Here is a 69443-nt window from a genome sequence, read left to right on the forward strand (position 1 = left end):
TAAATATATTTTATCATAAATTCTATTACGGTAAAGTTGTTATAACTTTAATGGAATTGATATTAGGTTGAGAAAATTATTTAATTAAGAAATGAATTTAGTTGTTTAATTAAATTAAAATTTTTAATTAAATAAATAATATTTTGGGTAATAGAAAATAAATATTAGGTTAGATAAATTATAAGTGTTGGGTAAAAGTTTAGGAAACACATATAATTAGACCCAATACATGAAAGGCCCAATTAGGCCTTGTGTGATACATAGGGGCAACAAACCTTAGTAAAATATAGGACATGACGCCACCCTTCTCTCTCTCTCTCTTATAGTTTAAGTAGGAGTTGTATTTTCTATTAAATTATTATTATTTAATCAGGACTTATTCAAGCATAACTCTTGTACTATATTCTCTCTTTCTCTTATAGTTTAAGTAGGAGTTGTATTTTCTATTAAATTATTATTATTTAATCAGAACTTATTCAAGCATAACTCTTGTACTTTTCTCTATAAGTAGAGATTACTAGTTAGCCAAATTACATACATTACATATGTTGTTATTCTAATAGAAAGTAGTGGTAATTTATTTATAAGAACAAGTTATATTTTCTAGGAATATCGAAAAGTTATCGGTTTATGAAGAGAATTTACTTTCCTATTGAAAGTAATTAAAACGTTTTCATTGTGTGACTTGGTTCGTGTTTCTCAAGCTCAAACTTGAGGCAATTCGTGGTTCAAAGATAGTGGAGAAAGTCATTCGGCTAAAAGTAAGATTGACTTTAGTTTGCCTCGAACAAAGCACATGTATAACTTAGCTTACATTTATTACTATAAATAACACAACAAGCTTGATTTTAGAAAAATTTTAAACTTCTGTTGTACCTAAAATAACTGTTTTCTAAATCGATTTTTTCAACAATCATTAAGTGGATCAATAAGGCATACAACTTATGAACTAGTATACGAATCATAGCCAACAATGTTAGAATTAGTAGGTCCAACCTTCCAAACAATTTACAATGAACCAATCACCACTTCTCTTGAAATAAAATACAATGTACCCTAGGTAGAAGTGGAATAACATCCATGGGTTATAATAAAAAATGTTAACTAAAGTTCATCCTTGCTAGCAACGCTCTCATATGAATTTCATCCATTCCAACAATTGACAAGGTATTTATAATAAATCTGTTATCCGTCTTGAGTCGGTTCCCGATTAATAGGGGCTGTAAACTATGTCATATGTGATTGGATATGTTAATATTGGATATTGAATAATTCACGTTGATTTGGGTAAGTGCATACAAATGTTAAATTATTGAATGATAGTATGTGAAAGATCATATAAAATTGTACTACGAGCCCTAAGGACCAATGATACTACGAAAACGAGTTGAAATACTCGATTGAAGAAAATAAGACATGGATGGTGATACGAGAATGCCATATGTTTATAAAATTTATTGAGAAAACATTGATATTATGATTTGATTCCATGTATAAATACTAAATATCAAAATGTAAAACCTTAAAGGCATAATGGTAAGTTGACACTTAGAACTTAAATTGAGTGATGAATTATATAAATTTTTAATACATGCACCATGAGACAAATAATAACCATAAGAGCATGTTTATAAATGATTTGGATAACTAATTTATGTACTTGATTTGCATATGTATTTCTTTCAAATCATGTTAGTACCACTAAGCTCTTTTGCTCAACATGCGAATTTGTTTGTTTTTGTGGGCAATGTTTAAGTCTAGAGGAACGAGAAGTTCAACAACATCCAAGACTCACTTCTCAACTCAACCAAGTTTTTATAGCCTTTTGTATGTTTTGTTTAAGTTAGCATGTACCTAGTGTCAAAACTTAGCTTTAAAGTCCCTTTTGATGTTTTGGTATTTGCAATGTTATGAATTTGTAATCTATACATGATCATAATGTATTAATATGTGCAAAGGAGTAGTTATATAGATATGATAGAATGCATGACCTTAATGTAATATGTACGCCATGAAAGTGTTACTTGCATGCCAAATTAGTGAACTTAATGTTTGAAATTGGAAATGTTGTGATCTTGTTAGTAACCATTTGTTTGGATGTGTTTAATTGGTCCTGTATGATGTTTAGAACTTTTATAAGATGCCCCTTAATGTTTGGAAATGAATTGGTGTTGTTTTGATCCTTGGAGACTCGAACTTGGTCTCAATTACCCCAAATACAAATGTGAGTAGGAGAGAAATCTCGAACTCGAAACTCAAAGAGAAAACCACTACCATTTAACCATCTGATCAAAGAGCTAATATGTCAAAAAAAACTAGAAAACGCATCCTATAGGATGCGTTTTAACTTCTCTCTAAAAAAATGACCTATTTCCTTAAATATCTAAAATTCAATCCAAAACCTTAATTTTTTTAAAAAAACTGACTTTCTTTTTTATCAAATTCTGCCGTCAACTAATATAATTTGACAAAATAACCAGAGTTGATGTGGTCCCCAGTAATTATACGTGAGATTTAGATGGGTCCCACAACTTCACTATGTATATAAATAAAATAAATCCCTAAAAGTGCGTTACTCAGTTCTTTTGATATTTCTCTCGGTGACTTCTAATCCTCCCCTGCTCCTCCAACAATGGCGGACTATGGCGTAGCAATCTCTCTTTCTCAAGCTCACACCTCCGACGGTGACTCGTCCGAGCACAGCCCTCGAAGTGTCCCTAGACTCTCCGCCTCTGGCGGAGGCGGTTCCAAGTCTAAAACTCCTTCCAACAAGATTGTTACCCTTGATTATCACCACCGAACTCCGTCGTCGTCCGACAACACTGGTAGGAAGCCTAGAGGGAGGCCTCCAGGGTCCAAAAACAAGCCCAAGCCACCCATTGTTATAACCAGAGATAGTAACTCGACTATGAAGCCAGTGATTCTCGAGATCTCCGCTGGTTCTGATATTATTGATGCCATTATCAGCTTTGCTCGTACACACAGTGTTGGTGTTAGTATTATCAGTGCTACTGGGTCTGTTTCAAATGTCACGCTCTGCCATCCTGTATCTCACGCGCCAGCGCTATCTCTTCATGGACCCTTTTCTCTACTCTCTTTGTCTGGCTCATTTATTGCCTCTAGTACTCTATCTTCTAACAAAACAAGCCAATCATCTTCATTGTCAACGTCACCGTCTCCTTCCTTGTCTTCTTCTGGTTCGTTCGGTGTAACTCTTGCGGGGGCACAAGGGCAAGTTTTCGGAGGGAAAGTAGGAGGGAAAGTAATGGCCGCAACGCTGGTGATTGTGGCGGCCGCTACGTTTGTAAACCCTGAGTTCCACATGCTGCCGGGTGAAGGTGATAATAAGGACCATAATCAGGAATCCAAGCCTTCTACACATGGTTGCGTTGCTGGTGGTGTAACCGAGTCTTGCACTTCTACTGGCTTGTCCATGCCTGTTTATGGAGTCTCAAGTCCCACTCCCCTCAATTTTCAAATTCCTCCTGATGTTATGCCTTGGGGTCCTTCCTCACGTCCTTATTGAGTAGAACATGAACAAGGGCATTTGAGAATTCCAACATACATTCATTAACTAGGTATCCTTTGGTTTTACACCTTGAGCTTAAGCTCATTGGAACTGTTTCCGGTGTTTGAGACATTTTCACATTTATCTTTCCTTGGCATACAGTACTATTTGTAGTTGAAGTTGGTTGTACCACTCATTGTATGCATGTTTGAACGTGTTAATGTAGTTTAGTAGTTTGTTAGAATAGTTTTAAGTATACTTGTATCGGTTCATTGTTGCTAACTGAGCTGGTTGTTTAGGCTGAGTTGTTAGTAACAACCTCATCCTTGTGCTTATAATGAAACGTATGAACCAATGTATTAGTTTCCCATCCTTATGTTTGCACATCTTCCATGCAAGTTTGGAGTTTTAAAATCAATCTTCATGGCTCACAAAGAAAAAGCTTGCAGGATTGTTCACGTCTCGTCAAATACTGATACTTGTATGGACGATGTGGAAAAGATGGCGAGGCTTCAGTACTTTCAGGCTTTCGGCTAGTTCTCACTCAATCTAGGGCTGCTATACGACAGAACCAATGGAAATGTGGGTTTTTGAGGTATTCAATGTCAGGGGTCTAACCTTTCCCTTGGGAAGGGGCTTTTTTTTTTTGTTACAAATCCAAAGCAAAATGTTTCTTGGTAGCTTTTCTTTCTCGTCTTCTCGTAGATCAGTCGCTTTTATGTTTTGATTTGGCTTGTCCTCAACTCTTAAACTCCATAGTTACTAATGGCTGGTATCTAATCCTTCAAAATTTAAAAATTGTTATGCATCCTCTATATGTATGTAATATATGTTTTAAATTTCGTTATCCAAGAATTCACATACAAGATCTAATGATATAATTAAGAGGAAAAGCTTACGGACAAAACTCTTTATATGTTAGTAATAGGATATATTTTATCCTCTAAAGTATGCCATGATGTGTTTTAACTTCTATTATTTCATATTTTTGTATTTTGTTCAAATTTATTGATTGCACTGTTATTTTAGGTTTAAAATAGTGTTATAAAATTTATATGATATGCTTATTTATTTTTATTTTCTTGTGATTTATGTTTAAAATATGAGTTTACTTTTAATGTGTTATTTTTATATAAATTATATTTGTTTTTTTTATCGTTATATCAAATTAATGGCATAAATTAATACCTATCAAAGCAACGAGAAAGAGAAATTAAGTTGGACTGGTTGAATCCACAGTAAATTTGGTTGGGTGGGGTGCAGCCTTTGAATGTTTGATCGATCTATATTCATTTCAAGCCACTAAATCTGACCTCTGTCTTTCGTCAGCTCTGCTCTCGTATCTCTACTTTCTTTTTTGGAATTTCAAGATGAAACAGAAGAAAGTCCAAAATGCAGTCAAAATGCTCAGAACATACTTAAGCTTTTTTCACTTGAGACGTGACATTGACAATCAGAGGGAGCAGTGAGTCCCAAGTCCCAACCTCCTGCTCATTTATTACCCTTTCGTCGTCTTCCTCTTCCATCATAATTCAGAGTCTAGCCTTTACCGACTCAATCAAGAATTAAAACGTTGGTGATCAAAATTACTGTGGTCAAAAAATACATACTTAAGTGGGGTAAATTAAACATATATGCTATGTTTTAAAAAAAAAATTTAAGTATGTTGTTTTTCGTTTTTATATTTATCGAGATAGATCGTTTTTAGGAGAAAATGAAAATATATTCTACAGAGTGTGTTTTTAGGGTAATAAGAACTTTTTTCAACGGTTATAATTTCAACAGTTACATCCCAACAATTATATTTTTTTTCTTATATAAACCCCTCTAAATTTTATTATTTTCAATTCAAATTTATTCTCTCAATTTTTAATTTTTTAATAATTTCATTTTAAATATCTTTCTGTATCTTATTCTCTTTGATTTTATTTTATTCTTTATAATTTATAAAATGGTAAATTAACTTATTCGTTTGGATGATGAGTAAATCTTTAGCGTTTGATTACAAATGGTAAGAAAATATTATTAAATTATAATTAATTAATTATTATATTGTTAACATTATTAATATTTTATGTTTATATACTCAGATCGAAAATCAGATTTTGGAGACATACATACACAATTTAAGTGTGAATGCATTGGTTTTCATTCACGGACACTTGCGAGATGTGATATTCTTATATGTGGCTCTCATGCTCGAAAGACTAAATTGGATCCTCCACTTATTAGTGCTTTGGTGGAAGAATGGAGATCGGAGACACATTTCATCTTCCTTGCGGTGAGTGTACAATTACACTCGAGAACATTTATTTATAACTCGGTTTACCGTTTGATACGGAAATCGTTACGGGGTCAGTGGCGATTGGAGTGCAACATGGGAGCAACTATTAGGGAAGGTGTCGAACAAGTTTAGGGGTAGCCGAATTGAGATGGGATAGTTGGAGGACAACTTCAAACATATCAAGGCCTCCGCGAGTGACGTTGCAACAGAACAATTCGCGCGCACATTCATCTTGAGGTTGATCGGGGTTCTGCTTATGCAAGATAAATATTAAAATCTGGTACATTTAAGGTGACTACTACTATTCGTCGACATGAAACATGTACGGCAACTTAGTTAGGGATTGGCAGTGCTGGTGACATTGTACCGATATCGAGCGACGAAACCAGAAAAAGTTAAAATCGATGGTTGCATGCTCCTTCTTCAATCGTGGGCATGGTATCGACTCCCATTTTAACAGCCCCGAGTGGACCCCTTTATGAATTCCCATTCATAATATGGTAAAATTCATTTGATAATATCATTATCCTAATATTTATTTCGTTATTGTAAATTTGAAATAACATATTATTTGAATAGGTGGAACAATTGTGCAAGACATACAAGCATAGCGATAGAGCTCGAGGATATTTGGCTAGCGTTAGGTCAACAATCCGGACAGGAGGTTAGTTTATGAAATTTAAAGTTATACAATATTTACTTCAGCATTTGTAATTAAATATTAGGCACGTGGTAAAATTTATAAATTCATACTACAGTTTGTATGGATGTCATATGCCGATCCGAGAATTCAAGAATACATCCCGGTCGAATTTTTGGCCAATTGCAACATTTGGCATGTCAAAGTGCCATTGATCATTTTTGTAACAGTTGAGATGCATGAATCTAACTGAGTGATGTGACAGTTCGAGTATACGCAACGTATTTTGTCGCCACCCCAGGATCTCGATGAGTTGCACAAGAGCGATTTGCGTAGGTACGATTACTTGCCAACGTGTGAACCATTTCTTACACAAGAGTTGGCGACATATTCGGATTACATGGATTGATTTAGGCATAACGACAAGTCGTATCTACTACCGAATGCGAAAAGGAGTTACAACGTCACCGTAAGAGGCCAAGATGATCGCCTGGTAATCCTAGGACGGAAGAACATGCCGCAGGGGGATTAACATTTGCTCTAGCTCCATACGAGGACCCGATGGTCATGCAACCTCCCGATCAATATGGTTTATATTTTTTTGGTGTTAACCTATTTTTTTTACACAAGCACCACAATATGTACCATTATTCACTGCATCAACACCTTCTCCAGGTGTATTTTTCGCACAACCGCCACCCATTGCACCACATTACACGTCGATACTGCCAGCAACGCCGACATATTCGATATCGCCGATAATTCCTACCTTTTATCCGTAATCGGGTTATACAACACCATACAATTATCCGCAGTGTCGCAAACACCCCTAGAATTGTTCTACTGAAGTGGGTCATCTTCGCAATCACCTATTCATACAGCGAGGGATGTATGATGGGCACCTAGGACTCAAACATACTCAACCACGGAGGAAGAAAATGAAGATAGAGATCAATATCGAGGTCAAGGTGAAGATGAAGATGAAGATGAAGAAGATGAGGAGCCACCACTCTAACTTGTTTGATGGAACCCTAGGTGTACCCGACGCCTACCCGGTTGTGGCACATATTCGGGACGCCGATGATTATATTATTTGTAATTTTTCTCAAAATCTTCGTTCTTTAGTTTGTTAAATTTAATTTGTGTTGTAATAAATGTTTTCACCTATAATGTACTTGTTCCACTTTTATTGACACCAAATTGTATTCTTTATTTTACATCTCAAATATACACTTATTTACAATCTGCGCAATAAATTGATTAAATTGGTTTGTATTATATCATATCGTATGGTCAGTTCCAATCATTTTTTTCATTTGTATTATTTTAAGTTTTTCTCCTCTATTTATTTATTACAATATTTTCAAAAAGTAAGAGTTTATTCACAAGGTACGAGAAAAATTTAAAAAAAATTATTTCTTATAATATATCTTACTTCAATAAATGAATAAATGAACATATGGTGATTATACAGTTTGTTTGTATGTTTTTTTTCTACGTTTATTAATAAGAATGAGTTAGTGTTTTAATTCAGTCATCTCCTCAATGTTCCCTTCAGGTGTGGACATGTTGGTTTAGTATGCACTGGATTCCTATAATAACTGCATAACCTCAATTGGTCTTTTCACTTCCGAATATCCATATTGTTTCGTATCTTAGTTGAGTTCGGCCAACCTTTTAGCTTGCGCCGCAAATGAATATCTGGTACCAACTCGAAATGAGCGTACAAGGTAGGCGACCACATTATTTCATCCAGGACAGGTGGGGATTTGGATTTCCAAACATTATATGGGCATTGTAGTTTGTAAGCTTTATCAACGTAGCTCATGCAATCTACACGTGCTGAGGCACATTGCACGATTACATGTGTGCATGGATAACAAAATGCTTGAAATCTCCCACAGTTGCAAGTCCTTCGTCTCAGGTCTATACGACACGCTCCCCGGATAACTCTTTTGTTAGGTTTATGGAACTTCGTAACCTAAAATATTTGATTTGGACGCGAGTGACACATTAAAGTCATAGAGTTCGCTCTTTCTAGATTTTCTCCAATATCTTTCAACACCGAATAGCACCAAATGTGTCCGCCCTGTATCTATCCCTTGTATTTCTCATCCTGATTTGGAAAGAAGGCTGCTAAACATAAATACATTTCTTTGACCACCAAGGTTATCAATAAATAACGCGTCTCCTTCAATACAAAATTAATTCATTTTTCTAGGCTCATTTCCATGTACCTATATCGTATTCCTCCATTATATGATTGCGTCTACTGCTCATTGGGTATCCTATCGAGTTATGTCACACCGCGTGGTTTTACAACCTATAATTTCTCCAACACTCCATGGAATCGATGTTGAATGAGCTCATACCCTATCAATAACAATAAATATTATATCTACACATTGCTGACAATGTGTATGTTAAAGAGTGATATAGAAAATACTATGTACAACGTACCCATGTTAATGACATGTTACCGCTCCGTATCCTTATGGTATCGGCCCATGTAGTTAGACCCTATATGTCGTACACAATACTTATAGTGTACATAGTCCCAGAGGATTGAATGCCGATCGATTGCAGCTTGTATTTCGGTTCCTCTGTCAGAAATGATGCATATATCGGATTATATCACAACATGCTTTTTTAGGCTAATCAAGAAGAAATATTAGTCATCTTTGAATTCTTCGAGCATTTTTGCAAAAGTTATTGACATGATTTTTCGATTACCATCCTATGCAACAGCCAACAACAACCGATGTTGGTATCTCCCATACATGAATGTGCCATCAATTTGTGCAAGTGTTTTAGAATATCATATTACTGTTATACATTACTTGAAAGTCCAGAAAAAATGATCAAAAAATCTTTTCCTATAAACCAAGTGATCGCGGTAATATGCAAGCTCTGTTTGCAGATCGATTACGGAACCTTAGACGTACAGCCTCAAAACCTAACACCATTGCCACAAATGATTTTACGATTTCTCTCACTCGCTATGCATCTTCTCCAGCGCATTTTGCTTTGCCAACCATACATTATGGTATAACACAGTGTAATCGTACTTGCTATGGATGTGTGCAATCAAAATTGGGATCAAAATCCTAAGACTTGCTTTCACCATAGGTAATATAAAGTTAGATATCATGTCTGAATCCAATTTTGGATGATCGTTCGACATGCCTGCAAAAACACAAGTATCTCACCAAATGCAAAACAATGTTGAATAAAGGTTAGAATGGGAATCGAGGTTGTTAATCATGAAACATACTTGTAACAACACATATATGTGGAATAGTATACTTCTTGATCGTCCAGAACTCTGACTTCTTCCTCACAGATGTAATGATTTTCTATAGACATCATGTTTCATGTATTGCGCACTTCGCATCATATTTCTTAGCTCGGGATTTTGTAATGTGGAAGCTTACCCCATGCTTTATGTTATACCACTACATTGCAGCAACTAAAACATCTTTGGAGGAAAACTCCATCGCAACATCTAACTCGTCAAAAGTTGTTGATGAACTCGCTTGTCTTGGTCTTCTATAAGGGAATTCTGAGAATTCTAACCCACCATCAGTAGCAAGATCGACATTACCTATGTGAGATGTGTTGGGAAGTATGCTCATATTTTAGTAAACATGTAACTATTTTCTATGTAAATAAATAAAATTAATTTCACATTTCACTATTATATCTTTTGTGTTTCTTTCTTTCATGTTTTGCATACATAACAAAATTGTGACAAACAAATATTAGTTAATTGATTGTCTAAGTTCAAATTGATGATAAGTGGCACTGTAAGAACGTTTACATTGCGAGAAAGACAACTTACTTCAATAGATAATCTAAACAAGTTTGTAATCCCGTAAAAGAATTAAAGTGAGTGTTTGGTTCAAATACTTAGAAGGATTATTATGTCATTTACAATTCCAATTTGGGATATGGCTAGTCTAGGCTATTGAAGAAGTTGACTCCACGGGTAAAGACATAGATGTACTCATTGGAAAAATGATACATTGGATTGGACTCAAGTTTAATTAATTTTGAATCCGTTTGTGAATTAATTCACTTCTGACATTCATGGTGTGATTTACCTAAATTTTGAGTTAGTCACTAATAATGTGTTTGCAACTCATGTGCTTTGATATAAGTGGAGGCTTATGCTTTAAAGATGATCGAGCCCATAGCCGGTATGTTGGGTACATGACTTGTGTATGACATAGTTTTACTAGCAAAAAATGGAATTCATAGCTCGATTAAAGAGTTAATGATATCATTTCATTGGCATTGTGTGGATTGATAAATATGGAACGTGGCCACAAGTTGCTTGTTCTCAAACGAGTAATTTATCACAGCCGTTTGTTGACAGCGATCATATTAATAATTAAGAAGACACAATGGTGATAAAGAGATAAAATAGGATTGTATTGAGTAAACGGAGTTAACTGGATATCATATGAGAGTAACACACATATGACAAGGTCATTGCACAAACACTTGGATGAATTGCTTTCATAAATAGTATACAATAATGAGTTTTCAATCATGGTATTTCTTGTAGAATAACTCTATGATTAAGTAAATTGAAAATTATCAGAATGATGCTTCTGGACATAATTGCAATTACTAGAGACTAATTGTATATGTCTGATTGATCCCTCCGCTAGTTCAACAAAAGCTCGATTGGACTGCATATGAATCAGAAAGAAATTCTACGACTTTGGAAATAATTTAATTGAGTCAATTTATTTGATGTGAAATTAAATTGGGCAGTCGTGAGAATTGTTCAACTAGAGAATTTGATTAAAGAATTTTCTTGAAAAATTAATTTTGGAAAATCTCAGTGATTTTTGAAAAAATTAATTTCGATCAATCAAAATTAAATTATCAATCAAAATTAAATTAATCAAATTAATTAAAATAAATATGACATTCTTGGAAATTAATTTTCAAGTCAGACAATTGACCCAATGGGTAGTTGAATTTGAAAAATAGGCTTGAGATCGAAAATTGGAACTGAGAACTAAAAACTGAGACCAATACCCAAAATTGGTCGAACCAGGCATGGCATGTGAAACTAGACTGACGATCCAGTCGGTGGCTGGACTAGACCGGTCAGATCGTAACTGGCCTTAATGAAACGGGTAGCACTCGAATCGGCTCGGGGTGCCGTGAGGGTATTGTGCTTGTGATGACACCACCAGGCATGGTGGTGCTGGCGAGAACGATGACGATATTCTAGTGGCCGACGAATGGTCGACGGCGACAGTTCTTGGGTGGTTGAGAAATGAAAGAATTACACTCGTATTGGGTCTCTACCAGATAATTTGATTTCAGATTAACTATTCCAAAAATAAATTTATTTTAATAAATTTATTATTAAATTAAATTTAATTCTTATCTTATAAATAAATATTCTATTAATTTAATATATTTAATATTAAATCTAATACTTATTTTGATAAATATTATATTAATTTAATATTAAAGTGATTAAGTTTCATATTAGTTGAACTCTCTAAACTCTTCCTATATAAAGAGAGCCTTTGGTCATTATTTTTCAAAAACTTGAATTCAAGATAAAGTTGTAGAGAGAAAATTCTCTGAAGAAATTATTTCAAAAGATTTCTAGAGATATTTTCCTTATTTACAATTTGGCTTTAAAGTTTATAGAAATTGCAAAATTACCCCACTAGTAATTTTTGTGAAAAATTTTCTGATTTGAAGTGATCCCACACTCATCAGACGTGAGGTTGAAGATAGTGGAGAAGACTACTCGATCGAAGAATTCATCCTAGTTAAATCGAAAAGTTACAATTTTAATTAAATGTTTAAGTCTTTAGATATTACAATCAAGTTCTTGTTTTTGGAAAAAAAATTAAAACTCTATCTGTTTTTTCCCTTAAAATTTATTTTTCACTTCGTTTTCTAAACTTGTTTTTCTAGCAGGGTGGGGTGCCTTAGTTTAGTGAAACATAGATCATCCCATCTAACATTGTGTGGAGCTTCACAGTCAGAAGCATTGTTTTCTGGTTTAGTTTGAATGGGCTCTAGTTCTTAAATTAATGCAATTTTCGTACCATCCGACCCGAACTCCTATATTGGGTCATTATCGATTTACAACCCTTCATTATCAACCCTGATTGCATGTCTAGGGTTGTATGTTGCTTTGCCGGTCCAAGTTTTTGGGAGTATATTATCCGTTCTTGCAAACCTATGTCAAACCAAAAATCACTTTTGTTTAGCCCAACAATATAACTTGATGGCATACCCGTGTAAGTGTTACCAAAATTAAACATTGACGTGCCAAAGTTGAAATCAAAGGCACTCACAAAATGTTATACGGGTGTGTCGTAGGCCTAGTTACCAAATAAGCTCGAATGTCCTCCAAAGTTGTAATCGATGGGTGAAACCGATGAATGCCTCGCCATTGATGATGATTCTGAGGTGTCTTGGTAGGAGCTTTGCAGTAATGATGTGAATCCACTACATAACCGTGTGGTCGGACTTTCTACTTCTTGATCCGGAGTGGAATTTGGAAAAAAATTTCTTGAGCTCAAGCCACCTTCGTCAACATTGACAAAGTGGGCATACAATTCTAGTACAACATTTCCAGTAGAGCAATGGGATTTGATCATCGTCTCGAGCTCGATGTCCCTTACAATCTCAAATATGTCATATCTAATGGGGTTCAGTGACGTTAGATATCTACTTTTCAAGCTCAAAATTCTTCTCTGAATCCCCACTTTCTATTTATTTTTTTATCGAAGCTCTTTTAATGTGATGCTCTGGTTGAAAGCCAAATCTTCAGATTTGGCTGATACAAAAATGGGCCCAATTTCAGTCTCACAAATTTGACTATCATAATGGATAATGGCTCTAACTTGTTTGCTCATCTTAAACCAAGTAGCCTTTTCCACATGTTTAAAACTGTGAAAATAGTAAAAAAAATAGTTCGCGTCACTCAAATTAAAGGACCTTCACGTAATTTAATGAGTTACCTTTTCAGACAACTAGGTCAAAATTTAGGTTTTTAATGATAACATTCTTCTCCTAATGCCAAGTCTCCTTATGGAAACAATTTTCTAGAAATTTCGGTATGGAACCTCAACGAAATGTATTGAGTTTATTTTATAGGGAACAATACCCCCTTACATTAAACAATTTCATGTTTAACACATGCTACCCAAAATTCTCGGGTTACAATGTCTGAAAATTATCCCGAGGTCTGAGGTAGATGGTTAGGGTTGAAAATGGTGGGGGAGAGAACCCTCCCCGCAAGAGGCTTATTCAACTATGAAACAGTTTCATGTTTAACATATGCTACCCGAGATTTCTAGGCTCCAACGTCTAAAAATTATCCCGAGATTCCTAAGTTTTGACTTACAAGGTTAGAGTCGAAAATGGTGGGGAAGAAAATGCTCCCTATAGAGGGCATTTTCAATTATGAAACGATATCATGTTTAACACATGCTGCCTGAGATTCTCGAGTTTTAACTTACACAGTTAGGGTTAGGGATAGGTTTGAAATGGTTAGGGAGAAAATGCGCCCCGTAAGGTGCATTTTCAACTTTTCAGGTATATGCGTTACATTTGTGGTTGTTAATGTTAATGTTCTTATGGTATTTGGTATGCTCACTCTAGGGCAAGGTAAGCATAGTTATTTCCATTTGAGCTTACTAAGCATTTTTATGCTTATGTATGGTTGTCTTTGTGCATCAATTATCAACTTTCGGATTCTTGAAGCCTTGTTCAACCTTGGGGCATCACACTATCAACAAGATTATTAAGAGTATGAAAATAGTGTTTTTGTAACTTGTGGCATTTACTTAGGGTGTCTGCATGTATAAATATGTTAGTTTCATATGTCATTTAGTTTTTTAAAAATATGTTTATGTTTCATTGAGTTTCGAGGCCTATTTGATATTTTTAAATATGGTGACGTTTGAATATTTCCTTTGCATGCATGCACAGAGATCTCCTTTGTTATCTTTGATTAATTGAAGATTAAACTTTATTTGAATGATATTATGAAATTTTATTATGCTTTCCATGATTTATAAATGATTTGATGGATGACGATATAGTTTGAGCATGTTTTATGAAAGAATTTTGCATGTATATGGTCGTTGTTTAGTCTTGGTTTATAATTCCTATGTTTGCAGGTGTTTTGGTGGTTGTTTAAGGTGTTTTAAACTTTATTTTTGAGTCTCCCCATTTCAAAGTTTCGATACCAAGCTCACTAGTGTCGATATAAGTGAGTTAGAGGTTGAAAATTAACTTCACAGGGCCTTTGTGGTGATACAAGGCCCTGGGGTATTGCAACAACCTTGAAAGTGAGCAAATTTCTACATTGTTAGGGACTTGTATGAGCACAATTGGAACTTGTGATGCAACCACAGTGCATGACCTAGGCCATTGCACTGTTTCTAGTCGTTTCTACTTTTCTGGTACGTTTTGGGTCACAAGCACCTCCGATTACCTCTGAACTACTTCAAAATGATTTTAAATTGATTCTAATGCCTTTAAATTATCCTAAAATTGGATTTTTGAATTTATAAAAGTATTTTTAAGTTTAAATTCTTAAATTATTCCATGGTTTTTGTTTATTCGTGCTCCAGTAGTATTTCCTACCCGTACCAATCGCCGGAACGGGTGAAGGGTGTTATAAAGGATTTTATAATTTTCATAATGATATATAATTGAGAGTTAGTCATGGTACTTTTAGTGGTTTGACTCAAGGAGTAAATATAAATATAATTAATTGACAGAGAGTCAAAAGTTAGTTATATGTTGGGGTGTTCACAGTTCAGTTAAAATCAAATGATTGGATAGAACCAATCTAATTTGGTTAATCGGTTGGTGGCCGAATTTAGTTCGGTTGGACAGTTAATGAATTTTTGGAATTTTGGTTATCGGTTAATTCGGTTCGAAATCGGGTAATTAACTGAATTAACCAATTAAGAAAAATATTTGTTGTTTTCAAGACTGTTTCTAATATCTTATTTGTTGTTTTCACCTCCATTTAAAGTTTTTTGAACTATTAAATAAAATAAAATAAACATTAGCAATGTATTTTTTATATGTTTTATACTTATTTTAACCAAAAGACAAAAACATATAAATTTTGGTTAATTCGGTTAATCGATTGAATTAATCGAAATATTTTGGTTCTGTTAATGTATTTGAAAAAAAACTTTGGTTTGATTAACGGTTAAATATTTTTACATTTCATGTAATTCGAGTGATAGTAATTCTGCTTAGGTATTAACCGAACCGACTATTTGAACACCCCTAGTTACATGCTATTTTAGCTTACTGTAACTCTTCATGAAATGCTTGTTAAGCTATGAACCAATTAATAAATGAATTAGAGAAATAGATTACATAAATTATTACAATAGTAATTGCATTTTCTTGAAAAAAAGAAAGAGATGACCTAAGATTAATTTAATTTTTTGGATTATTATTTAATTAGATAAATAAATTAAATAATTGAGTTCAAAGTGTAATTAAATTAAGAGGTCATCATAGTTAATTTAATTTGGAATTAAATAATTAATAATTAAATTAGTTTACATATAAATTCTAATATGGTAAAGTTGATTTGGTTTTAACATAATTAGAATTGGGTTGTATAAAATATTTAATTACTAAAATTAATATGATGTTCTATTTAGTGGATGGGCTTGTGTCTTTTATCCGATTCAAGATAGGGAAGCTTAAGGCACATAACCTTGCTACTTGAGGTACTAGTAAGGCTCTCTAGGTGCGGGGAGTTTTTTTTTACTCCCTAATTCATTAACCATAAGTCCTTATAAAACATAGAATCTTCTATTTTGATTGTGTTTCAAAGTTTGAAATAAGATTAAAAAATTGCATATTCTCCTTCCATAAATATTCACACTAGCTTGTCACATAAAGTTTTAAGAAATCTTCAAAAAACTATGCCAAAGTTTAGAAAGGTTTATTAGTGCAATTTTTTTGTGCATGAATAAATTCTAATTTCTTGAGTTCTTGATTCTAAATTAAGTAATTTTAATTTCTAATTATATAATTAATTATAACTTTGGATTTAGTAAATTTAATGTGTGGTCGACTAAGAGAGAGAATTTTAAAAAACCCTAATTAAGGCATTTTAGGTTTATATTCTATTTGAAGTTTTGGTTTAGAGTCTACTCTCTAAGAATTGTGAGTTTAAGGGTGGGTTTGGATGGGCGGTGCATTTACCTGCAATTAGTGTAAAAACAACGGTTGTGATGAAAGTATCTAATGTAGCATGAGACAAAACGTAAGTTAAACACACCGCACCGCCCATCCAAACTCACACTAAGAATAACAAAAAATATCATTCAGTAAGAAGTTTGAATTTGTCATACTTTAATTGGGCTTGAGCAAAAAGTCTGGAAATCTCCCTAAAGGATCTATGTGATATCTCTAGCCTCTTTGCATCATTTGACATTTTATACAAAGGTACTTCAGTTGATCTAATTTATTTCTTTAGATTTAATGACTAGATTCAAATTAGGAAAAAAATTGAGAATTCTATTGTGAAATTATTCCATGTTTTCTAAAACTTTTTTCTAACATTGGCTACCTATATAGAGTGTTTTGTAAAGCGATGGTCATCAAGAATGGTCAAATTTGTGGTTGCCTATGTATATAAGTTTGAGTTTGGTATCAATTGTCATTTCTAATGCACCTAACTATAGCTATGTACATTTTTACTCTTACATTGAGGTAAAAATATAATCCAACTAAATAAAAATGTATTAAAATATTACAGTTTTTTTTTTATAATGATACTTGCATTTGATATTTAACACATGGAGTTCTTATATGGATAATGCAAATTATGTGAATGGCGCTGCAAAGATTCAATAAAAAATCAATCAACTTGCATTTAGAAAGGTGATTGTTTACATGTTTTCATTTAATCAATATAATTAGCTATAAGTATGGTAAACATATGTGAATGTAGTTATTTTAATTGTTTGCAATTTTGTGGGTGTCATATTGACACCACAAATACTTGCAATAATACTAGCAGAAACATGCATGTGCACTAATTTATTTAGTGCATAAAAGACGCTTATATGATACTGTTAGGATCGTCCCGATTAAGAAACAACAAGTAAAAATAGTAGAAGAAATTGAGAAGATGAACACATAAATTTAACGTGGAAAACCCCTCCAAAGAGGATAAAAAACCACGGGCAAAGATAATTTTACTATAATGGCAAAAGAATGAAGAGTACAAAAGATGGAGATAAAACTAAACCCTGAAAACCCGAAAAACAAAGAACCCTCAAAACGTAAACACAAAATTCTCTAAATGTGTTATGAGTTCTAATCTAATGGATGTGTTTTTCTAAGATTGTAAAAGAGCCTATTTATAGACTAAATTAGTAAGTCAAATAAACTATACTAATAAATGCTAAGTATATTATACTAATAAATACTAAATCTTCTAGAAAGAAAATATATTTTTGTTTAACTTGACTTGCAAGCAATCTCTTAGAATTTGGGTCGCACAACTCTAACAATCTCCACATTGACACGAATTCTTTCAATGCCATCTTTGGCAAAACCCACCACGGACCTATCTTGAACTATGCGGGGAATTAACAGAGTCGAATCTATGCTTAGAAGCTAGAAGACTTCTAGCCTTCGACTTGTGCACTGCCAAATCAAAACTAACCCAGGTCTAATTTCCACGAACACAGTGCCTTAACTTTTTAAAACCTGCATCCAAAAGAAAACCTCTCTTCAACGAAACGGTCATACATTTTTCCCTCCTATGACCAAGTTGCCTCCGCTCCAAACGAGTTGACTTTGACTCCGTAACGGACGAGGGACGTCCGATTTCACCGGTCACTGTAGAACCTTCTAGAATATAAAGACTGCCAGTTCTTTTACCTTTTAACAAAACGAGAGCTCCATGAGATACTTTAATGTCGCTCGACTCGATGTTGATTCTACATCCTTTCAAGTCTAAAATACTCAAAGAGATGAGATTCTTTCGTAAATCAGGTACATACCTGACATCTGAGAGTGTCCTAATCGTCCCATCGTGTATCCTAATTTTAACAGTACCAATACCGATTATCTTACTAGATAGATCGTTTCCCATGTACACAACTCCACCTTCAACTGAACTGTATGTAGAGAACCATTCTCTATTGGGACACATGTGGAAAGAACATCCTGAATCTAGGATCCACTCAGACGCAAGCTTGGAGTTATCGCTCGTTGACACTAACAAGAAATCATCACCACCTTCATCGACCAAATTAGCACCAACTACATCTTCCTCGTTACTCTCAGCAGCTCTTTTATTTCGTAGTTGATAACAATCTGCTTTGACATGACCTAACTTTTTACAATAGCGACAGCTTTTGTCTCGTTTCTTTGATGCTACCAAAACAGAAGCTTGCCTATCTGCTTTGCTATTCAAACCAAACTCATTGTCGAGTTTGTCTCTACTCAACAAACGACCCTTCACATCTTCGAACGAGAGTTTGTCTCTGCCATAAATCAATGTCTCCCTGAAAGACTTGTATGAAGAGGGTAAAGAGCACAATAATAGCATATCTTGATCTTCATCGTCAATATGAAACTCAACGTTCTTTAAATCATTTAAAATAGTAATGAATTGACTGATGTGATCTCTAAGAAGCTCACCTTCGTTCATGTAAACATAAATAGACGTTGTTTCAACACTAAACGGTTAGCCAGAGACTTAGTCGCATAAAGAGTTTCTAACCTTTTCCACAAAGGCGAATGAGGTCTTCCATCAATACCTCCTGCAATACTATATTCGCGAGGCACGACTGGATTGCAGATAAGGCCTTTTCATCAAGCTCTTCCCATTCTGTTTGATTTTGATTTTCAGGCTTTTTCCCTGTAACAACCTTTTTCAAGCCGTTTTGAACTAGAATTGCCATCATTCGAACTTGCCACAGATTGAAATTTGTCTCACCATCGAACTTCTCAATTTCAAACCTTGTTGCTGCCATCTCTGAACGGACTAATCTATGAAAATTGAACTAGCTCTGATACCACTTGTTAGGATCGTCTCGATTAAGCAACAAACAAGTAAAAATAGCAGAAGCAATTGAGAAGATGAACACACAAATTTAACGTGAAAAAACCCCTCCAAAGAGGATAAAAAACCACGGGCAAAGATAATTATACTATAATGGCAAAAGAATGAAGAGTACAAAAGATGGAGGTAAAACTAAACCTTGAAAACCCGAAAAACAAAGAACCCTCAAAACGTAAATACAAAATTCTCTGAATGTGTTATGAGTTCTAATCTAATGAGTGTATTTTTCTAAGATTGTAAAAGAGCCTATTTATAGGCTAAATTAGTAAGTCAAATAAACTATACTAATAAATACTAAATCTTCTAGAAAGAAAATATATTTTTGTTTAACTTGACTTGCAAGTAATCTCTTAGAATTTGGGTCACACAACTCTAACAGATACCATATTGTAGAGTGACAATACGTTGATCGAGTTTTATGGTAATTCAGTATGCACAAAGAGAATCTAAAGGAGCCAATGGACATCAATAATCTTCTTAGACTTTATTTGCATAGGAGGAACACTGGTTCTTGGCTCAATATATGCCAAAAGTAGACCCAAATATCGAAACGGTTGTTTTGAGAATATCGTGGTAGGTGTTCTAGTAATGGATGGTAATTTCACACCACCAATGGAATACTTCCACAGTTATGTGATCAATGAACAATTGTATGTAGTCAACAAGAGCCTACTACGTAGTGACACATACCATTGAGTTGTCAACAAAGACTTGCGTAAATACATGCACGCCCAAGTGTCATAGGGCTAGAATTTTAGTTTCACAAATCGTGTGGCCTTAGGCGATTCCTTAACTTTAAATCTGCTAAGTCTAACTTAATTTTGAAAGTGAGAATTCACAAATGAAATTCTCCAAGGCACCAAAATAAAGCAAAAGAAAAATCTAAATGAAGAAGCAACAAAAGAACTGAAAAACCACAAGAAAGCAATGCACACAAGGGAGTAAATGCTCTCAAATATATTCAAAAATTATGAATGGAACGAAGTTATTACAAATGAAAGGGGAGGGCTCTATTTATAGTTAAGTTTCCCCAAATTCAACGGTACATATTGAATTACATCAATGGTTGATATTAGTGTCTATCTACAAGATGAGAGTCTTCAGGGATTTAAAACCTATACATTCTTATCCTTTAGAATTTACAATAATTATCCTGGTAAAAATTCAAGTTATTGGAGTGTTTACATTTTAACCAGGATTTAAGTAGATAGGCCTTGAGTCTCTTCCAAGCAATGGGCCAGTCCTGTCGGGCCGTATGACCCCAAGTGAACACAAAAGGTCTAAAATGTGTGCATCAGTTGCGAGCTTCTTTGTGCTGTCTATGACACAAGTAGGATGTCTTTTAGTGTTCTTGAACTTGAATGTCCAACTGCATCATTATATTAGCTTGGTGATGATGATAATCCTTCTTACTGATCTCATTCTTTGATGAGGATGTAACCTTGTTGATATTTTAGGTATCAGACCTCCCTTTCTACAAATATTGAGTAACTTGAGGAGCTTGTCCACACCTTATTAGCTTCATTCATTACTTCATTATTTAGCGAGAAACCCTTCAACGATTAGTTTGCTTTTGTCCCACTAGCATTTGAAGTAAGTCAATCTAGATTTTTGTTGCAGGATAAAATAAAGGTGAGGCTGAAGCTCTAGTGCAACACTTTTAGGGGTGGAATCTAGCACATAACCTTGTGGAACCTCATCTTTATGCGAAGAATGTATCTTTATTTAATTAAATTTTATGTATTTTATTGATAATTTAGTTTTGTATTTGATTGAATGTTATATAAACATTAAGAAAATACTAACAAACTAAAGAGAGTTGAATAACATTTAAATTACATCACATAACATTTTACAAATAACAAAGCACATCATCAACATTCTGACCAATAAACCAATATAGTTATAGGAGTAGAGTAAAAAAATTAGTCATCTAACTCAATATCAAAATAATAGAACCACAAAATAACTAAACAACTATTATTTTTAGTGCACATTTATTTAGTTAACTTAGAAGGTCACCATTCTCTTAGTGCATATCTATACTATAGTTTTTCTAAAAATTTTAATTAGAGTACCATACATCATATTTTCTCACTTAAGTCATAAAAAATTTGAAAAAAATTCTCATATATTGTAAGTGGTTCTATTAAGTATAATATTTAACGTATTTAGTTTTAATTCAAAGGCAACATTTTTAAATTAATTCATATATTTTCCCTTTCAACTTAATTACATGTGTAGTTAAATCAATATCATTAAGATACAACAAGTTGCTTACTAATTCTTTCTAAGCTTATAAAAATTCAAAAAAAAAATTAAAGAACATATGAAAATTTTAAAATATTACAAATAATGAAAAAAATAAAAACAAATATTTACATGATAACAATGATGTGAAATATGTAGTAACATTTTGGAATAGTAAATTTGAAAGGAAAGAGTTTGAAGTTGTAAATTTTGAGAGTCAAATCGAAATGGTTGAAATTTGAATGACTTTAAAGTTTTGGGGAGTGGTGGGGTGGAAAGAGGGATAAAGGAACCTAAACTTGACATTACCATCTATGAGTGACGAGCTCCAGATAATATCATGCCATTAACAAAAATGAATAAATTTACAAAATTTTTGATGAAATCTTTAAAAAAAAGTTGTTAAAATTAGTGTAAGATCATGTTATTGACTCAATAGTGGAAATTAGATTCAACAAAAAATATCTTAAACAATACTCATGAGTATCAAGATTAGGCCAATTATTCAAGTGGACCATAATTGTAACCTCCCCAACCCAGCCTAGATGTTATGGCCGAATTGTGAAGACCACATAAGCCACCAGTGTGACTAAATGACCCTATCATACTTTGAAAAACTTAGATACTCTCTTTTAAGAAAACTCGCGGTTTGCTCTTGAGTCAATTTGGAAAACGTTCATTATTTGAGTCAACCGTTCTCAAGTCATTTTCTTAGAGATAGCGAGGTTTTAGAAAAACATATTGTGCGTCATTTCATCCAACAAAATTCTAACAACTTATCTTTGCTAAGTTGTTTCAAGTATATGACATGTATAGCATAGTTAAAATGTTGATTTTGGAGCTAATGTGTATGTGAAATTAAAAGCCATACGAAAATGGCTTATTCCTTTTTGTTTGAATTTGGTTTTGATGCATTTAGTTTATGGGATAACATGGAGTATATGCTTATGTTATCATGCGCATGGTTAGTTAAGTTTAGGTAATGCATATATATTTGGCTAAAGTAAATATGTTTGATAGATAAAGTTCAGTATTATTGCTTTTGACATATTGGATTTAGATGATGCTTTGGTTAAGCTTATATGGCTTAGAAATAGGTTCATGAATTGGATATTATTTCTTAGTTAATGGATGATTAAACACCTATACATGTTCGGCCTTATAGGTTGTTATATTATATTTTCGGACATGATATGTATTAAATGGTTAAATAATGTTAAAAATATATATATTAGGTTTGAATATGTTTAAATGATTTTGATTATATGTGTATAAATTAAATGTGTATAAATTAAATGTATTGCCAATCATTATGTGATATAATCTCCATTCTCCTCATTAATCCTGGTGTAGTGCATTGATAACATTAATGCGGACTTAATCTGTCGTTGCTACTCCATGGAACTCCTCTATCATCTACAATATCCCACCCCATGCACATGCATTATGCCATACAAGATACAATCTAGTACATTCCATTACAATCAAATTTTAGTGGCATGCTTTACACGCCTTTATTATACCATTCATTTCCATTCGGTGGTAACACTTATCAAGCTTTCGATTTCATAATCAATTTGATGACATTCTCACATGCCTTAGTTTCATAATCATTTCATAAGTAATTTAACATGCTATGAAAGAAATTTTTCAATGCAATTTATAGCAAATTTTAGTTAGGTCATTCCATGGCACCTCACTCAAACATTCAATTTGAAATTTCAGAATTTCATTCCATAATAACACAATTTAATAATCAACCAATCATGTTATATCATATCATTTTGAAACAATCAGTTTTGCATTCACACAATTTGTTTGGGCCGAAACGTACATGGTTCGGCCACCTTTAAGTTACTTAGTAATTATCAAGCTCGTCCAACAAGCTTAATTACCACATTAAATACTAAAAATACATATTTATCATTTATTTATCAAAAAATGCAGCACTAAACCGTAAAATCCGTACTTCCGCTCCTAAGCCTTAAATGAGCCTATATCCAAAATCAACACTTAATATGATAATATATGATTAATGAAACACCCAAAGGGGTTCAACCTAAGTAGTGTTACAAGCACAAAGTTTCAAATTCGAATTATCAAGCAGACTTACACTATATTGATACGAAACGCGAGTGCGAACGAGATCCATAATCACTGTTGATCCAGGACGTTTAAAGCAGCACCTAAACATAATTAATACCCAAAAATCCTCCATTCAGATTTTAAAGAAACCGACCAATTATTATCAAAGCGAAACAATGCAGAATCTCGCACAAATCTGCATTTCGCACTACCCATTACCCATATCAGAGTTGTCTGATGAACATCTTGGTTAAGTACTCAATTAGGAACGTCTAAATTAGATCCAAATAGAGGGAAAAATCCAAAATCTTACAATAGTAGGGGCAGCAACTGAAGAGAACGACGGTCCCAAAATAATGGTGTTCTAAAGGGGTGGCAACACCACTTGAGACGATAGAAAAGGCAGATCTGGAGCGGCACAAGGAGGGATCTTTGGACAGCCAAAAATAAAAATTTTAAGGGTTGGAATGATGATTTATTGGAAGTAAAAAATGCAGCAAAAAATTGGCACACAAAGCACAATAGAGAAAAAAATAGGACTTACCAGTATTGAATCGAACAAGGGAGTGGGGGCGACGGTGAATAATTAGGGGGCTTATATTGGCAACTTAGGTATGGATTTAAGGCAGTAAAAATGGTTGGTTTGGGGTTAAAAATAACCAGAAAATTTTTGAGAAAAATAAGGGTAAAGGTGTTTCAAAAAGGGGTGGTACAATATTGGTGAAATCCAAGAGAAAGGAAGAAGCTTTGAGAGAAAAATGAGAGAGAGGACAGGAGTAGCTAGGGCTAAAAAATGGTTAAAGGCTGAAAAATAAGTGAAAAGTGGTATTTATACCTAGGTTACTAAGCTTGGATGGCACAAAAATAGGGGGAAGGAGAAAAGTTAGCAAAATTAAACAATTTTGAATGGGAAGGGAATCAAATCGAGTCCTTGATCTAATTGCACAGTCTCCTTATTTTCCTTTAACCAATAAGCCAATTACTCATCCTTGAAAAAAAATTACAACCTTTAATCCAAAAATTTGGATGCTACAACTCTCCCCCCTTAAAAAAAATTCAACCTCAAAATTTACCTGATTCAAAGAGATGAGGATATTGAAGTTGAATTGAGTCTTCCGGCTCCCAAGTAGACTCTTCAATGTCTTGATTCCTCCAACCAAATCAGGAGACAACTCAAGATTATATGCCACTAGACCAATCCTTTTTAGTATCTGATAAGGTCTAATAAATCTAGGTCTCAACTTGCCCTTCCGACCAAATCTCAAAACTTTTTTCCATGGAGAGACCTTAAGAAAAGCTTGATCCCCCACACTAAACTCGATGTCCTTGTGCTTCAAGTCGGCATACAAATTCTATCTGTCTGAAGTCGCCTTTAACTTTCCCAAATTAAATGAACTTTATCCTTTGTTTTCGTAACCAATTACGAACCTAACATCTTCCTCTCACCCAACTTAGTCCAACATAAAGGCGAGCAATACTTATGACCGTAAAGAGCCTCGTAAGGTGCCATCTGGATACTAGACTGAAAAATATTATTATAGGTGAACTTTGCCATCAATAGATGCTCCTCCCATCTACCTTGAAAATCAATCTCACAACTCCTCAGCATAGCCTCTAAAATCTCACCTTTTGACTGACTACGGATGAAAAGTTGTACTAAAAGTCTAACTGTGTACCCAAAGCCTCGTGCAATTTCTTCCAGAATCGAGACGTAAATCGGGGGTCTAGATTTGAAATAATTGGCACGACCACTTCATGTAGTCTCACTATCTCAGAAATGTAAAACTTGGCTAGCTTCTAAAAAGAATAATCAGTGCGAATGTCATATCTTGAAAATCGGGTTAGAAGAAATTGAGTTAGTGAAACCAAGAGTGGTTACATCATGATTTTAAGTTGGGATTGTGAAATTTTTTTAAAGTTATTTAATCTATTGTTTGTGTGTGTGAGGTTCTGGATGCAAATCCTTCCATTTGAATTTTGTTAATTTTTGCCCAGCCTCTGACTTTGGGATATTAATGTTATATATTATTTTTGTTCAATTAGTGACTAGAATGAGCTGTTGGTTCAGTGGTAAGACTTCAGCTTACCTAGGAGTACCAAGTTTGAATCTCGTTGTGCTAAAACGAAATTAATTTTGGTCCCATTTGGTTGTGTTGTTTAAGCAAAGGAGTTTGAGTGGAATTCTTATTCCTAGCTACCTGTTACGATAATAATTGCTAGATGTAATATTGATTTTTTTATATTTTTTTATTATTTATCTTGTTTAGAAATAATAATAATAATAAAATCCCCTAAAATTTCTCACATGTTATCGTCCAACTACCCTCCACTCACCCCATTATTTTTTCCCATTTTAAATTATCTTTTCTTTTGGCTATTGGATATGGCTTCCTCTGTCATTTCTCCCCCCTTTTCTTTCCCTTTTGGTTCTTTTTGTTTTGTCCTTTCTTTTCGTGTTGATTTTTTGATTCGGTTACTTTGGTGTTGTTCAAACCTCATTTTCTTAAGGTAATGCTGGTAATTTTTTGTAGTCCATTTTTGGTTGTGAGGGATTTAAAATTTTAGTGCAATAGTGTAGTTTTGGTTGTGGTATCTTGTGTTTATATCTTGTTAGTTATTGAAGGTCGTTTGATTTAAGGCAAGTGTCAATTGTGTAGGTGATTATCATGAGGTGGGTAATTTGTTGGCGGACTAGTTGTTGTTTGGCTATTGATTTTTACGAGGTATGTGACCAAATGTTAGATTTGGAGCATGATTTTTACTAGGTGATATTATCTAATTCAAGGTTTGGTATTAATACTTGGTTGTTAATCGATCCAATTTAATGTCGTATGTAGGATTCGGAGTGTGCTGTTGTCTAGTTTATTAGAAATAACATCAGGTGTGTCAAAAACTCAAAAAAAGAAGCTATTTTCAAAACTGCTCTGCATCACATGACCGTGTGGTTGGCTGTGTGCACCACATAGGCGTGTGGTCAGCCGTGTGTGATCACATGGGCAGTTTAGGTAGGACGTGTGGGCCATACGAGCTGGCTATTTGGCCCATGTGAGCCCATTTTTTAGAAATTTTCACTTAGTCCCATTTGAGTAAAAAATTCATAATAAAACCCTCCATGGGGTCCGTTTGGCTTAAATAAACCTCGAAACATGACATCTTTTAATGTGTCAGTATGTGATATGGTTAAGGTATGTGAAAAACGTAGGTAAGATCTATGTGTTCTAATAACTTTGAAAGCATAATTGTATGTAACAAAATGTATGACATTTGTATGTGGAATAATGGTTAGTATAAGCAATATGTTCTGTTATGATCTATAAAAATATGTTTAGGTATGCATGTCATACCATTCATGTGATATGTATGTATGTTACTATGATTATGCATGTGCATTGGGGTGGATCTTAATATGATGGAGGTAATGTTTTCTGGCACTGTAACTACAATTCTGGCGGTTAATCTGCAATGTTTGTCTGTCATTTCAACTACACTATTATGAGTGGCATACCACGACGGCTTGGTGTGATTGGATGTATGGACTCTTGTAGTCCTATTTGGTGGATTGGTTGGACAGAGTTGGTGTGTAGTGGATGGGGGTAGGATTTGTTCTGATATGATATATGTTTCTAGAAATATTACAATCTGATTTGATATATGTTTCTGGTAATGTGACATTCTGATATGATATTTGTATATTTGTTCGTTATAAGTAAAATTCTGCGTTGGTATTTACATTTGTATATGATATAAGTAAAATTTCTGTTTGTGGGTCAAGTCACACACTGGGCTTCTCGCTCACTCATTTGTTTAATACGTTTTAGGTGATCGTCAGATTTAGGACCAGACGGCGTGCGGAGCTCTGATTGGTGTTCACATAAAATGGTATAGTTTGGTTAATGAATTAAGATTTCCGAACTTTTGATTTTTGGACTGTAAGGTTGTTTTTGGACTTGGTTTTGGTTTTTGTTTTGTCCGTCAGTTTTTGGTATTTTTACTATAAATCAGCAAAATCATTTACTAAATTAGAACTTGGCTTTCAAAATTAAGACTCTGAAATATACGTTGCAAAATTTAGTATGAAACTAAATGCTTTTTTGTAAATGAATAAGTTCTGCACACAAGTTTTTCTAAAGAGCAATGTAAGAGTTTTGCCAACGATTATTATTTTTAGTTCACACGACTTCTAAACCGGGATTTTTAAATTTTTTTGAACGAGTCGGTGGAACTCCTCTAGATTCAACCATATCGTCTAGGCCAAGTTTGGGGTGTTACAATGAAGTGGAACAAAATAAGCAGATTTGGTCAATCTATCCACTATGACCCAAACAAAATCTTTCTTAGTAGATGTTAAAGGTAACCCACTAACAAAATTTATGGTCACTCTCTCCCATTTCCACTACGGAATATGAATCAACTGTAGTAATCCGGATGGAAATTGATACTCAGCCTTAACCTATTGGCAAGTCAAACATTTCGATACTAATTCAGTTACCTCACACTTAAGACTCAGGCACTAATAACTTCCCTTAAGTCACGATACATTTTAGTACCATTAGGATGCATAGCGTAAGGGCTGTTATGCGTTTCCTGTAGTATAGACTGCCTCAAACTTTGATCGTTTGGTACGTATTTGTCTTTGAAACACAAGATACTGTCATAATTAATCCCAAAGTCTTCAGTCAATCCATCCTTAACTTGCTTAAATCGAGGTGCTAAAGACTCATCCAGATTGTGTTTATCTCTGATTTCCTGAACCCAAACAGGCTTTACTTCCAACTCAGCCAAAATACCCCCATCATTGAATAGACTCAAACGTGCAAACATAGCCCTCAAGTCAAACATTACCCTTCTACCCTTCTGCTCTAGCATTGACCACTATATTGCTTTCCCATGGTGATACTAGATCATGCAATTGTAGTCTTTTAGCAATTTTGTAACACCCCTAAAATGAATTCGTCATAGGAATAGGGTTATGGAGCATTACCAGAATTTACAGATCAAATAACAGAAATTTCATATCATCTACCATTCATTTCAGAACTTAATCCAAATTCATCATATTGCCCCTTATGTGAGCCCTCGAAGCTCAAAATACATGTTTGAAATAAGTCAGGACTAAACCGGGTACTCAGAAAATTTTTTGAAAAATATAAAAAATTTTCAAAGGTGTAGAGGACATACGCCCGTGTGGCCAGGCCGTGTGTCTCACACGGTCAAGAGACACACCCATGTCGCTAGGCCGTGTCGACATTTGAAATAGGGACACACGGTTGTGTCCTAGCCCGTGTCCAAACTTGTGAGCTTACTGGCTTGGGTCACACGGCCAAGCCAAACGCCCCTGTGGTAGGCCATGTGAACAATTTTGAGTATATTAACTTATGCAAAATCTTAAGATACAGGGGACACACAGCCGTGTTACCTGGCCGTGTGTCACACACGGCTGAGACACATGCCCGTGCCTTTGCCTGTGTGGACGAAATAAACCGTTTTTCTAGTCATATTTCTCACCCAATTTGTCTTCCACCTACATTAACACTTTAACACAACAAAAAACCACAACAAAGCAATCAAAAAAGCCATAATCATGTCCTAATCAAAACATATAATCCATAACAAATTCATATAAATATATATACCATATAAAAGCCAAACAAATGACTAATCTTAACAAAATATTTATATGCCAACATTGGCACATTTAGCCTATACATGCCATTATAACCAAAATAAATTACTATATATACTGAAATGGGACGATAGATAGTGTGATGTGGCTCCGACCAGCTTCCAACCTTAACGAGCTTTCGAGTAACTATAAAACAAGAAAAATAAAACATAGTAAGCATTTAATGCTTAGCAAGTTCGTATAACATGGAATTTAACTTTCCATTTAATCACATTAAAGGTAAGCATTCTAAGTATATTCAAATCAAATTGGCTAAAAGCACTAACACATATCATCATTAACCATGTTAGTCATGTATTTCACATGAATATCAAGAAACATGTATGAGCTCAACAATAATCAAATTTTCATATAAATATACTTTCCACATCATGTGTCCATATAACATGTACGAATCATATCCATGTATTTCAAATATATTTGTATAATAATCCGTCTCAAATTCAGATTTTCTCATATCAGAACTTTTCTCGTTGAACCATTTAAATATCGTTGGATACACGGGTAGTACCCACGAAGTGTACAAATCTATAATTCGTCAATTCATATACAGGTATGCTCATGCGAGCATGTAATTGGGAAGCTCTTTCGAGTCATATAATGGGAAGCTCATGTAAGCCATATAATGGGAAGCTCATAAGAGCCATAATTAGGAAGCTCATGCGAGCCAATATCGGGAAGCTCCAGAGAGCCATTAATTAGGAAGCTCATGAGAGCCAACTATCGGGAAACTCGTGAGAGCTAAATAACTAGAAGCTCAAGAGAGCCGCATGTCAGGATGCTAATAAGAGCTAAATAACGGGACGCTCTTGTAAGCTGTGGTGTGTCCGCAACACATGCAGGACCATAACCAATTCGGGAACCCTTAATGACAATGTCATTTGTATCTATTGAATTTCTTAGGTTCAAATGGGACATAGTACTTGTCAGATGTCTTCGGATATGTGATCAATACTTATACATGGAAATTATACATTTCACAAACATAACATTCAATTTAAACATATAAACACAATTTAGTTACACGAACTTACCTCGACAAGTGTTCGCAGATTTGTAAGCTACTAATCCGATACTTTTTCTTTTCCTCTATCCAATTTTGTACCAGGTCTATCCTAGTCTATACGAATGAATTTAGCTCAATTTAATACAATTCACATTCAATTCAGTCCAATACACATCTTTGGCAAACTTTTAATTAATTATGATTCTCCCTAGGCTCGAAAAATGAAATTCATACAATTTAATCCTTATTCCAAGCTTAGCCGATTTTCATGTATAACAATAGTAGCCCATATATTTCATAAAATTAGAATTTTTGCATGAATTTTCCATCTTTTCAATTTAGTCCCTAAATCATAATTTCATCAAAATTCACTTTACAAAATTTGTTTATCTATCAACAATCTTTCATTTTCTACCATAAAACTTCATAATTCAACTATATTCATCCATGGAAAAACCCTAATACTTCAATAGTTTTACAAATTAATCCCTGAAATAGCTAGATTAAGCTATTACAATATTGGAAACATAAAAATCATTAAAAACAGGACAACAATACTCACCTAATTAAGCAAAATAAGCTTGTCTATCTTCAAGCTTCATAACTAGGGTTTCCATGTATTTTTTTTATGAAAAGTTGATGAAAATAGATTTTTTTAATTCATTTATCATCTTTATTTTATTAACTTTCCAAAATTAACCTTACTAATTTACTAAATTCCAATGATGAATAATCATCCTGATCTAATAACTCCTCTAAATGTCTATTTTTCATATAAAGACCTCCAAATTTGAATTTCATAGCTATTTGGTACCTTTAGCTATTAAAATTCAACTTTTGCATTTTATGCAATTTGGTCATTTTCAACAAATTAAACAGGTAATTGGTAAATTTTCTTATCGAAAATTTCATACGATATTTCTATCATACTATAGGTTATAAAATAATATTAAAATAAATTTTCTTCCGGCCTCAGATTTGTGGTCGCAAAACGACTGTTCCGATTTCAATAAAAACGGGTTGTTACAACTCTCCCCTTAAGAAATTTTCTTCCTAAAAAATGTTACCAGTAAAAAGGTTCGGATATTGTTTTCTCATAGTTTCTTCAGGTTCTTAGGTAGCTTCTTCTATTCCGTGTCATTGCCAGAGAACTTTTACTAAAGCTACCTTTTTATTTCTCAATTCTTTCACCTCTCGTGCCAGAATTATGATCGGTTCTTCACTGTAAGTCATGTCAAGCTCAATTTTAACATTCGTCGGAGAGATAACATGTGAAGGATCTGACCGATACTTTCGTAACATAGACACATAAAAAACATTGTGAATCTTTTCTAATTCTAACGGTAAAGCTAATCGGTACGCAACAGGTCCGATTCTTTCAGTAATCTCATACGGCCTGATAAATCATGGACTCAATTTACCTTTAACTTACTGACATATCAAACATCTAGATACAAAGTTAAAAATATCACGTTTCATTCCCAGCCACTAGTACATTTGTTTCTAATCATGGTACATTTTATTACTTCCCGGATGAATAGACATGGTACCATTATGAGCTTCGTGCAAAATTTTTTGTATAAGCTCTGGATTCTTCGGTATACAAACTCTGCCTCAGCATAACAGACAATCATCAGGTCCTATCTGAAATTCTGAATTAGAAGTCGACTAACATTGTACCCATTTAGCTTGTGACTCATTATCACTTTTCTGAGCTTCACAGATCTGCTGTAGAAATGCTGGTTTAGCTTTTAACTCAGCTAAAATTGAGCCATCATCATACAATGACATTCGGGTATTCATTGCTAGTAAAGCAAATAGAGACTTTCTATTCAGAGGATCTGCAACCAGATTTGCTTTTCCCGGATGATAATCAATAATTAAATTATAATCTTTCAATAGTTCAAGCCATCTGTGTTGTCTCAAATTCAAATCTTTTTGCGATATTAGATATTTTAAGCTCTTATGATCGGTGAATATTTGACACTTTCACCGAACAAATAGTGTCGCCAAATTTTCAGTGCAATACAATAGCTGCCAATTCTAAGTAATGTATCGGGTAGTTCTTTTCATGTGGCTTTTGTTGTCTGAAAGCATAGGCTATTACTTTACCTTCTTGCATCAACACATAGTCTAAACCATTCAATGACGCATCACTGAAAATTAAAAATTCTTTACTCTATTTAGGCTGAAACAAAACTAGTGCTTCAGTCAACAAGGCTTTCAATTGGTCAAAACTTTGCTGACATTTATCATACCATTCAAATTTCATATCTTTCTGTAACAGCTGTGTCATCGGTGAAGCTATCATCGAAAACCCTTTTACAAATCTCCGATAATAACCAGCTAATCCTAGAAAACTCTTGACTTCAGATGCATTTTTCAATGGTTTCCAGTTAAAAATTGCTGAAATTTTATTTGGATAAACTTTGATGCCTTCTGTTGATACTATGTGTCCCAAAACACCAACTTCCCGAAGCCAAAATTCACATTTGCTAAATTTAGCAAACAATTATTTATCTCTCAGAGTTTGTAGAACAATTGTTAGATGTTCGGCATGCTTAGTCTCAACTTAGGAATATACCAAAATATCATCAATGAATACCACAACAACTTTATCCAAATACGGTCTAAAAATTCTATTCATTAAATGTATAAATACCGCAGGTGCACTAGTTAAACCAAATGGCATCACAAGGAATTCATAATGTCCGTACCTGGTTTTGAATGTTGTTTTCAACACATCTGATTCTTTCACTTGTAACTGATAATAACCAGAACTAATATCAATATTTGAAAACATTGTGGCACCTTTCAACTGATCAAACAAATCATCAATACGGGGCAGTGGATACTGATTATTGATTGTAACTCTATTGAGCTGTCGATAATCAATACATAATCTCAACGATCTATCCTTCTTCTTAACAAACAAAATCGGCGTACCCTAAGGTAAAGAATTAGGTCAAGAAAAACCCCTATCATTCAATTCTTGCAATTGTGTTTTCAATTCTTTTAATCCTGTAGAAGCCATTCTATACGGTGCTATCGATATTGGTGTTGTCCCCGGAACAAGATCTGTAGCAAATTCAACTTCTCTAACTAGCGGTAATCCAGGTAAATCCTTTGGAAACACATCAGGATACTCACAAATCACTGGCACTGATTTAATCTTTGACTCAGACACTTTAGCATCCAACACATAAGCAAGATAAGCATTACAACCTTTTCTTACATATCTCTGTGCTGACATAGCTGATATTACATTAGACAACTCATCCATTTTATCTAATTCAATACAGAGCATTTCACCATCCTGACATTTCAACACAATATGCTTTTGTTTACAATTTACCACGGCATCATGCTGAGTTAACCAATCCATACACAGAATCACATCAAATTCATCAAATGGTAATAACATCAAATCAGTCGTGAAATAGTAACTTCGCATCATTCACGGACAGTTCTTGCAAATTTTATCAACCAACACATACTGGCCTAGAGGGTTTGATACTTTAACCGCGAATTCAGTTGACTCAATAGGTAAATTTTTACTAAACACTAAATTCGTGCAAATATATAAATGAGTTGAACTGGGATCAATTAAAGTAGTTACATCAGTATCAATAAGAGAGAAAGTACCAGTAATAACATATGGCACAGAGGTATCTTCACGTGTACGAATAGCATAAGTCCTAGCTGGTGCTCGTGCTTCAGATCTTACAGTTGAATCTTTCGTCGCACCACGACTACCACTCATATTTTTAGAATTACGGGGTGATCTACCTCTCGTAGCTGTGTTTCTCGGCCTTGAAGAATATCTTTTTCAAGTTTCTCTTGGCAGTCTCTAAGATAGTGGTCAAATGAACCACATCTGAAACAAGCTCCACTCTTCATATGACACTCACCAAAATGTAGCTTGTTACAATGTTTGCACTTGGGTTTAGTGTTCCTAACACTACCCACACTTGCTACATATGTAGCCTGATATCTTAGACTGAAGCGTCGAGTACCTCTGTCTCTACCTGAATATCCCGCAGAGGTAGTAGAACGGTCATGATATTTCTTTAATTTCTTGGATGCCGACTGGTGTGACTTTTCCGTAAATTTTTTACTTGAAGTTTTGGCTTCAATCTCAGCTTGTCTTTTCTCTTTGCTCAGCTCTTCAGCTTTATAAGCTTAATCAACCAATACAACAAATTCTTTTAATTTAAGAATCCCGACTAACATTTTTATGTCTTCATTTAAACCCTCTTCAAATCGCTTACACATTAAGATTTCAGTCGGGATACATTCTCTAGCATATTTACTCAGTCGAACAAATTTCCGTTCATATTCAGATACTGTTATATGCCACTGTTTAAGCTCTAAGAATTATTTACGTTTCTGATCAAGGAATCTCTGGCTGATGTATTTCTTTCGGAACTCAGTTTGAAAGAATTCCTTAGTGACCCTTTCTTTTGGTACAACAGAAATTAGTGTATTCCACCATTGATAAGCTGAATCTTTTAATAGAGACACCGCATATTTAAGACATTTAGCCGGTGTACAAGATAGTTCATCAAGAACTCGGATAGTATTTTCTAACCAGAGCTCAACTCTTTCGGGATCATCTTCAGTTGTAGCTTTGAATTCTTCTGCCCCATACTTATGAATTTTATCAATAGGAGGCTTACCAGCTCTAATAATTTCTGTACTTTGAGGCATTTCAGGAACCAATTGAGGAACAGGAGGGGTGGAGGTTGTTGCACAGCTAGATTTGTTCTTACATATTCAGTAAATCATTCATTCATCATTTGGAAAAAAGGCTTCTTTAGCCTCTCCTCCTCAGCCCTAACATATGGGTCTTCTACTACTCGAGGCTACTCTTTGTATAGAAGCTTGAGCATTACTTTCAGCTTCATCGGAATCAGCTTCATCGGAATCAGCTTGGTTAGATGACATTGCTATATGAAAAATATGTTTTAAAATGATTAAGTGATATCACACTATCATAGGTTATATAATGACATATATAGCTAGACTCGTATATGTTATGTTAGTCTAAGAATTGACTAAACTGTAGCTCTGATACCAATAAATGTAACACCCCTAAACCAAATTCGTCACCGGAATAGGGTTACGGAGCATTATCAAAATTTATAAATCAAATAACAGACATTTCATATCATCTAGCATTCATATCCGAACTTAATCCAAATTCATCATATTGTCTTTTATATGAGCCCTCGAAGCTCAAAATACATGTCTGAAATAAGTCGGGACTAAATCGGGTACTCAAAATTTTTTTCAGAAAATATAAAAATTTTTCAAATGTGCAGGGGACACACACCCGTGTGGCCATGCCGTGTGGACATTTGAAATAGGGACACACGGCCATGTTCTAGCCCGTGTCAAAACTTGTGAGCTTACTAACTTGGGTTACACAGCCAAGCCACACGCCCGTGTGCTAGGCCATGTGAATAATTTGAGCATTCTGTTTTGCAATTTATAAGATGCAGGGGACACACGTCCAAACCACACGCCCATGTGCTAGGCCGTGTGAACAATTTTAAGTATACTGACTTATGCAAATTTTTAAGATACAGGGGACACACAGCCGTGTTACCTGGCCATGTGTCACACACTGCTGAGACACATGCATGTGTCTCTGCCCGTGTAGACAAAATAGGCAATTTTTCTAGCCATATTTCTCACCCAATTTGTCTTCCACCTACATTAACACTTTAACACAACAAAAAACCACAACAAAACAATCAAACAAGCCATAATCATGTCCTAATCAAAACATATCATCCATAACAAGGTCATATAAATATATATACCATATAAAAGCCAAATAAATGGCTAATCTTAACAAAATATTTATATGTCAACATTAGCCAATTTAGTCTATACATGTCATTATAACCAAAATAATTTACTATATATATCGAAATGGGATGATGGATAGTGTGATGTGGCTCCAACCAGCTTCCAAACTTAACGAGCTTCCGAGTTACTATAAAACAAGGAAAATAAAATAGAGTAAGCATTTAAAGCTTAGTAAGTTCGTATAACATGAAATTTAACTTACCATTTAATCACATTAAAGGTAAGCATTCTAAGAATATTCAAATCAAATTGGCCAAAAGCCCTAACACATATCTTCATCAACTATGTTAGTCATGTATTTCATATGAATATCAAGAAACATGTATGAGCTCAACAATAATCAAATTTCCATATACATATACTTTCCACATCATGTGTTCATATAACATGTACAAATCATATCCATGTATTTCAAATATATTTTCGTAATAATCCATCTCAAATTCAGATTGTCTCATATCAAAACTTTTCCCGTTGAACCATTTAAATATCGTTGGATACACGGGTAATACACACGAAGTGTACAAATCTGTAATCCGTCAATTCATATACAAGTATGCCCGTGCGAGCATGTAATCAGGAAGCTATTTTGTGCCATATAACGAGAAGCTCATGTGAGCCATGTAAGGGGAAGCTCATAAGAGCCGTAATCAGGAAGCTTATGTGAGCCAATATCGGGAAGCTCTAGAGAGCCATTAATCAGGCAGCTCATGAGAGCTAATTATCGGGAAGCTCGTGAGAGCCAAATAACGGGAAGCTCAAGAAAACCATATATCGAGATGCTCATAAGAGCTAAATAACGAGATGCTCTTACGATTTTTGGTGTGTCAGCAACACATGCAGGACCACAACCATTTCGGGAACCCTTAATGACAATTTCATTTGTATTCATCGAATTTCTTAAGTTCAAATGAGACTTAGTACTTGTCAGATATCTTTCGATATGTGATCAATACTTATACATGGCAATTATACATTTCACAAACATGACATTCAATTTAAACATAAAAACATACAATTTAGTTGCACGAACTTACCTCAACAAGAGTTGTAGATTTATAAGCTACTAATCTGATACTTTTTCTTTTCCTCTATCCAATTCTGTACCAAGTTTATCCAAATCTATATGAATGAAATTAGCTCCATTTAATACAATTCACATTCAATTCAGTCCAATACACATATTTTGAAAAATTACTATTTTGCCCCTATACTTTTAATTAATTATGATTTTGTCCCTAGACTTGAAAAATGAAATTCATACAATTTAATCCTTATTCCAAGCCTAGCCGATTTTCATGTACAACAATAGCAGCCCATGTATTTCATAAAATTTAGAATTTTTCCATGAATTTTCCATGTTTTCAATTTAGTCCCTAAATCATAATTTCATTAAAATTCACTTTACAAAAGTTGTTTATCTATCAACAACCTTTCATTTTATACCATAAAGCTTCTTAATTCAACTATATTCATCCAAGGAAAACCCTAATACTTCAATAGTTTTACAAATTAATCCCCGAGATAGTTAGATTAAGCTATTACGATATCGGAAACATAAAAATCATTACTCACCTAATTAAGAAAAATAAGTTTGTCTATCTTCCAGCTTCATAACTAGGGTTTCCATGTATTTTTGATGAAAAGATGATGAAAATAGACTATTTAATTCATTTATCATCTTTATTTTATTAACTTTCCAAAATTAACCATACTAATTTACTAAATTCCAATGATGAATAATCATCCTTATCTACTAACTCCTCTAAATGGTCTACTTTTCATATAAGGACGTCCAAATTTGAATTCCATAGCTATTTGGTACCTTTAGCTATTAGAATTCAACTTTTACATTTTATGCAATTTGGTCCTTTTCATCAAATTAAACATGTAATCGGTAAAATTTCTTATCGAAATTTTCATGCAATACTTCTATCATACTATAGGCTATAAAATAATATTAAAATAAATTTTCTTTCGGCCTCAAATTTGTGATCCCACTTGTGCTGTTACAAGTTCAATCCACTTGTGCTGCCTCAAGTTGAACTCTTTTAGGGTTGTAATAGCCCAATTTTCCCGGGCCCGTGTAAATAAATAAAACCAATATAAAAAAATTAAACAATCCCCGAGACCCTGACCCAATTACATTAACCCAAAATTGTAGCCCAATAAAATTAAAACCTAACTCGGTCCAAATCACCTAACCCTAGCCCAATTACGATGTGGCCCAACTCCAAAAAATAGAAACAAAAACCCTAGCAGCAACAGTATCCAATAGCACCGTAGTCAAGCCCAAGGCCTCCCCGTGTATGCTACGCCTCCGCGCGCGTGTGCTCCTCCTCCGTACTCTCGTACCTGCAGCGAACACAAACAAAAACAACAGCAGATAACAAAAAAAAAGAGCGAAATATATTTTTGTAATTTTTATTTTATTTTATTTTCGGCTATAAAAAGGTCGTTTCAAATCTGTAAGAGGGGGATGAAAAAATAGAGAATAGAAAGAAAATATTGAAGATTTTTGTTTTATTTTCAAGGTGATTCTTCGGCTATCAATTTTTTTCCTTTCTTTTATTTCTTTGATTCATTGTTTTTTTTACGCATAAAACGAAAAGAAAAAAAAGTAAAGAAGGACTTACCATCGTGAGCGCCATCAGAGTAACTCTTCCTTTCGTCGTAATCGAAATGGATAGGGGTCTGAACGATAGAAGAGAGGAAGAGGGTTGTGGCACAATTTCGAAATTGCAAAGGGGATTCTGACTTAGGGTTTCAAGTGACCCCAATATAACCTCGGCAACAACGTCGTTTTAAGCCAGTTTTCAATGGCTCCAAAACGACACAGTATTGAGCCATACCTGATGACCCGACCCAGAGGCGGCTGAGACCCGCGTGTTTTGGGTTTGATGGGGCATTGGCACCATTATTTCAATTCTGTTTTTTTCTTTAATTTGAAATTGGGCCCTGTAGTTTGATCGGATTTCATTCTAATCCAATGCAACGCTGCGTTTTAAAGGGTTGGGAATATTTCTGAATTGGCCCCCCATGTTACACGCACTTTGTATATTTGCCCTCCATTTCGATTTATTTTCGTTTTTCTCCTTCCGGTTCTATTTTGATTTTAATTTAATCCTTTAATTTGTTTGAGTTTGTTTGTTTTCTATTTTATTTAATTATTTGCTATTCCATTATTCTTGATATATTTAATTTTAATTCTAATAATAGTTTGATGTTAAAACATAACGTTATTTAAGATATATTATTAATCTTAATTTATAGTATATTATTATAAATTTATCAGGCATTGTTATAGAATTTGTGTTTTATTATTTTAAATTCATTATGTATGTGTTTTATTATTTTAAATTCATTATGTATGTTCTTTTAAATCTATTGTGTATTGTTGTTTTAAAATTATTGTGTATTATTATTTTAAAGTTACTATGTATTATTATTTAAAGTTATCTCATATTTATTTTATTGTTTTAATTATTATTTTTACATATCTTAATGTTCTCATTTTATTATTAAAATTCTTCTTTACATTTTGCTATGTTTTTTTTTAATTGTTCTTTATAAAAATAAAACTCTCATATAATATTATTTTATATTTTCTCATCAACATATAATAAATTATTTTATTTTTATACGTATGGTATTGTTTTTACATCATTATATTAACTTTGAATTCATTTTAAATGTGTTTATATATTTGTAAAAGATTTTTTTTTATTTTGGTATGTACATATAATTTATATTTTAAAACCCTATTTTATTATATTTTATTTATTTCAGCCTTTATATGCATTATTATATGTATATTATTTATTTTTTTCCTTGTTATTTTTTTATATATTTAGTGTGTCTTTTAAAGTAGATTGTAATTCATTTAATTTTTGTATGTTGATATTGACATCTACATAATATATGATTAAAATTATTGTTGTTATGCTTGTTTGTATTTGTTTGTTAATTGTTTGTTATTCATTGGTGTACATTTTATTTTCGAATTATCCTTTTTGCGTTGTACATATATATTCAATCACATTACATTGTTTAAAAGATTACATTTTATTAAAATATCAAAATAGTTTTATTTATAAGTATCCAAAATACATGGTATCCAAAGATTCTCGAGAAAATTGTACCCTAACTTACTGGGATTCAATTTTCTTCGTTGAATTTAGGTGGCCGAGTATCTTTTTTCAATAAAATCGTACAAATTTCAAATAAAGCTTATTCTTGAGAGCTCAAATTGTTGGATTCTAACTCACTGGATATAACATTTTGCTACCTCGAATTAAGGATTTTTAAAAATAAAGGTAATATTCGATATTTAGGAATTTTGGGAAATTGAACCCTAACTTACTGGGTTTTGATTTTTCATTTGACCCAAATAACCAAATATCCTTCTCAAAATGCATGGGTTTTAAAAGTCAAAATATAAATTTAATTTTGAAGATTAAAAATGTTGCGCCCTAACTCACTGGGTGTGACACTTTATTTCTTTGAAATAAGAGTGTCTTATCATTTAATTCAATTTATTCAAGTTAAAAGGATCGTATTTTAAAATCTTTTCAAATTTTCGACACCAACACATTAAACAATCAATTTGGTACTAATTTTGGGCGTTACGAGGGTGCTAACCCTTCCTCGTGCGTAACCGAATCCCGAACCTATTTTCTCAAATTTTGCAGACCAAAATCATTTTCAAGGTGAGCCGATCACACCTCAATAAAAGATCGGTGGCGACTCCAATTTTCGTTTTTAAAGTCGACAACTAACTTTTGTTTTAAAAAAAGTGGTTTCGATAAGGGTAATGAAATATTTGAGACTTCGGTGATTCGTGTAAAGAATACACTTCTCACCATATAAATAGTCTCTCTAAATTTTAAGAGCAAAAACGGTAGCTGTTAACTCCAAATCATGAGTCGGATAATTACACTCATGTGGCCTAAGCTGTCTCAAGGAATAACTACCAACTTACAATCCTGCATCAAAACAGACCCAAGCCCAACATGTGAAGCATCGTTGTACACCACATAATCCTATTTGAATTATCAAACAGACTTACACTGTATTGATATGAAACGCGAGTGTGAACGAGATCCGTAATCACTGCTGATCTAGGACGTTTAAATCAGCACCTAAACATAATTAATATCCAAAAATCAGTAACTAAAAGCAATCAACCAATTATTATCAAAGCGAAACAATGTAGGATATCGTACAAATCTACACTTTGCATTACCCATTGCCCCATTACCCAGATTAGAGTTGTCTGATGCATGTCTTGGTTAATTACTCAATTAGGAATGTCTAAATCAGATCCAAACAGAGGAAAAAATCCAAAAAATTTACAATAGTAGGGGCGAAAACTAAAGAGAAACATCAGTCCCAAAACAATGGTGTTCTAAGGTGGCAACACCACTTGAGATGACAGAAAAGACAGATCTGGGGCGGCACAAGGAGGGATCTTTGGACAGCCAAAAAGAAAAATTTTAAGGGCTGGAATGATGATTTATTGCTTGTAAATAAAGCAACCAAAAAATCAGCACAGAAAGCACAACAACAGAGAAAGAAAAATAAGACTTACCGACACCAATTTGAACAAGGGAGTGGGGGCGATAGTGAACAATTTGGGGCTGATATGAGTGACTTAGGGATGGATTTAGGGAAGTAAAAAGGGTTGGTTTAACGGGTAAAAATAACCAGCAAAGTGGCTGGAAAAATAAAGGTAAAGGCTTTGCAAAATGGGGCAGCACAATAATGGTGAAATTCGAGAGAAAGGAAGAAACTTTAAGAGAAAGATGAGAGATAAGAGAGGAGCAACTAGGGTTGAAAAAAATGGCTAAAGGCTAAGTGAAAAAGTAGGTTGTTACAATAATAATTAGGTCATTTAATAATAAGACTGATTAAAGGGGCGAACAAGAAAAATGATATTTAATTCAAAAAGTTGATACTTGGTCTATTGGGTATTGCTTGCTCTCTTTCTCATAACTATGGTAGTTAAAATTGGTAAACTATACTATAAGTCACTGAATTATTATTTATTTTTCTATTTGGGACCTAGCTATTAAATGTTTCAATTTAATCACTTAACTATTCGGTTTTATTTTTTTTATCTTTTTTTTTGTTAATTACGATGAGATTTAAAGGAAACATTACACAGAATTATAAAAAAACCACAAGTTTCACTTAAGGAAATTGAAAAAGCCACCTAATATCCATGTTGGAAAAAAAAGACATTTATATAAATGTAGAAAAACCAATTAAATAAAACTATATCGTTTTTATGTTTCTTAACTTAAAATTTGATTTTAAGTGTTGGCCCTTTCCCCTTGTTTTGACGCAAAGACAGTTAACAAGAGAAATGACTGGATGCTCAAAGAAAGAAAAGAAGGAAGAAGAGAGGGAAGAAAGAATGAAGAAATAGAGGTACCCAATGAATTCTTGTTTGTTACTATGGTTTTCCAGTCATATTAAGCGCTTCACCATCAAGATTTTTAATTTTTGGTTGCAAAATCATAGAAGAACTTCACTATCAATATTTTTAATGTTTATTTGTTTCAGACCCTTCACTGTTTTTTTTGTTAGCCAATGCTTTATTTGTTTTTTTGTATTAAAAGGCCTTAAACCTCAAAGTGGAGATTCAAAAAATTTTAAGGTAAAGTACACCAACAGTTAATCAACTTTGATCTTAATAACAAAACAATCACTTAACTTTCAACTCAATCACTTAACATTGAAAAATAACAAATCAATCATGAACGTTATTGAAAAGTGATAAATCAGTCACTTACTAGCATTTTTCGTTACTAGTCTAACAGGAAAGGTGATGTGGCCAGTTAACTAGCTAACGTGGCTAGTTAACTTGCCACGATAGAAACCCATTTAAGAACCAAAAAAAACAGTAAAAGAAGAAGAAGAGATAAATAAGAAAAAAGAAGAAGAAGAGAAGAAATGGAGATAACGAAACAAGAAAAACCATTAGAGATCCAAAATTTTCCTTCTTGACTATTTATTCACCCCCTCCCAAGTTCCGATCGCTTAACCCGGTGAAGAAGAGATTCCAATCGATTTGTAAATTTCCTTAACAATTTTATAGATTTCCTTAACGATGTTTCTTCTGTGAATCAACCTCAATTTTATAGATTTTCTTAAAGATTTGTAGATCTAGGGTTAGGTTCTATTGAAAATTAGGAATTGGGGCTTTTATAGATATCATCTATCTGTTTTAGGGTTGAGTCGTTACAATCAGTTGAAAAAGGGTGGAGATGAAGAGGCAAGGACCCTTATTTTCATGTGGACAAACATTGGTTATTACAGGAGAAGAAGACCTAAACTTCTGTCTTTCCTTTTACTTTCTCTTCTTTCTTGTGCCTTAATAGTGGCTCCTCGATTCTTTAGCTTTTCTTTTGCTTTATCTCATCTCTATAAGCTTTTCAGTTTCCTTTCTTGGGTTTCAATTAATTGCCTCTGTTTTTTTTATTTGCTCTCTGTTTATGCATCTTGACTTCTCTTACATGTTTTTTAGTAAATTCTTTTAAATGACAAAACGACGACCTTACTGGTGATATGGATGTAAAACGTTCCTCTTTGTTCTTCAATCTCTAATGGTTAGTAGTTAATACTATTTTTTTCTTTTTTACACCTTGGAATAATCAAACGGCCTTTTATATCAAGAAATTGGCTTCTCTTCTTCTCATCCTCCTCCTCCTCTTCTTCTTCTTCCCAAAAATTTACAAAGAAAAAAAAAACAATAAACCCAAAAAATTTCCCAACAATAAATTAACTTTCTTTCAACAGTAAACATATAAATCAATTTTTAAAAACTTTCATGATAATGATTAATTTTTCAATGAAAAAACACTTAGAAATCCAAATTTTCACGAACATAAGCCCAAACTTTTACCAAATTTATTCAAAGAAACAAATCAACCTATTGTTTTCATAAAATAGAATTTCTCTTTTTTTGAAACCCAGAAAGTTATCAGATAAAAAAAAAGTCGACAAGCAGAAACTTGAGTAAGACAAAATTAGCCCTCAATGATTACAAATTTTTTTGTTTTAGTTCTAATTTTTAAAATTTAATAAATTTAACCCTCAATATTTACAAAATTCGTCATTTTAGTTCTAATTCTAAAAGTTAGAAAAATATTTAAAAATAATATTTTGATAAAAAATAAAATGATTAAAAATAAAAAGAATAAATAAATTATAAGTATAAAACCAAAACATATGTATTAAAAAATCAAATGATTCAAAAAGTAATGAACACAAAATAAATTGATGAGCATTATAGACGTATGAAGTTGGACATTTCCATAGGACATGAAATAGACAAAATTATCTTCATTGATTCAGTTCAGCTTGTATTTTCAATTGACTTTGAAATTTTTATAATTTGAACTACATTGACAAATTTTGTAAATGTTGAGGGCTAAATTTATTGAATTTTTAGAATTTAAACTAAAATGACAAATCTTGTAAATATTGAGGATAAATTTGTTGAATTTTTTAGATAGAATGTATAAACATTGAAAAGTTAAATTTGTTATTAGACCAGTAAAAAAAGGCCCACGTCAATAATCTGTTACTCATCTAACGTCATCTAAAGGGAAAGTGACTAAAATATAAGATTTTGAAAATTTGAGTGACTAAATAAAAAAATTAATAGTTGGGTGACCAAAATAGAACTAAAGGCATAGTTGGATGACTATTTTGTAATTTATCATATTTTTTATTCTACTTATTTAAAAAAGGGTAAACTACATAGATAGTCATCCAGCTAAAAAAAATCATTTTAGGCTATTTGTAAATTTTGAGGGATAATTTTTAAAAATTATGATTAAATTGACATAATATGTAAAAGTTTAGTGCTAAATTTGTTATTCTACAGTTTTTAATTGTCACGTCAGCTTACTATTTATGATTTTAATAAGAGTGACCAAAATGACCAAACTATATAATATAAATTTTTAAATTACAATTTTTTATGCCTAAAATAAATTTTTTTTTATAATTAAGTAACTAACTATGTAATTTACCCTTTAAAAAATCACCTAAGAAAAGAGTGTTTTAATAATTTTTACCCCAAAATGAGTGCCATAATTTATAATACAACATATATATGAAATAAAGTTATAATAATAAAATTGATTTCATGTCTCTTATGCTTATAATATATGTTAAACGCAATGTTTCTTTCATTTAAGTTTGTTTTTGAAATTATATTTGTAATTATAATGAATCCATTCAAATAATTATAATATAAGTAACTATAACTAGAATTAATTATTATAATCTAAATTTATACTAAAATAAATCTATATAAGATTCATGGGATATAAATCGAAATAAATATAGATTGAAAATCCACATATTATTAGGGACTTAAAATTTAGATTATTTCTATTATTTCTCATGTTCATAATTGTCAATTTAGGTATTGAAATCCTCACTGTTGAGATTGCATTGAAAATCGACCAAGTGTATAACAAAAACCCTAAAAAATAGCGAACGACACGATGCCGAAAAGCCCACTATTGATGTCACACGGGCTGGGTTACATGGGTCGTGTGGGTCACACGGGCATGTGGGCCATTTTTTTGTAAAATTTGATTAGAGTTGTACTTAAAGTGCAATGCAAAATTAGACACGTTGTAGGTTCTAAAATGTGATATGTGTGTATTATGAATATGAATTCTGATAATCTATCTCTGTTTATATGATTTATGAAAGCATGATTTTATAATCTGATATGTTAGCATGTATGACATGTATGTATCTGATATCTTATTAGTATTGCATGAGTATTGGGTGAGATATTAATAAGACGGAGGAAGTGTTTGCCGTTTGATAATCTGCCTTATTTGGTGTCTAAGACCACATATCTGTTTAGGTGGCATTGCCACACTTGTCTATTTTTGGTAGCTTGACTGCACTGTTCTTAAAAGTGGCATACGCTCACTTATAGGTCTGTGGGGTTGGATGGGTATTTATTACCTTAATTGGTGTGTAAGGATGGGCAGAGATGGTGTGTAGCAGATGGGGGGTAGGATTTGATTATGTATCTGATTATGCATTTGATTCTGTATCTGAATATGCATCTGATTCTGTAACTAAACTGCAACTACATACTTATATGTTACTTTATATGTTTTTGATTTACTTGTTGGGTTGAGTTTCACACTGGGCTCGTAAGCTCTCCCTTTGTTTTCTTCCTCTCAGGTAATTAGCAAATATATGACCAGTCGGCGTACGGGAACTCGGGTTTGGATTCATTCGATAAATGGTTTAAACGAAGTTTATGATTTAATTTGGACTGTAAATCGTTTTGGACTTTTCTTTTTTGTTTATTTTTTGCATGTTTTTTTCCGGACTAAAAGGTACTATATTTCCATCTACAAAACGATCTGTTACAAAATAAACCACGGTTTTCAAAATCTTATAGTTTAGTACATTCAACTACTAAACGAGATGATTATTTAAATGGTTTCTTGTAATAAATTAATGATTTTAACAAGGATTTTTGCTAAAAATGGAAGATGATTTATCAAGATAAACATTGATTTACTACACGATCTCAATTTCAAATTCTAAATTTTCAAATGAGTTTATGTAACTCCTCAAAATTTGGCCATAATATTCAGACCAAGTGTAGAGTGTTATATTGTATTTAAAATTCGATCCTTATTTAAAGAAACATATTTCATGACTATTTATTTACTTCTCCTAAATAAAAAAATACTTTGCTAAAATTTACTGGCTGGGGATATTTGCGTTATAATAGCTAGCCAGTTGTTCCAGGCCTGACTTCTGTGTTGGATGTTGTAAGGGTATGTTTTGTCATGCTCGTGCATGCACTTTGGGCCATAGGCCTGCAGCAAAGTGAAAGGAAAACCAGCGATAGAACTTTGAAAACCTTACATTGGAATTTGGAATGGTTTTTTTATTTAATTATTTATGGGATTTGTCGACTTTTCTTTATGACTTTGCATGAAAATGATACGGTTGCTCCACTCCAGAACCTGGTACCAGTATAGCATTAGAGTGGGAACTTGGTCTGTAGATTAGGAGCTACTAGTAGGAGCTGGGGTGAAGGAGATGTGGAGAAGTGGGGCCTATATGATGGGTTAAATTATCCAATGCAAAGCTCAAAAAAGGCTGGATAAAATCGTTTGGTTTTTTTTTCCTCTTTGGTAACATGGATAAAATCCTTTTAGCTCTTTCCTTATCATGTGTAGCAAAGTTTTGATTACCTTTATCTATAAAATATGAATGTTGGAACGCATACGAGACTTGTGTTGGTGTCCCTTGGTTTCTCGTGGTCCCTCTTTAGGCCTTAATTTCATGCTCATTTATTAAATGTTCTAGCTCAATCTTTTTTCTCCCCATTCATTTCAATTCCGCTAAAGAAAATAAAATAATTATAATTATAATTATAATAATAGTAGGGAAAGAACCACTTTTATATATTTATATTATTTTCAGATCCATGATTGTTTGCTTATTTGTATATTACATTTTATATTATTAGGCCAAAAATATCAAAAGGTGATGAATTGAGATTTTAAATTTTTTCTAAAAATAAAAGTGAAAATTACATTAGTAGTCATACAATTATGTTCTTTTTCTTTTTTTTAGACACTAAATTATAAAAAATTATAAAATGGTCACTCAATTATTAATAAATTTCTTTTTTGGTCACTTAACTCTTCAAATTTTCCTTTTTTGGTTACCCAACTATCTTGGATTTTTGGGTATTTTCATTTTTTATGTTAGCCAACTGGTGACCAAAAAAGACAAAATCGAATAGTTGGGTGATTATTTAGTAATTTTTCATATTTGGGTGATCAAAAAAGAAATTTACTAATAGTTGGGTACTATTTTGTAATTTTTCATAGTTGAGTAACCAAAAAAGAAACCATAATTAAATGACCTCTCTTGTAGTCTACCCAAATAAAAGAGAAGGAAAAAAAAGCTTGAACAATTTAATTTATAATGGTTCTTCCTTGGTGTAACACCCCAAAATAGGGCCTAAGAGTTTTAGGGGTATTTTAGGAATTTTAGCCCTAGAGTGTTTGGAATTTTGCGACATGGTTTATCGGTAATTTTTTTACTATGGTTTTTAGAAAATTAAATCAATTTTTGAAAAAGAGTTTTAAAAACCTTCAATTTTGAAAATTGGACTAATTTGTAAAACAGTCGAAATTGTGAGTTTTTAAGAGGCAATTAAACTAAATTTTAAAAATCACCCTAATATCATCCCTTGCTCCCAAAGCTCCTCCCTTCCACTTTTTATTCTTCAACCTTAATTCTCTTGATTTCTATCATCACCAAGCCAAATATCTCCATAGAAGTTAAAAAAAACACCCCAAAACACCATAGATTCATCCATTGTCAAGCTTGTGGGCTTTTCGGGTTTTGGATCAAATGCTCAATTTTTCGTCAACTAAGGTAACGATTCATCTTCCCATTAGTTTTAAATGTTATTTAATCTTTAAAATTAAGTTTTTAGCCATTAAATCGCATGTTTTAAATAAAAGCTGAAAATTAGCTCGTTAATGGTGGATATTGGGATTTTGAGTAAAAATGTGGTTTCAAAGTGTTTTCAATTATTTTTGACATGATTAAGAGGTTTCTAAACTTACTTTGAAATTTCTTTAAAGATTTCTTGAGTTTTAATGAATTTTCGAAAAATAGTAAAAAACATGTCGAAAAATTTGATACCATGAATTAAGTAGTTTTGTGTAGTTTAAAGTTTGAGAATTAGTCATAGGTGAATTATAAGATGAACGAAATTGGTTTTAGGCGAAAAGACTGAGTATAGACCGAGATATTCGGATTTAAAAGTTGTTATGTTAAAGGTTTCGGTCAAAAGAGAATCTAGCTTAGGCTTGTGTTTTTGGATTGTTTAATATGAGTCTTTGGCTGAATGTCGATTGTGTTGTTGTGTGATTTATTTTATTGAAGCGCTGGAATCGACAGGACCTTCTACGAGTAAATATAAATGCAAGGAAAAGCAAGTTTGAGCTTTTGGCTTTTAGGCGAAAGTGTAATTGGTGAGTGTTTGGAATAATTGCTTGTGGACATGATTCAATACGTTATTTAGGAATTTAGTTGTAGCCTAAAACCCTACTCTAAGTTCCAAGTGTAAGCTTTCTATTTCCCTTATCTTATTTTAGCAAATTATGTGATTATGTGAATAATTGTAGATTGATTATTATGATAGGATATAGTGTCATGAGACATGTGTGATGACTATTGTGAATTGTGTTGTGGGCATGATATACATGCCAAATGATAATAATAACGATATGCTAATGATGCAAATATGTAGCGAAAGCGAGCAGAATTTCGATAAGTATATATGTGTTGAATTATAGAATGTGATATTATTATGACAGGTAATATGTGAGAATACTTGTATGTGATATATGATGTACTGATTTTAATGCACATATATGTGGCGGATATGTGATGGCTCAATGAGCATTATTGTGGCACTTATTAAATGTGAATTCGATAAGCATGCACTGTGTACAAGTTGTGATGTAAATTGATGAATATGAAAAGAGATGTTGTGCATTAAATCAGTAATCAAAATGTGTAATTGTGGATATTTTGGCCTTGTGACCTTATGAGACCGTTGGATATAGTTGGCATGCCATAGGATTGTGAGCACTCACCTATATGTGTTTTGTGATATGGGCGTTGAGGCCCTGGGACATGTTGGAGAGATAAGAGAATATGATCTAACCTTTATTCAACAGGACATGTTGGGTGTGTTGGAGAGTGTTAGCTTTATGCTTCACTTATGAGAGATGTTTAACTTTATGAGTCTATTTGGTGTGTTAGAGATCCGTGTATCCGATGAGTGATGATAGAGCTCACTTTTGTGTTTCATAGCCTCAAGTGCCAAATTATCTTAAAATGTACATATGTGTAAAGTGATGTATGTCTAAATGAGTATGTGGTTGCTATGCAAATTATCGTTTAAATATAATCTTAATTGTTGTGGTAATATAATGTGAGATGGACGCTTAAATGTGTGAATAATATGCTAAATGAGTTTATTTAAGCTTCATGAAAATGTTAGTATGTTCTCATAGTAAATTGCGTATGTAATTATGGTTTGGATCGTTTTGATTTAACTTGTGAATGCATGTGAATATATCAGCTAGACTTGTGGGTTATTAAAGCATGTATACATCATTTAGTCTTGATGAATTATTGTTAAATGAATTATATATAAGTGAGTTGAGTGTAATTGCATGTAGGAGTATCTGTTGGTTTTAAAACGTGAATATGTTATTTTGACTTAATTAGAATATGGTTGTGAATGTGTTGTAGTATGCTCTTGTTTAACCTTTGATATTGTGTGTACATTGTGGTTATTCTGAGCAATTACTGAGCTGGTTAAGCTCACCCACTCGCTTCTTAAACTATTGCAAATTAGTAGTGTGCCGGTGTTAGAGGTGTGGTTTCCGAGGGGTGATCCAAGCAAGACATTAGCTTTATTTCGTAGGTGTTATTGTTAATTGTTTATGTTTTGGGAATAAGGCATTGTGGTAGAATTTTAATGATATTTGCGATGATGTTTTGGAAGTTCCATAGCTTAATTGCTCTTAGGATTTTGAGAATTGAATCGTAATATGCCGATTACCATTTGAAATTATTTTCGATGTTGAGACTACTATTATAGTTGTTTTGATGCTTATTTGATGATGATATGATAGCATGATGAATTGGTATAAGTGGGAATGACTTATATGTTTAAAATTTTGTATTTTTCTGGTCTAAAGCAGAGGTATCGATATTTGTGTTGTAAAAACGATACCTTTGTGATTCTGAAATGTGCAGGAAGTCAAAATCATAAATTGATATCTATACCTTATCACGAGTATCGATACTCGGGTAATTTTATCGATTCTTTTTTAATTGTACTGATATTTTCTTATGTTTTGATTTTAGGTGAGAAATAAAATGCTGATTTGTTACCGGTTTTACATACGGTATCGATACCGTGCAAGAAAAATATCGATACCCATGTTCTAGTATCAATACCTATGTGATTGTCTTGGAATTTTTGCTAATTGGTCCTAATGCATGTTTAATAATTATTATTATAAGTTTAGTTAAAGTACGTTTGGCATGTTTTAATAATGGTTTATTTATATTTTACTAAAAATTTATAAGATCACTGATAAAGAAGGTGATTTCTTAATAATATGACAATTTACTGTGAGTATGACATGAGACGATGGTGTGGCATCCTAATATTCGGGTTTGGCGGCCAGGCCAGATATAGGGTGTTACACCCAGTCTATCTCCACTACCTCCTTAACCTTTACAGTTCTTATCTTTTTGTCAAGGCTAAAATAGAACTTTACCTTAGTTTTTATGGCTTAATTAAAACCCTTTACTTTTTTTTCCTTTGCTCAACTAGTAACCCTTCAATATACAGATTGGTAAGAAGAAAGTAAATAAAAACAAACCTCTAGAATGTATGTGTTTACAAAATTAGCTCACTCAAACAAATGATATGAGACTAAGAAAAGATATTATAGTAAATACAAAGACTATGTACATGGAAAAAAATGAAGGAATGAAGAGCTAAGGGTTTTTCACTTGTTTTAATTACTTGGATATGCGTGTTTTATCTCTTGAAGTGTTGTTGACTTGTATTTATATCAAGGAAGTGAGATCTAGCCATTTGGAGACATTGAGAGGAATGAAATAGAGTTGTTTAGGCTAAAAAATGGCTTTGCAACATAGGTGTTATCCTCAATATACATCAAGATAGAGTGAATTGGTGTTTAAAAAATCAAAAAAAATAATGCTAAAAAATTTGCACAATAATTTTAGAGTAGTTCGGCTTAAATTGCCTAATTCATTACCTTAGATATCCATAACTAAAGATTTTCCCCAATCCAATAATTTTTACTTTTCAAGAACGAGGTATAACTTTTACAAGACTTTATCTTTTGATTTGGTAAAATAACACCACTTCCCCTTAAGGGTTTTTTAACCAAAACCTTAAGAGACATTGACCACCTCCAGACGCGTGAACGTCTGAACTAGAAATACTGCAACAAAAAGATATAAAATTAAGTAGTGGTGTCCGCAAGTATATGGATCAAATTGTAATATATATTAGTGTTACAACGAAACACTTCGGGAAGCATTCCGAGGATTATTCCCAAGGGAGGTTGAATTAAACCTAAATTAATTCTCTACACTAATAAATCTAAATAGCATCGATTTAAAATTATATTACGAAAAATCAAATTGACCAAAGAATTGTTTAAACTAAAAATCAACAAATTTAACAATCGAAAATAATCAAATAGAACAATCAGGAGATCAACTCACTTCAGTGATCCTAATTAACTTTAGAACTCGGGTTTTATTGAGTTAGCTATTAATTAACCAATTATTACCTCTCGACCTCTAACTAATTAACTAATCGACCAATATACGCTTACCTTTCAGCCTTACTTTCTTGACCGGAATAAATTATGATTTACTTGGCAAACTTATCTCTTGATCTCATTTATCCTAAATTACTTCCTAGGGGCGTCATTTCTTAGGGTTTAATTGTACATAATTTAAACCAAATAATCTAGATTTCAACCTGCGTTCATTCGTTAATTATTCACACATCAGTTCGTTAATCTCCTTAAAGAAATTAGCTACTCATGGATCTAAATACAATAATTCCTAAGCTCATACTTAGCATGCAAAGTAGCAAATTAGATAAAAGTAAGAGTAGAGAAATAAATCTATTTTTTAAATCAATTTGATCTTTGAAGCGAAATCTCCTTTAACAGTTGCGAAGATCACTTCGGTAGCGATTGGAATCAACCACAAACTAATTAAAAACTATTAAATTAAAGCCTTGGTTCGAAATCGAATCCAAGTTAAAACAAGGAGAAAAGTATAAAAATGGCGAAATTGAAAATAAAATAAAAACTAAACTAAAAACCTTAAAAATACTAAAACGGCTCACTTGACCAAACCTCTCTCAAATGAGACTTTACATGTCTATTTATAAAGTCTATGCTCATACCTAATTAGGGTTGTTAAACAACCTAAAAAAATTATTAAGGTACATTGTGTGGACTAAAATACCCTTAATTAAAATTTCAACTCGTCACTCAGTGTTGAGACACTGCCTTAATTAAAACCTGCACTTCAACCGTAATTGAATTTTTGAGGAAATTATATTTAATTGCCTTATTCAAAAAATCCCTAATGACTAATTAATTTAATCCTCACTTCATACTTCAAATATTTAATTATAATTAACTAAATAATAATTCAAAGAACTTAAATAAATTCTCAAGTTATCTTTTATACTTAGTGAGAAAACGCATTCACTGCGAATACTAATACATGCAATCTATTTCTCAAAGTAGCGGAGGGATTGATTGTACATATATAATTAGGGATTAAATAATTTGTAATTAATTTTAGGCTCTTAGCTTATTAATTACTTATCAAGTGTTAGTCCAATGACATTCTCATAAGTGTGTTACCCTCATAGAATATTCTTAATCTCTTTCGGATAAATCTGTTCTCTCAATATGATCCTATCTTAACTTACGATAACCATTACATTATCCTTCATGAAAAGTCAATTACTACCAAATAATAATTAAATCGTTTATCATAAAGAAAAATGACCTGGGATAAGTTATTTTCCATCTATCATGTAATTTCGATAATAAAATATCATGTACCCTGCATTGGACTATGAATTCCACTGGTGTAAAATGATGCTACATACTACAGAAATCATATAGCCAACATACTAGCTTTCAGTTCCTTATCTATTTGAACTCAAATTTTCATTTATATCAAAGTATTCGAGTCACGCATACATAGTTCATCATCCGTTCAAGATTAAAGTATGTTATACTATGAACATCATAAGTGAATAAGTCCATGAATGGATCTAGGATCTAGGATCTAGGATCTATTCTACTTGGGTCATGCCCAATGTATTGCTAGTCCAATTAGTCACATCTATGTCTCTATCTTTTGGGAGTTATCTACTCTGATACCCTAGACAAGGTATCTCTCTAATTGGACTTAATAGACGACATATTAGTCTTTCAATCGATTTGCTCAATCTAATTAGACTAAGGACTTGTTTACATTATCTACTAATACAAATTGTCTTTTTCTATTAAGATCCAATCACATAATGCCGCTTAGTATTAGTTAAATGTTAGATAATTAGTGAGCCAATATTTTCTTTCATTTTGCCTTACATGCAAAAACCATTAAGGATAATATACGAAAATATTAGTGAAACCGATGAATACTTTATTAATCCAATTTGTTCAAAAAATAGAAGTACATATAGACAAAATCACTACAATAAAGGCACTAGATCCCAATAATCTCCCACTTGCCCTAGTGAAGTAGATGAGTCATATTTTGCATTCTCATACCCTTTACATGTTTTTCAAAACTCTTAGCCACTAGATTCTTTGTAAATGGATCCATAAAGTTGTCCTCTTATGCGACTTTGATTATATTCATTACCTCATCCTTTACTACCTCCCTTATGATATGATACTTTCTATCAATGTGTTTTTTTCTCTTGTGGTTTCTGGTTTCTTTGGTGTTAGCTATTGCTGCACTGTTATCACAAGACAATGTAATAAAAAATTTTATGCTAGGAACTTCAAGATCTGTAAGAACTTCTAAAGCCATGTTGCTTATTTTGTTTCCTTAGAAGTAGACACATATTCGACCTCCATAGTGGAGTTAGCAATGCAACCCTACTTGTCACTTCTCCACACTATGGACCTTCGCCTAAGACAAAAGCATAGTCCCATGTCGATTTACTCAAATCCTGAGACGTTTGGAAGTCACCTAATATCAATACACCAATCTAGAATACACAAGCATATAATCTTTCGTTCTTCATAAATATTTGAGTATATGGTTAACTATTTGATAGTCTTTTGGATCAAGATTCATCTGATATCAACTAACCAATCCCAATGTGAAAAAAATATCTGGAACGTAGCATACAATAGAATTCTTACTACCGAAGCATAATGAACAGGGGCGAAACCAAATTTTTTTTAAGGGGGACGAAATTAAATTGTAATTTTTACGATAGAAAAAAAAAGCAATTTCACCATTTTAATAGACTATATCTTTATAATTTTTAAAGAACTAAATCAAATTTTTATATTTTTAGGGGGGAAAGTACAATTTTACCTTTACTAATTTGAAATTTTAAAAAATTTAAAGGGGCCATATGAAAAAATTTTCATTTTAGGGGGGCCAGGGCCCCTGCCACTGATAATGAACGATTGTCATATATTTTTTCCTTTTTTTTCTTAGGATAGACCTCTAAAAAAATATGAAAGCCTGATACTAAGGGTTGTGTTCCCTTATTTGAATCAATCATTATAAAACGTTTCAATGTCTTATCTATGTATGAAGTTTGTGATAGAACAATCACTTTGTTCTTTCGATCCCTCGGGATTTGAATACCTAAAACATAGCTAACTTCTCCCAAGACCTTCATGCTAAACTATTGTGTTAACCATAATTTAACCCTAAACCTTAAATCATTCCCAATAAAAATGTCCCTAAACCACCTTTCCATCCTTAATACGTTTAAGCACAAGGTTCATCAACATTTTGCTCAAATACAAAAACTTTAATTGATTGATCAAATCTTTGATTCCATGAGCGGGATGCTTGCTTAAGTCCATATATGGATGTAAGTAGTTTTGAAAATTTTATGATCATTTCCTTTAGCTATATAATCAATAGGTTGCATCATGTAAATGATTACTTCAATATAGATATTCTAAAACATTGTCTTAACATTCATTTGCCAGATCTTTTAATCGAGATCCACCACAATATAAAATAATATACGTATTAAATTGAGCATAGCAACAGGAGAGAAGGTTTCCTCGTACTCGATACCTTCTTTTTGAGTACACCCTTTTGCTAAAAGTCTAGCCTTATAAATTTGAACTTTTCCATCTACATTTCTTTCCTTCTTGTATATCCACTTACACTCTATGGTTTTTACCCCCTCCAATAAGTCTACAAGTTCCCACACTATTTTTAATGTCCATTATCAATCATGAATGGTCAATATATGCATGACAAGTACATGTGACATTCTTCCTTAAACTACATGGCATTCTTATCATATATATGTATGAACATACATTCGCAGTCATATAAATATCATCATGCTTATCTCATAAATGAAAGTATAAAAATTTAAATGACTCTAACCATCCAAATTTTCCATGATTTCATATTAGAAAAAATAAAAATTATAAAATTCATCCCAAAGCATACTTTGGAACTTTAATTTTGCCATCACAGACTTATGTTGCAGCACAGGCTCATGTTTCTACCGTCGTCTTTTCGCCGTCAATTTTGTATCATCATCACTGTCTAACCACCAACAGCCTTTTGCTTCGAAACCACCGTCGATCTCCCGTCAGTTTTGTTGGGTCAATTTTGAGTCGTCTCGATCAAATCGCCAATGTCCTCGGTACTTCCGGTGTAGTGCATTGACAACAATAATGCACACTTTAACTGTTGCTAGTACTCTACGAAACTCCTCTATCAACCACAATAACCCACCTCATACAAATGCAAGATGGCATACAATCAATGAGCAAATCATGCTATCAATATTAGTCTCAGTACAATGGCATGCCTAACATGCGTATCAATAACCAGGGTCGATGTATACCTTGCATACTTTTCATTTATCCATATCATTGGCATTCAATCATGCTTTCAGTACATGTACGATTTTAGGTTTGCATACATTCAGTTAATCAAATGTATGTAACATATGATACGATCTAGCCATACCTAGTAAGCAATTTGGAACAATGGCATTACATGTTGAACATTACCTTTCATCGCAATAATCAATGAACACGATTTAACATCGTTTCAAAGCATGTCACAACCAACATACATCAATCCATAACATTGGCAATCAATCAGACAATCAAATACAATAATTACGCATACAGACAATCCTAGTAAGATCTTAATCATTTAATCAATAATTTTAAAGTCACATACTTTGTTCGACAACTTTTAATTTGCTTACTAGGCCATTCGACCATGCCTAACCAACAAGAATTTTATAAAAAAATTATAAATTATATTATGTATTTACAAACGATTATGCAAAGTTAGGACCCACACCTTAACTCGCAACTTGTAAAACTAAGGGCCCCTTTGGATCACCAGCAAGCTCAAGTGTGGTAAGATTTAAAGAGTAAAAAAATTTGAACTGAAACGCAGCTCTAGTTGAGGTGTTTGGCAAGCACACCGGTGAGCATTTCTCACCTCACTGTAACCCAAAATATTCGCTGGAGTTAAAAGCTCCAATGGACAGATTTGGAAGTCCAAAAACAATGGTAATTATTATTTTACTGGAGTTAAAAGCTCCAATGGACATATTTATTTTATTTAATACACATAGCATAAGTTTAATATGTCATTATTTAATATAATTAAACTTTCAATAAAATTAATAGTTTTATAATTTTTTTAATAAATTTAGTATAAATACAATTTAATTTATATTGTATTATTTGATTTAAATATAATTTGTAAAATATTTTGATATTTTATTATGAATATAATTTAAAAATATTTAAATTTTATTGTATATGATTTTAATATTTTAATTATCATTTTCATAAAAAAATATAATTTTAATTTATGTTATATTATTTAATATAAATATAAATTTAATTATTTGTTGTATTATAAATACATTGTCATTTCTAATCTAATGTCCTTAATAGTCATTTTATATTCTCACCTCACCACTAAAGCTGCGTTTAAATCCAAACACACACCCCACCATTGTTTCTAATCCCACCACTACAATAACTAATCTCACCGCCATCGTTATTTTTAACCTCACCGGAGGTAAACACACCTCCAATCCAAACTAAGCCTAAGTCATAAAAATCCACACTTCCACAACTTAAACCTTAGATAAGCCTGTTGGATCTGGTGCCCTGGGTATAGTATATTCATTTGTAAACTTGTAATTTTTCCGAACAGATTGGTTAATAAAACAAATTCATTGATTACATTAATATACTTTGTATAATTTTCCTCACATGGTTTTTGCACACAAAGAAAAATAGAAGCAAATGTTGCTCATTAGTTGTCTAATTTTTTAACTAATACTAAGCGATATTATGTGGTCGTATCGTAGTACAGAAAGACAACTTGTATTAGTAGACGGAACCTAAGCATGTCCTTAGTCTAATTAGAAATGATCAAATCCGTTAAAACAATAATATGTTGTCTATCAAGCCCACTTGGGAAATGCCTTGTCTTGGGCATCGGAGTGGATGACTCCCAGAAGATAGAGACAGACATGTGATTGACTGGACTGATAGCACATTGGACAGGACCCAAACAGAATAGATCCTTAATCATTTTATGGATTTATTTACTTATGATATTCATAGTGTGGCATACCTAAATCCTGAGTGGATGGCGAACTATTTATGCGTGCCTCGTACACTTTGATGTAAGTAAAAGCTTGAGTTCAAATAGATAGAGAACTGAAAGTTGGTGTGTTGGGTGTATGACTTCTATAGTATGTAGTGTCATTCACAACAGTGGAATTCATAACCCAAAACATGGGTAAATGATATTCTTTCATTGACATTACATGGTTGATGAAAAGTAAACGTGGTCATGGGTCGTCCGCCTTTGTGATGGATAACTTGATTACTATTTGATAGTGATTGAGTTTTCTTGAAGGAAGATGTAATGGTTACCGTGAGATAAAATAGAATCATATTGACAGAACGGATATTATCTCAAAGAGATCAAAGATATCCTATGAGGGTAACACACTTATAACAAGGTCATTGGACAAGCACTAAATAGTTGTTTTCGTAATGGTATGTCGTTGGGGAGAGCTTAGTAATGATACTATAGTGGAATGACTTCGTGGCTAAATGAGTTTATAATTAATAGGTGAAAAGCCAGAACTTAATTATAAATTGTTTTAAGCCTCAACTACATATGTCCAATTGGTCTCTCTGCTAGCTCGTTGAAACCAAAAATGAATTACGTGTTTGAATAGAAATGAACAGAATGAATAGGAAAAGAGAAATGGGAAATATTCAGGAATGATTATGACTTTCTCCGAAATGGAGAAACGTAATCATTTTGAAATTAATGTAAGTTTCCAAAAATGGAAATGGAAATGAAATGAAAATGGAAATGATCCATTTGCAATCCTATATGGATTACTTAAAAAATGATTGGAAGAATGGGTATATATTTTTAGACTGTTTTGAAGCCTAAAAGTGAAAATAAACCATTCGGTCATGATAAACATGTTGAGTTGTGAAATATTGAACATATTTTCTTGAAATTTTACCAAGGGTAAAATCGTCAAAATTTTACTAGGGGTAAAATTGTCAAAATTTTGTTGGGGTAAAATAGGGATAATAAAATTATTTTATATATAAATATTAAATTTTATTTTGGGAATAGAAAAACTTAATTGGGCTGGATCACATTACAGAGTATTGGGTCAAAAAGGCCTAAGAAGTACTCGTAATTGGATCCGATGTAAGAGAGGCCCAAAAACCTCTCATGAAAATGAAAGGGGCAACAACCCTAGTAGGAATACTAGGGTGTGTTGTCCACCCTAGTCCTGTTCTAAGTAGGATGTTATTTTTCTATTTGAAATAAATCACTACAACTCAACAAGGGTTCTACCTTCTCTTCCTATAAATAGATGACACTGATAGAGCTATTAAAAAAAACTTTGAGAGGTTGTTATTCTGCTAAAAAATAGAGAGAAATTATTCTCAACTATTACAATATTTTTAAGAATAACAATTCTACCAGTTTATATTAAGAAGAGAGAATTTTCATTTTTACCCCAAAAGGAGAGAAATCTTTTCTAGTTTTGTGTTTCGATTTAATTAGTTCGAGCCCACACTCGAAGCAGTTCATGGTACGAGAATAGCGTAGAAGGTCGTTCGATTGAAATCTAAGAACAAAAAATGTCCGCTAAGCCGAAAACACAAGTACGAATTTAGTTAAGGTTTATTGGTACAAATATCACAAACTGGGTTGATTTTCAAAATTTTAATTTTTTACTGTGCAAAAAAACTGTTTTTATATCAGGATTTTTCCAACAGAGCCTAGATCTCAAAAATAACACTAGTACATTAATATATGTTTAATGACCAGCCTTGAAATAACACTAAGGGTTCAGCCAAAGCAATGCAAGCACGGATTTTCAAATTTGAAAACATCGAGAGATGATAAAGAATGCGTGCGGAACAAGATCGTAGCTTGTCTAAGTCGTAGATTTGACTTAGGGCTCTAGACATTGGAAAAAAAACTTGGATTTTGACACAACCTAAAACACAATCAAATCCAAGTCAGATAAAATAATTAAAATAAATAACTAAGATAATTAAAATAGAATAATAAATCTACAATTAGAACAATAAGAAAGAAAATAAAGAAGATAGATGGAAAGATAGAAAGGGGTGTGTAGAAGTCCTAAGAAGCCTTGAAAATACGAAGAATCCATAACCCTCTTCAAGCGGCTCTAATTTCCCTTCCAAGAAAGAAAACTTGGTAAGAAAAAGTTTGAAGATGATCCCCACAATCTGAAAAGACTATTAAAACTCTTCTAAAAAAACTCAAGAGAAGTTCTTGAAAAGAAAACTCAAAGAGAATTTATTATCTCAAAAGAGAAGTTGAATAATAATGAATTGAATGATTTGTGTACAATGCAAAGGCCTATATATAGGCTAGCTAAATAAATCTTAATTAAACTCTTAAGTATACTAGAAGTCTAATTAATCTAAACAAGAAGTAGTTTTAAACTAAACTTTCTTATTGACATAAAACTCCTAAATAACTTAAACTATTTAATAATTATTAAAAATTCATAATAATAAAATAATAAGAGCTGATAAATACAATATTGGACTCATATATAATAAAAATTAAGCCCAAAACCTGAACCCAATATGATTTAAACTCGAATTAAAATCCTGAAACTCGTAATTCCCTTCATAATCAAGTTCAAAAATTCTGCTCGCACAATCTTCACTAAAATAGTCATAACCTGAACTCTCGAACTAAAAAATGAGTGATTCAAAATGCGTTTCAAAGCTAAGAGATATATCTTTGAACTCTATGAAGACATCTCAACCTAGAAATGTCAGGATCCCATCCAAAAAATCATTGCAAGCCTGCTGATTCGTTGTAAAACGAGAATTGGGCCTTGAGACTTGCATCAAGCGAACCTACATTGATTCGTTGTAAAACGAGAATGTGAACGAAATCTAACTTTACTGCTAATCCAGGACGTTCTGGTCAGCACCTACAACTAAAATATTATTAGAGGTGAACACATTAAAATCAATTCAAAACCCTAGAACAATTAGTGATGACATCCTCTCTTAACGAAAAACAACATTATGCAATTACTCACAACAAACCGCAGTAACGCTTTCTGTTTAATTAACTTCAAGTTGTCTAACGCATGGTATTGAACACACCTATAATTGACAAGATTAAATGTTGATTATAACAAAGGAATGAAGGCAACAACATTGTTGTAAAGGGGTAGAAAAAGAAAGAAAAACAACAACCCACTAATAGTGATCAAAGGGACGACACACCACCACTATCGGCACCAAAAGAATGTTGATTTTATGTGACACCAATGGGGATTTAAGGGTTGTTTAGGGACTATTTTTAGGCTTGAAAATAAAAGAGAAGAATGTTGGAAAGTAGCAGCACAAAATAGTAATTAAATGGCTCAAAACAATAGCCAACCAATGGGTTCTAAAGGGCGACAAACACCCGTAACGACGATAGATCTATGGGCTATTTTAGGCAATTTAAAAGGGCTGTTTGGGGGCTGAAAGAGAATGATTTGAACAGCACAAAGAACATGAAAACTCAGGAAAATAGAGCATACAATCGATAGCAAAAATAAGAAAAAGAATAGGGAAACTGACACCTACACAATGAAGAGAATGGGCGGCACAGTGAAGGAAAAATGAGAGAGTTTGAGAGAGGAAAAAGGGTTGGACGACTACAACAAAAGAAAAGATGAACAAAGGCTTAACATAAAGTAAAAAAAAAATTAAAACCTAGGTTAACTAGGTGGGGCGGCACAAAAAATAGGAGGAGGGGAAAAATAGCATAACTTTCGTCAACTTGCAAGGGGAAAGATTCGAACTCGGGTCTGAAAGACTACTGCACTCTACTTATTTTCTCTTAACCATTGAGCCACCAGCTCATTCTTGAAACAATTCTACAAATCAATAATTAAAAATTTGGGATGCTACATAATAAATTACATTTAATTTTCTAGGAATCAAAACTTTGATAAAATTACTTTATTATACATAATAAAATAATATCATACATTCATTCGCATACATTCCCTTAAACATGCATACAATTACAAGAATTCCTTTTAACATCCCATTTTCAATGATGTCAAAAACAGTGGTTTCAGGACCAAAATTCTGACTAGTGAGTCAATAAATATTATTTATTTAATATTTACAAGGTTATTAGAGTGTCGTAGTAAAGTTTGGTCTGATAATTTTGGCGTTTGAATAATTAATTAAGGAAAAAGAATTAAATTGTAAAAGCTACAAAAGTTAATCGTTATTAGTTTATATATACTATTTGAGTATATTAATATAATTGGATGGTTTTATATGGCAAATATCCATATTTTAAAGAACATGGACGGTTCATGCATGTATTGTATAGAAATTTTAAATTATTTTTAAGGGTAAATTAGTAATTAAATAATTAAAACATAAACAAAATAAGCCAAGGCTATCATCATCTTCTTTTAGCCTTACAAATCGACAACACTATTCTTGTGGGTAGGAAGAATCGACCAAGCTTCATTCTCCTTAAATGGTAGGTGTTTTTAGCTCGTTTTTAGCAATTTTTATATTTTTGAGATCGTTGTAGCTTAATCTAGCTAGCTTAGGGAATATTTCTTAAAATTGTTGAAGGTTTTAAAACTTGTTATTAATGGTTTTTAGATGTTTTTAAAGTTTAATGATAGATTAATAAGATTGGTTTTGTAATAGGTCTAATTTGTAAAGTGAATTTAGGTAGTTTAAAGTTTAGGGACTAAAATGATAGTATAATGAATTTAGCATGAAATTCTTGTAAAATTTCATAAATCGTGGGTGGTAATGGAGTAAAAGAGAATTCGATTAAAATTTTTTGGGCTTAATCGAAAAATGTGTAAGTTCCAATTTTAGAGACTAAATTGTATAAAAGATAAAAATTCAAGGAAATAATGTAATACCCTAAAATTGGGCCTAGAAATTTTGAGGGTAATTTAGGAATTTTAGCTTTTGTGTGCTCGGGAATTTTGTAAGCATGGTAACTAGAAACGTTTTCGACTATAACTTTTTGAAAATCAAGTCAATTTTTGAAAATAAGGTTGAAAAGACTTTCAATTTTAAAATAAAAACAGTTTTGTAAAAGGATTCAAATTAGGAGTAGTTATAAAGCAATTATACCAAAGTTTTAAAATACCCTATTCTCCCTCTTCCATCTATATTAAAGTCACGTTAACTTCTTCTTCTTTGTTTTTTGTTGTCATCCCTTGCTTTTCAAAAGCTCCTCTAATTCAATTTTGATTCCCAAACTTAATTCCATAGTATTTAAAGAAAAACATTCAAGCACACCATAGGTTTCTCCATTGTTGATTTTTTGGGTTTTCGGGTTTTCAATCAAAAGTTCAATTTTTTGTCAATTAAGATAACGATTCGATTCCTTATTGGTTTTTTTATGTTATTTGATCTTTTAAACTAAATTTTTAACCATTAAATCGTATGTTTCAAATAAAAGCCAAAAATCGGGTCGTTAATGGTGGATTTTAGGATTTTGAATAAAAATGTGGTTTCAAAGTGTTTTTCAATTATTTTTACATGATTAGAAGATTTCTAAACTTATTTTAAAGTTTCGTTGAAGATTTTCAATATTTTAATGAATTTTCGTGAAAATTACCATAAACATGTTGAAAATTTTGATACTATTAATTGGGTAGTTTTGAGTAGTTTAAAGGTTGAGAATCAGTCGTATGTGAATAATTAGATAAACGGAATTAGTTTTTAGGAAAAAATATTAAGTATAGACCGAGATAATTGACATTCAAGTTTGCCATGTCGAAGGTTTCGATTACAAGAGAATTTAGTTTAAGCTTGTGTTTTGATTGTTTGAAGTGAGTCTTTGGTTGATTGTTGATTGTGTATATTCTATGGTTATTATGCGTGTAGCACCAAAACCACTGGATCCTTCTATAAGCAAGGCGAAAGGTAAGGAAAAACTAGTTTAAGCTTTCGGCAATTAGGCAAAAGCGTGATTGGTGAGTGTTTGGAATCGCTACTTGTAGACACGATTCATAGTGTTAATTGGAAGCTTAGAAATAGCCTAAACCCCTATCCTAAGTTCTGAGTGTAAGTTTTCTATTTCTCTTGCTTTGTTTTGGAAATTATGTGATTATGTGAATAATTATGGATTGATTATTATGATACAATATCGTGATGTGAGACATGCGTGATGACTATTGTGAATTATGTTGTGTTGTGGGCATGATATACATGCCAAATGATAGTGATAATGATATGTTAATAATGCAAATATGTAGCAAAAGCGAGCGGAATTTCGGTAAGTATATATGTGTTGAATTGTGGAATGTGATATTATTATGACAGGTAATATGTTATAATACTTGAATTATAACACCCCAAACCCGGCCTAGACGCTATGGCCGAATCTGGAAGTGTCACGATGACGGGTTTCTAAATCTCCTCTTTTATTTAAAAACGTATTGTATTATTTGTTACCAAATAGAGTCCACATTTTTTTAAAAACTTGTTTTTATGATCTTATTTAAAATGATTATAAGTTATCCTTTAAAGTATTTGTAAAATTTGCAGCGGAAGTATGAAAATCGTTTTTGTCAAAACCCAAACTTGTGTTTTCAAAAACCATTTGTTGGCATAAAAACCAAAATTAAAAGTCACAAATTAAAAGTCAAAGCACAACCAAAACCAAAATTAAAATCAATAATCCCGAGAGTCCAAGATTTACAAAACTCTCCAAAAAACTCAAGAAACTAAATAAAACCATTAATTGAAATCGTTTGCGAACTACTGGTCACCGCTGAGCCTCCGTCGTACCGACCCGTCTATGTTTGAGGATTACTTGAACAAAACAGACAAATGAATGTGAGTTTTTGTAAACTTAGTGTGTAACCTAACAGAGATAGTCATGCAAATATACACAGAATTTTCATATGCAGAACAGATACAGATATGGACTTATTTCCTTAACAGAAATAGATGTCAAAATCAAATAATCAGAACAGATATACCGAATCCTACCCCCATCCTCTGCACACCATCTCCGACAATCTCATCACACCATGTGGGGTATAAAACACCCACCCATCCCTACACACCATATAGTGTCTATACGACACATAACCGAATAGTATGAAGCCAACTTGCCAGAAAATAGGTGAAAGGTCGCCGTACAGAACACTTCCTCCACATATAAAAATCTCACCCCATATACAGATACATATATCTAATAACTGATATACATGAATAACATGTCTCTTATGCTCGTGTGCAGATATCATACATGCTTATATAGAATAATCAAACATTCATATCAGTTTTTCCAACTCAGATTAGTCTACCAGAATAACAGGTCACAAGTATTAAGGTTTGGTTAACCCTTACTGACCCTGCTGAAAGCCCACAGTCGGTTGGAATGACTCATGCAACTCTAGGGAAATTTTTAGAATTTTGGGCCCACATGACAGTGTGGCATGCTCGTGTGGCCCACACGGCCTGGCCTAAATCCCACACGCCTGTGCAGTATGCCCGTATGGCCCACACGCTCGTGCAGCCTATACGCCTGATTTGGCCTTGCCCATGAGGCCCACACGGCTACACCTTTAACTGTCACACGGCCATGTGTCACACACATCGGTGTAACACCCCAAACTCGGCCCAGACATTATGACTGAATCTGGCGGTGTCACATGAAAGTGTTTTTCGTAAAGTGAGTTGTCATTAAAAACCTCATTTCTTTATCCCTTCTTTACACTCTCTTTTACTTAATACCAAGACGTGTTGATCAATTTCAAACGTGATTCATATTTATAAGTTATTCTCTTTCAAAACGTTATAATTTTGAAAACGTTATTTATCGCGGAAGCTTTTTAAAACAGTTCGCCAATTTGTGCGTATTTTGTTAAAACGTTTGTTTTGTTTTGAAAACTCTACTATCCCTACTACTAGTAGTTGTAAGTCAAAACAATAGAAACACCAAATTGAACATAAAAATTACAGAGAGGCCATTATTACAGTAAAATACCCCCAAAATAAAATCGAAATTATAATTAAGTGATAAATCAAATTAAATAAGTCGTGTGGCCACCGCTGAGTCCTCCGTCGCACCGATCCGCCTATGTCTAGAGATTACCTATATAGTCAAATAAGAAGGGTGAGTTTACGAAAACTTAGTGTGTAATCCCATATAAACCAAACAGACAGAAAGCAATCACGGTCTGGGCCTAGGCCCTTTTCAGTGTCAGAGACAATATCAGTTTGGGCTTTAGCCCATTTCAGTACAAAAGCAATCATGTGTTTGGGCCTTGGCCCATTACAGTAACAATAATCAGTACAGTAACAGATTATACAGTATACAGGTCCTGCCCAACCAACCTCTACACTCCATCTCCGTCCAACCGTACACTCTATGTAGGGATATAATCAACCCATCCATCCCTACACTCCAAAAAGTACCTAATGTGTCACTAGGCAGTAGTTGCAGCTGAGCTGCCAGTAAGTTAGGCTCGAGGCCTTTCAGCACACTTCCTCTAATCAATATCAATCCCCAACCCAATGCAACGCATCATACAGTCATGTCATGGTATTATGTATAATCAGTACAGTGCGAATAACATGCTCAACATACAAACATCCATATCTATCTCATATAGGCATATAACAGTCTTTCAGTCATTTCAATCAATAAAGGGTCCAGGTAAACTTATCGACCCTACAGTAGGTTCATAGTCGACTCAGGAAACTCGTACAACCTTAGCAGTCAAACAATGAAAATGAGCCCACAGGCCCATGTTGTATGTCCATGTGGGCTCACACGCTAGTGTGGCCTACACGGCCACGGCCTGGCCCAATATTCCCACATACCTATGTGGTCCACTCATGTTGGGCTCACGTGCTCGTGTGGCCCACACAGTCTAATTCGACCCGACACATGTATCGCACATAGCCGACCTTGTCGATCACACGCCCATGTTCAGTCACACTGCCTACCACACAGGCGACCGTACACCGGTGTGACGTCGACAATCACATTTTCAGCTTTTTGTTGATTCCTGTTTTCAAATTTGTTTTTACACACCTGAACCGTTTTCGATGCGTTTGTATAATGAAGCACTCTACTACCTAACCATTGATCGATAAACACCAGATTAATTCTCTGAAACGCATTCAAACTGAGTAAGAAAGAATAACTCATTATAATATGCAACCTCCAAACTTACCCACGACTCTCGAATGATCGACTAAAGTTCCCCTCGCATCTGGTCTCTTCCACCAAAATGGCTTTGGCCGTGTAGACCACACGGCCTGGCCCAATATTCTCACATGCTTGTGGACTTGGGCCCACGCGCTCTTGTGGCCCACACGGTCCAATTTGGCCCGGCCTATGTATCGCACATAGCTGGCCTTGTCGATCACACGCCCATGTTCAGTCACACGGCCTACCACACGGGCGACTGCACACCAGTGTGACCTCGACAATCACATTTTCAGCTTTTCGTTGATTCCCATTTTCAAATTTATTTTTACACACCTGAACCATTTTCGATGCGTTTGTATAACGGAGCACTCTACTACCTAACCATTGATTGATAAACACCAGATTAATTCTCTAAAACGCATTTAAACTGAATAGGAATGAATAACTCATTATAATATGCAACCTCCAAACTTACCCACGACTCTCGAATGATCGACTAAAGTTCCCATCGCGTTGGGTCTCTTTCTCCAAAATTCGCTACTAGCCAAGAAGATAAAGAAATTAAAAAAAAATTAGAACCCTAACGACAACCATTAGCCAAAAACCAGGAACTCACTTACTGAACCCACACGCACATAACCGCCAAAGATAGAGGCAAGAACCACAATTGCCGTGGGATAAAGAGATAACCTCGAAAGGGGAAAGGATAAAGAGAAAAAAGGAACAATTCGGCACCCACTAAAACAACACAAAACCTCTTCAAGAAGGGGTGTCCTAGTAGAGAAAAAGGAAAACCAAAATTTGGGAAGAAGATCAAATACGATTTGGCTAGGGAAAAGAGAGTAAGAAGAACATTCAAAACTTTAACAAGAACCAATGGAATTCGGCGGCAACAAAAGGGGAAAAAAATAAAATCGGCGGAGAGAACCCAAAACTAAATAAGAGAGAACGATCAAAAAACTGAGAGAATGAGGAAGGCCAACCGAATTTGCCACCACCAATTTCGGTTCTATCCAACCTCCTTCACCGTTAGTTTTCTCCCCAAATCACTCCAACACAAATCCCCTAAACCACCGAATTCAAACCCCACTCAAACTCTCTAGAATTTTGGTCAAACCATAATACCCACATGACACAAGCAGTAAAAATAAATCTCATATTTGCGCAAGTACTCGAACTCCAAACCTCTTTCTCACTTGCCCTCCACTTAACCACCAGACCAGCAGGCTCATTCTGACATATTTTTACCAACTTTTAACTATAAGCCTACTAGACAAAAGCAAGGCTTTATTAAATTAAAATAAAAAATTTAGCCCAAGACAAAGCTTGAACCCAAGACTTCTCAGACA

The 69443-nt window shown here is 33.2% G+C and overlaps 1 protein-coding gene and 2 long non-coding RNA genes across 3 annotated transcripts; 1 reads left to right on the plus strand and 2 right to left on the minus strand.

Annotated features, from left to right (window-relative positions):
* The first annotated feature begins 2591 nt into the window (after nucleotides 1–2591).
* LOC107954328 (AT-hook motif nuclear-localized protein 17) lies at nucleotides 2592–4415 on the plus strand. The gene is made up of 2 exons (XM_016889861.2): nucleotides 2592–3578; nucleotides 3958–4415. Exon 1 carries the CDS (start codon nucleotides 2633–2635, stop codon nucleotides 3524–3526), a length of 894 nt encoding a protein of 297 aa, XP_016745350.1. The 5' UTR covers nucleotides 2592–2632; the 3' UTR covers nucleotides 3527–3578; nucleotides 3958–4415.
* Nucleotides 4416–38405: 33990 nt separating this feature from the next.
* Nucleotides 38406–39735, minus strand: LOC121219453 (uncharacterized). The gene is made up of 2 exons (XR_005916217.1): nucleotides 39087–39735; nucleotides 38406–38805 (listed from the first exon to the last, which is right to left on the minus strand). It is a non-coding gene; the product is annotated as an uncharacterized lncRNA (long non-coding RNA).
* A 1520-nt stretch (nucleotides 39736–41255) lies between these two features.
* LOC107956685 (uncharacterized) lies at nucleotides 41256–42335 on the minus strand. The gene is made up of 2 exons (XR_001700199.2): nucleotides 42041–42335; nucleotides 41256–41591 (listed from the first exon to the last, which is right to left on the minus strand). It is a non-coding gene; the product is annotated as an uncharacterized lncRNA (long non-coding RNA).
* Nucleotides 42336–69443: the final 27108 nt, after the last annotated feature.

Source organism: Gossypium hirsutum, chromosome D07, assembly GCF_007990345.1.
Source record: "Gossypium hirsutum isolate 1008001.06 chromosome D07, Gossypium_hirsutum_v2.1, whole genome shotgun sequence".
NCBI classification, from domain to species: Eukaryota; Viridiplantae; Streptophyta; class Magnoliopsida; order Malvales; family Malvaceae; genus Gossypium; species Gossypium hirsutum.

Coding starts and splice junctions, on each gene's coding strand:
- LOC107954328 (XM_016889861.2), top strand. CDS start 2,633: ATGGCGGACTATGGCGTAGCAATCTCTCTTTCTCAAGCTCACACCTCC.